Source organism: Felis catus, chromosome X (assembly GCF_018350175.1).
Source record: "Felis catus isolate Fca126 chromosome X, F.catus_Fca126_mat1.0, whole genome shotgun sequence".
NCBI lineage: Eukaryota > Metazoa > Chordata > Mammalia > Carnivora > Felidae > Felis > Felis catus.
This window is the reverse complement of record NC_058386.1, coordinates 45,014,858-45,086,946: the sequence shown is the minus strand read 5'-3', so window position 1 is coordinate 45,086,946 and position 72,089 is coordinate 45,014,858. Positions and strand designations below refer to the sequence as shown.

At 38.6% G+C, this 72,089-nt stretch overlaps 1 protein-coding gene across 4 annotated transcripts; it reads right to left on the bottom strand.

The window, feature by feature from the left end:
- Nucleotides 1–16,822: 16,822 nt before the first annotated feature.
- MAGED1 (MAGE family member D1) lies at nucleotides 16,823–71,372 on the bottom strand. Of its 4 annotated transcripts, none has more exons than XM_045051276.1 (13): nucleotides 71,259–71,283; nucleotides 22,814–22,887; nucleotides 21,398–22,114; nucleotides 20,073–20,741; nucleotides 19,885–19,948; nucleotides 19,582–19,661; nucleotides 19,317–19,408; nucleotides 19,014–19,093; nucleotides 18,880–18,922; nucleotides 18,554–18,616; nucleotides 17,866–17,980; nucleotides 17,235–17,620; nucleotides 16,823–17,032 (listed from the first exon to the last, which is right to left on the bottom strand). In XM_045051276.1, exons 2-12 carry the CDS (start codon nucleotides 22,856–22,858, stop codon nucleotides 17,243–17,245), a joined length of 2,346 nt encoding a protein of 781 aa, XP_044907211.1. In that variant the 5' UTR covers nucleotides 22,859–22,887; nucleotides 71,259–71,283; the 3' UTR covers nucleotides 16,823–17,032; nucleotides 17,235–17,242. The 4 variants fall into 4 exon arrangements, with proteins under 4 accessions (XP_044907211.1, XP_011290026.3, XP_044907213.1 ...); XM_011291724.4 differs by lacking the exon at nucleotides 71,259–71,283 and adding an exon at nucleotides 23,440–23,596; XM_045051278.1 differs by lacking the exon at nucleotides 22,814–22,887 and having other exon boundaries at nucleotides 71,259–71,372.
- Nucleotides 71,373–72,089: the final 717 nt, after the last annotated feature.

Below are 72,089 nucleotides of genomic sequence, written 5' to 3'. Positions count from 1 at the left end.
AGTTAATAACAAACATAAAGCACTAATCAATAGTAATATAATAATAATAATAATAATAATAATAATATAAGGGAATTTAACACCCCACTTACATTAATAGATAGACCATCCAAACAAAATCAACAAGGAAAGAGTGGCTTTGAATGACACACTGGACCAGATGGATTTAACAGATACATTCAGAACATTCCATCCTAAAACAGCAGAATACACATTCTTTTCAAATTCACATGGAACATTCTCTAGAATAGATCACATATTAGGCCACGAAACAAGTCTCAACAAATTCGAAGAGATTGAAGTCATACCATGCATCTTTTCTGACCACAATGCTATGAAACTAGAGATAACGCACAAGAAAATAATCTGTAAAGAGCACAAATACATGGAAATTAAATAACATGCTACTAAATAATGAGTGTGTCAACCATGAAATCAAAGAAAATAGCAAAAATTACGTGGAAACAAATGAAAATGAAAATATAATGATCCAAAATCCTTGAGATTCAGCAAAAGCTGTTCTAAGAGGGAAGTTTATAGCAATTCAAGTTTACCGCCAGAAACAAGAAAAGTCTCAAGTAAACAACCTGAACTTATACCTACAGAAGCTAGAAAAAGAAGAACAAAAAAAAAAATACAAAACCAGTAAATGGAAGAAAATAATAAAGATTAGAGCAGAAATAAATGATATGGAAACTAAAAACAACAGAACAGATAAATGATACCAGGAGCTGGTTCTTTGAAGCAATTAAGAAAAGTGATGAACTTTTAGCCAGACTCATCATAAAAAAAGAAAGGATTCAAATAAACAAAATCACAAATGAGAGAGAAGAAATAACAATCATCCCCATAGAACTACAAAGAATTATAGGAGAATATTATGAAAATTATATGCCAACAAATTGGACAACGTAGAAGGAATGGATAACTTGCTAGAAACATATGAACTACCAAAACTGAAACAGAAAGAAATAGAAAATTTGAACAGACCAATTACTGTCATTGAACTTGAATCAGTAATAAAAAAAACTCCCAACAAACAAAAATCCAGGACCAGATGGTTTTTCAGGAGAATTCTACAAAACATTTAAAGAAGAGTTAATTCCTATCTTCTCAAACTATTTCAAAAAATAGAAGAGAAAGGAAAGCTTCCAAATTCATTCTATGACACCAACATTATACTGATACCAAAACCAGATAAAGAAATCACTAAAAAAGAAAACTACAGGCCAATATAACTGATGAACATAGATGCAAAAATGCTCAACAAAATACTAGCACATCAAATCCATCAATACATAAAAAAGATCATTCACCATGATCAAGTGGGATTTATTCCTGAGTTGCAAGCGTAGATATTTGAAAATCAATCAATGTGATATATCATATCAATAAGAGAAAAATAAGAACCATACGATCATTTCAATAGATTCAGAAAAGGCATTCGACAGAGTATAACATCCATTCATGATAAAAAACAAATACCCTTAACAAAGCAGTTTTAGAGGGAACATACTTCAACATAATACAGGTATGTTGTGATGAAAAACCCACAGCCAACATCATACTCAATGGGGAAAAACTAAGAACTTTTCCCCTAAGGTCAGGAAGAAGACAAGGAGGTCCAATATCACTACTTTTTATTCAGCACAGTACTGGAAGCCCTAAACCCAGCAATCAGAAAACAAAAAGAAATAAAAGGCATCCAAATTGGAAAGGAAAAAGTAAAACTTTCACAATTTGCAGATGACATGACACTCTATATAGAAAACCGTAAAGACTCCACTATGGAACTAATAATGAATTTGTAAAGTTGCAGGATACAAAATCAATGTGCAGAAACCTGTTGCATTTCGATGCACTAATAATGAAATAGCAGAAAGATAAATTAAGAAAACAATATAATTTACAATCCCACCCAAAATAATAAAGTACCTAGGAATAAACCTAACCAAAGAGATGAAAGACCTGTACTCTGAAAACTATAAAACACTGATGAAAGAAACTGAAAAGGACACAAAGAAATAGAAAGACATTCCATACTCATGGAAAGAAAGAATATTGTTAAAATGTATATACTACCCAAAGAAATCTACACATTTAATGCAATCCCTATCAAAATACTAACAGCATTTTTCACAGAGCTGGAACAAACAATCCTAAAATTTGTGTGGAAGCACAAAAGACTGCAAGAAGCCAAAGTAATCCTAAAAAACAAACAAACAAACAAAAAAACTGGAGGTATCACAATTATAGGCTTCAAGTCATAATACAAAACTTTAGTAATCAAATAAAAATATACTGCACTCTAATATAAATAAAACTATAACCAAATAAAAATATACTTCACTCTAATATACTGCACTCTGAATATTTTTTTTTTGGTACTGGCACCAAAAAAAGGCACATAGATCAGTAGAACAGAATAGAAATCCCAGGAATAAACCCACAATTATATGGTCAGTTAATCTTCGACAATGTAGGAAAGAATAGCTTCTTTAACAAATGGTGTTGGGAAACCTGTACAGCTACATGTAAAATAATGAAACTGGACCACTTTCTTATACCATACACAGAAATAAATTCAAAATGGATTGAAGATCTAAATGTGAGACCTGAAACCATAAAAATCCTAGAAGAGTGCACAGGCAGTAATTTCTCTGACATTGGCCATAATGACATGTTTGTAGATATGTCTCCTGAAGCAAGAGAAATAAAAGAAAAAAATAAACTATTGGGACTACATCAAAATAAAAAGCTATGCACAGAGAAGGAAACAATCAGTAAAACTAAACTGCAACCTACTGAATGGGAGAAGATATTTGCAGTGACATATCGAATAAAAGGTTAGTATCCAAAATATATAAAGACCTTATACAACTCAACACCCAAAAAACAAATAAGCAATTAAAAATGGGTAGAAGACATGAACACACATTTCTCCAAAGAAGATATACAGATGGTCAACAGACACATGAAAGGATGATCAACATCACTGATTATCAGGGAAACATTGATCGAAACTACAATGAGGTATCACCTCACACCTGTCAGAATGGCTGCAATCAAAAACACAAGAAACAACAAGCAATGATGTGGAGAAAAAGTAACCCTCTTGCACTGTTTGTGGGAATGCAAACTGGTGCAGCCACTGTGGAAAACAGTATGAGGGTTCCTCAAAAAGTTAAAATAGAACTACTGTATGATCTAATAATCATACTACTGGGTATTTACCTCAAAAATACAAAAACAATTCAAAGGAATACATGCACCCTTATATTTATAGCACCATTATTTACAATAGTCAAATTTTGGAAGCAGCTGAAATGTCCAACAACAGGTGAATTGATAAAGAAGGTGTGGTATATATATATGTAATGGAATTTTATTCAGTCATAAAAAAGAATGAAATCTCACCATTTATGATGACATGTACCTACAGAGTATTATGTATCTACAGAGTATTATGCTAAGTGAAAAAAGTCAGAGAAAGACAAATACCATATGATTTCACTCATACGTGGAATTTGAGAAATAAAACAAATGAGGAAAGAAAAAAAAGAAAGAGACAGAGAGAGACAAATCAAGATACAGGCTCTTAACTACAGAAAACACATTGATGGTTACCAGAGGGGAGCTGGCTGGGGAGGATGGGTGAAATATGCGGTTGTGATTAAGGAGTGCACTTGTGATGAACAGCAGGTATGTATGTCATTGTTGAATCACTGTATTATACACCTGAAGCTAATATAACACTGTATGTTAACTATAGTAGAATTAAAATAAAAACTTAATATACAGGGGTAACTGGGTGGCTCAGTCGGTTAAGTGTCTGACTTTGGCTCAGGTCATGATCTCACGGTTTGAGATTGAGCCCCACACTGGGCTCTGTGCTGAAAGCTCAGAGCCTGGAGCCTGTTTTGGATTCTGTGTCTCCCTCTCTCTCAGCCCTCCCCCACTCATGCTCTGTCTCTCTCAAAAATAAATAAACAATAAAAAATAAAAATATACTGCACTCTAATAGTTTTATAGTTCTTTTTGATGTTTGATTTTTCCTCAAGAATCATGGGTTAGAAATTCTAAAACTAATTTCTGTGTAGACTTAGCATTGAGTAAATAAATAAATTATATACATGGATAATATGAGCTATGTTTCTTACTGTCAGAGAAGGGGATTACAATTATTGAAAGGGAGAAATTTGAAATGAATCCCGTATTGGACTATAATTTGGGTAACAGTATGAACTCATGGTTTTTAATATGGATGTAAAATAGATTAAAATGTGGCCACACACACATATACATACATACACATATATACTCCCAGATGTGTCCTCTGAGAGGGCCTAATAGCAATGATACCTCTATAGCAGTGAGCACATCTAACACCCAGTTCTTGGTTTATAAGCACTATTACCCACTGAAAAAAGCCAGGGCTCCATGGTGAAATATATGATGCCTGGGGCAGGAAATACTGAAGATGAATCTGTAATAGCTTGCTGTGCCAAATTTAAGAAATGCTCAAGAAATGATGGGGATGTGTTAAATGGACTCAGGAGTCAACCTGAAGGGTCTCTCATTGACTGAATCTGTAACTATTATCATATCTAAATAATTAATCTTAGTAAAGGATTATAACACACTGAATAGAGTAATATCAATGAGTCAACACTGATACACATACATGCTTATATACATTCCTACATGGAAAGGTAAATAATTTTCTTTACAGAAAAAAATCAACAGCAGAAATCCAACTTCTGGAAAGTAGAAAGAGTCATCTCTGGACAATAAGCACGGTAATAATTGAATCAGGTAAGAATCATCAATGGATACTAAACCCAGTGGGTGAAAAAAATGACATCATGTGCATGGCTAATGCCTCAGAAGAGAATCTAAATTGCTCAGTCTGATCTTTGAAATTTTTCTTCAACGTGGCCCCAATCTACACTTGTTCCTCTGGTCACCTTTGGATTAGGTCTTCCAATGTAGTCTGTCTCTTTCACTTGCTCCTTCCATTCTAAAAGAAATATTAAACTCCTTCTGCACGTGAGCACTTTTGTACCTGGATACACTGCAGAGACAGAGAAAATTGGAGCCAGACCCAGATTTAAAGGCCATTCCGTGTTTCCTTGTTCTCATTCTACTACCACCAGCCTCACCTCCACCAAGACGTCCAGCTACCCACCCAGGGAACCACCCCCATTGGACTCTGCTACACACACATCATTTTGAAGATATATGAGCTCTTAGCTGTTGCTCTGGAAGTTCATATATCACTCCTATTCATTGACTAGAAATAGTCATAAGACCCCAACAAAACAGCAAGGTGGCTGAAAAATGTAGGAGAGTGCATAGAAATTTAATAAGCATTTAGTGGTGTTCTCCCCCCAAGTACCTTATTTTCCTCATATATTTTCATAGATGAGTAAACTAAGGCACAAAGGAGAAAATGCTTGCCCCAAATCACACATTGGAGGATTCAGAATTAGAAGCCAAAGCTCTCTGATGGCAAAATCCAAGTTCTTTCTACAACACCCTCCTGCCCTTGGCCTCCTAGAGCTCATACTATCCTGACCTTTTCCATGAACTTACATGTTCCATCATTTATGATTTTGACTGTAAGCAATGGTGTGCTAGTAAATGGTTAACAATTGTTTCTCAAAACAAAACAAAAAAACCCCCATGATTCGTAGTTGTTGCCATTTTTCATGGAGTAAATAATCCCACCATGACCAATTTCAAGTTACCAATTTCACTGAATATAAATGTGGGTCAAAGTGCACACAGGTGCAAGCTGGCCTCAACACATCTTTGGTCAAAAGCAACAAGAAGATTTTCTTGCCAATGTAAATAAGTGGATGTTACTAGAAAGATGTCAGAGACTCACAGAACTGAAGGATGACTGAAGAAAGTAACTTGAGAACTGGATAGAAAGCACAAAGACAGGAATAATCTGATCAGGATGCTGCTCTGGGTATAAAACCACATAAGCCATTCTATTTCATTCCTGTGACAATCATCTAAGTTTCAAAGTCCAAAAAAGGGCATGTGATTAAGAGTAGATTGTAATCCTGCCCCTTGGCAATATCAGGACAAGAAGAGGAAGAATATGGCTTACTCTATTTCAGTAGGGGGAGGCAAGCAACTGGACATGTCATTTCACAAAGACTACATATTTGTTTTCTATTAATGCAAAACAAATAACCACAACTTGAGCAGCTAAAACAAATCCATGTATTATCTCATAGTAATTTGTAGGTCAGAAGTCTGGGCATGGTTTGACTGGTTTCTCTGTTCAGGAAAACCTGAAATCAAGAGGTTGGCAGGGCTACATTCTTTTCTGGAGCCTCTGGGTAAGAATCCACTTCCAAACTATTCAGATCGTTGACATAACTCCAGTCTTTGCAGCTGTAGGCCTGACGTCCTTGTTTCTTTGATGGCTATCCACTACAGACCTCACTTAGTTCATAGAGGCCACCATATTCTTTTGCCAAATAGCCTCTATCTTCAAATCCAAGAATGGAGAATTTCCATGTATCAAATACCTCTCACTCTTCAAATATTTCTTTCCAGGAAGAGTGCAGTTCCCTTTAAAGTCTCACCTAATTAGGTCAGGCCCAGCTAAGATGATTTCCATATTTTACATTCAACTGATTTGGACCTTAATTACATGTGGAAAATCCCTTCACAGCAGCATCTAGTGTTTTATTTAATAACGGTTAAAAGGTTTATGTAAACAAGGGGATGGGGATCTTGTGGGGCATCCTTGAATTCTGTCTACCACAGTTTCATCTACCACAAAAATGGGGAACTGTATTACCTAAAAGGAAAGTGAGTGCCATCAGGAAAGACTAATGGATACCAACAACAGAGTTGTTGTACATTTGTACAACATCTACATATACTTTTTTCCATCCTATACTTTGGAAAAATGACAACATGCAAACACTCTTCGTACAAGCAAAAATGCATTCATGCATCCCCAAATGGAGATAAACCTAAAGTCGTATCAACCATAGCTTCCGGGTTCAAATTTAGGGTCTTCAGATGTCATCCATTCTTCCTTTAGTTCAAATGAATGCTATATCAATATACTGTAATAAAGTAAGCAAATAAAAGACACAACTGTCACCAGTTCATCACATATAAAATAGTAGGTAAAGGAGAAATAAAATGGGAACATTAAAATATATAAACATATACTTATTATAAAAAACAAAATATGAGTAACTACTGTAGTATATTCTTCATTTTTTTAATATATTTTTTAAGTTTTTATTTAAATTCCACTTAGTTAATATATAGCATAATATTAGTTTCAGGTATACAATATAGTGATTCAACAATTCCATACAACACTCAGTGTTCATCACAAGTGCATTCCTTAATCCCCATCACCTATTTAACACCACCTCCCCCAACCTACCCCTTGTTAACTGCTTGGAGATATTTTTAACAGGAATGATTTTTACCTCAGTGGTTCTCAAAGTGTGGTCTACAGACAAGAGGAGTAGCAACCTAACCTAGAACCTTAATTAGACAGGTACAGTCTCTGACCCACTCACACCTACTGAGTCAGTCTCTGGGTATGGGATCCAGCAATCTCTGTGTTAACAACCTCTCCAAAGTATTCTGATGTTTGAGAGCCTTTGATCAGCTCATTGATTCTCAAGCTGGTTTTACATAAAAATCATTTGGAGAGCCTTTGAATCTACAAAGGCCTGGGATCCACCCCAAAACAGTTAAATGAGAATCTTTTGGGAGTTGGATGCAGGTATTGATATTTTTTGTTTGTTTGCTTTTTGAAAGAGAGCACAGTGGGTAGGGGCAGAGAGAATCCTGAGTCAGCTTTGTGCTGCCAGTGCAGAGCCCGACGTGGGGCTCAATCTTACCAACCATGGGATCATGACCTGAGCCAAAATCAAGAGTCAGACACTTAGCCAACTGAGCCACCCAGGCGCCTCTAGGTATTGGCATTTAAAAAGTGCCTCAGCAATCAAAAAGAATGAAATCTTGCCATTTGCAATGACGTGGATGGAACTGGAGGGTATTATGCTAAGTGAAATTAGTCAGAAAAAGACAAAAATCATATGACTTCACTCATATGAGGACTTTAAGAGACAAAACAGATGAACATAAGGGAAGGGAAACAAAAATAAAAACAGGGAGGGGGACAAAACAGAAGAGACTCATTAATATGGAGAACAAACTGAGGGTTACTGGAGGGGTTGTGTGAGGGGGGATGGGCTAAATGGGTAGGGGTATTAAGGAATCTACTCCTGAATACATTGCTGCACTATATGCTAACTAATTTGGATGTAAATTTAAAAAAATAAAAAAAGTTAATAAATAAATAAATAATAAAAAGTGCCTCAGATGATCCTAGTGAAGACTATTTCTCAAATCTGGGCTGCATGTTATAGTAATCACCTGGAGAAACTTCAAAACATTACTGATATCAGGGGCCCCACTACATACCATTGAATCAGGTACAAACCTCCAGTTATAAAATAAATCAGTCCTGGAGACGTAATATACTGCATGACGACTATAGTTAATAATACTGTATTGTATACTTGGAAGTTGCCGAGAGATATTAAAAGTTCTCATCACAAGGAAAGATTTTTTTTTTTTGGAAAAAAAAATCTGTGGGAATGAGATCTGGAAATTGGTACCTTTTAGAAGCCCCCCATATATCTTTCATATGTAGTCAGCGTCAAGAATCATTGCTCTACCAGAAGCCATTTAGAATGGATTAAATTAACTCTCTAGGTCTATTCTCTTGATGCAGTTTATTTTATTTATTTTTTTTTAGATCATGAATTATTTTATTACTATTACAAATAATGCTGCAATAAACAATGTTGAATTTTGAATTTTGTTCATAGTTCCATAAACACTTATTATTTGTAAGGGACAGAGGCCTGAAAGTTAACTTTCTGAGACAGATATTGACACAATTTTTTTCTCCCCGCATTTCTGTACTACTTTACACTCCCCTGAAGAACATACATGGCATTAATTTCACACTATTCAACAGTGGATAATATCAGCCATTACTGTTATTTAACTTTAATTTTGCAAATGTGATGGGTGAAAATAATACCTTGTTATCTTAATTTGCATTTGCCTTAGCAGTGTGAATGAACTTTTTAAACAAAATTTACATCCAAATTAGTTAGCATATAGTGAAACAATGATTTCAGGAGTAGATTCCTTAATGCCCCTACCCATTTAGCCCATCTCCCTTCCCACAACCCCTCCAGCAACCCTCAGTTTGTTCTCCATATTAATGAGTCTCTTCTGTTTTGTCCCCCTCCCTGTTTTTATATTATTTCTGTTTCCCTTCCCTTATGTTCATCTGTTTTGTCTCTTAAAGTCCTCATATGAGTGAAGTCATATGATTTTTGTCTTTTTCTGACTAATTTCACTTAGTATAATACCCTCCAGTTCCATCCATGTAGTTGCAAATGGCAAGATTTCAATCTTTTTGATTGCCAAGTAATACTCCAGTGTGTGTGTGTGTGTGTGTGTATAAATATATATATATATATATATATATATACACATATATACCACATTTTCTTTATCCATTCATCCATCGATGGACATTTGGGCTCTTTCCAAACTTTGGCTATTGTTGATAGTGCTGCTATAAACATAGGGGTGCATGTGTCCCTTCAAAACAGCACACCTGTGTACCTTGGATAAATGCCTAGTAGTGCAGTTGCTGGGTCATAGGGTAGTTCTATTTTTAGAGTTTTGAGGGATCTTCATAATGTTTTCAAGAGGGGCTGCACCAGCTTGCATTCCCACCAACAATGCAAAAGAGATCCTCTTTCTCCCCATCCTCGCCAACATCTGTTGTTGCCTAGGTTGTTAATGTTAGCCATTCTGACAGGTGTAAGGTGGTATCACATTGTGGTTTCCATTAGTATTTCCCGGATGATGAGTGATGTTGAGCATTGTTTCATGTGTCACTTGCCCATCTGGATGTCTTCCTTGGAGAAGTGTCTACTCATGTCTTTTGCCCATTTCTTCACTGGATTATTTGTTTTTTGGGTGTTGAGTTTGATAAGTTCTTTATAGATTTTGGATACTAACCCTTTGTCTGATATGTCATTTGCAAATATCTTCTCCCATTCTGTAGGTTGCCTTTCAGTTTTGCTGATTGTTTCCTTTGCTGTGCAGAAGCTTTTATATTGATGAGGTCCCAGTAGTTCATTTTTGCCTTTGTTTCTCTTGCCTCTGGAGACGTGTTGAGTAAGAAGTTGCTGCGGGCAAGATCAAAGAGGATTTTGCCTGCTTTCTCCTCGAGGATTTTGATGGCTTCCTGTCTTACATTGAGGTCTTTCATCCATTTCGAGTTTATTTTTGTGTATGGCATAAGAAAGTGGTCCAGGTTCATTCTTCTGCATGTCGCTGTCCAGTTTTCCCAGTACCACTTGCTGAAGAGACTGTCTTTATTCCATTGGGTATTCTTTCCTGCTTTGTCAAAGATTAGTTGGCCATACTTTTGTGTGTCCATTTCTGGGTTCTCTATCCTGTTCCATTGATCTGAGTGTCTGTTCTTGTGCCAGTTCCATACTGTCTTGATGATTACAGATTTGTAGTATAGCTTGAAGTCTGGGATTGTGATGCCTCCCACTTTGGTTTTCTTTTTCAAGATTGCTTTGTCTATTCGGGGTCTTTTCTGGTTCCAAAGAAATTTTAGGATTATTTGTTCTAGCTCTGTGAAGAATGCTGGTGTTCTTTTGATAGGGATTGCATTGAATATGTAGATTGCTTTGGGTAGTATCGACATTTTAACAATATTTGTTCTTCCTATCCAGAGCATGGAATCTTTTTCCTTTTTTTTTTTTTTTTGTCTTCTTCAGTTTCTTTCATAAGCTTTCTATAGTTTTCAGTGTATAGATTTTTCACCTCTTTGGTTAGATTTATTCCTAGGTATTTTATGGTTTTTTGTGCAACTGTAAATGGGATTGATTCCTTGATTTCTCTTTCTGTCGCTTCATTGTTGGTGTATAGGAATGCAACCAATTTTTATGCATTCATTTTATATCCTGCAACTTTGCTGAATTCATGAATCAATTCGAGTTTTTTGGTGGAGTCTCTGGGTTTTCCATATACAGTATCATGTCATCTGTGAAGAGTGAAAGTTTGACCTCCTCCTGGCCGATTTGGATGCCTTTTATTTCTTTGTGTTGTCTGATTGCAGAGGCTAAGACTCCCAATACTATGTTGAATAACAGTGGCAAGAGTGGACATCGCTGTCTTGTTCCTGACCTTAGGGGGAAAGCTCTCACTTTTTCCCCATTGAGGATGATATTAGCGTTGGGTCATTCATATATGGCTTTTATCATCTCGAGGTATGCTCTTTCTATCCCTACTTTCTTGAGGGTTTTTATCAAGAAAGGATACTGTATTTTGTCAAATGCTTTCTCTGCATCTATTGAGAAGATCATATGGTTCTTGTCCTTTCTTTTATTCATGTGATGAATCACGTTAATTGTTTTGCAGATACTGAACCAGCCCTGCATCCCAGGTATAAATCCCACTTGGTCGTGGTGAATAGTTTTTCTAATATATTGTTGGATCTGGTTGGCTAATATCTTGCTGAGGATTTTTGCATCCATGTTCATCAGGGAAATTGGTCCATAGTTCTCCTTTTTACTGGGGTCTCTGTCTGGTTTTGGAATCAAGGTAATGCTGGCTTCATAGAAAAAGTTTGGAAGTTTTCCTTCCGTTTCTATTTTTTGGAACACCTTCAAGAGAATAGGTGTTAACTCTTCCTTAAATGTTTGGTAGAATTCCTCTGGAAAGCCATCTGGTCCTGGACTCTTGTTTTTTTTGGCAGATTTTTGATTACTAATTCGATTTCCTTACTGGTTACGGGTCTGTTCCAATTTTCTATTTCTTCCTGTTTCAGTTTTGGTAGTGGATATGTTTCTAGGAATTTGTCCATTTCTTCCAGATTGCCCATTTTATTGGCGTATAATTGCTCATAATATTCTCTTATTATTGTTTTTATTTCTTCTATGTTGGTTGTGATCTCTCCTCTTTCATTCTTGATTTTATTTATTTGGGTCCTTTCCTTTTTCTTCTTGATCAAACTGGCTAGTGGTTTATCAATTTTGTAAATTCTTTCAAAGAACCAGTTTCTGGTTTCATTGATCTGTTCTACTGGTTTTTTTTTGTTTTGTTTTGTTTTGATAGCATTAATTTCTGCTCTAATCTTTATTATTTCCTGCCTTCTGCTGTTTTGGGGTTTTATTTGCTGTTTTTTTTTCCAGCTCCTTAGGGCGTAAGGTTAGGTTATGTATCTGAGATCTTTCTTCCTTCTTTAGGAAGGCCTGGATTACTACTTTCCTCTTGTGACCGCCTTTGCTGCATCCCAGAGGTTTGGGGTTGTGGTGTTATCATTTTCATTGGCTTCCATATACTTTTTAATTTCCACTTTAACTGCTTGGTTAGCCCATTCATTCTTTAGTAGGATGTCTTCAGTCTCCAAGTATTTGTTACTTTTCCAAAGTTTTTCTTGTGGTTGATTTCAAGTTTCATAGCGTTGTGGCCTGAAAATATGCATGGTATGGTCTCGATCTTCTTGTACTTAGGGCTGATTTGTGTCCCACCATGTGGTCTATTCTGGAGAATATTCCATGTGCACTGGAGAAGAATGTGTATTCTGCTGCTTTAGGATGAAATGTTCTGAATATATCTGTTAAGTCCATCTGGTCCAGTGTGTCATTCAAAGCCATTGTTTCCTTGTTGATTTTTTGATTAGATGATCTGTCCATTGCTGTCAGTGGGGTGTTGAAGTGTCCTACTATTAAGGTATTACTATTGATGACTTTCTTTATGTTTGTGATTAATTGATTTCTATATTTGAGTGTTTCCATATTTGGCGCATAAATGTTTACAATTGTTAGGTCTTCTTGGTCTATAGACCTCTTAATTATGATATAATGCCCTTCTGCATCCCTTGATACAGTCTTTATTTTAAAGTCTAGATTGTCTGATATAAGTATGGCTGCTCAGGCTTTCTTTTGTTGACCATTAGCATGCTAGATGGTTCTCCATCCCCTTATTTTCAATCTGAAGGTGTCTTTAGGTCTAAAGTGGGTCTCTTGTAAACAGCATATAGATGCATCTTGTTTTCTTATCCATTCTGTTACCCTATGTCTTTTGATTGGAGCATTTGGTCCATTGACATTTAGAGTGAGTACTGAAAGATATGAATTTATTGCCATTATGATGCTTGTAGAGTTGGAGTTTCTGGCGATGTTCTCTGGTCCTTTCTAATCTTTTGTTGCTTTTCATATATATATATATATATATTTTTTTCCATCTTTTCTCCCCTCAGAAAGTCCCCCTAGCCTTCATTTTTAAAACTGGTTACCAGGTCAAAGTTGATATAAACATTTTCTTTACTCCCCATGTCATTTTTCTATCATCAGTCTGTCACCATCTCAGTCAGATGGGTTCTTTACCTAGAGAAATGATTCAAATATTTGTTTATGTGTAGTCTGAGGAGTTGTTAGCCTTGCCCGCATGGGATTGCGGTAGTAGCCTAAGAATTTTAACCACTTTGGGATGTGATAAAGTCACCCTAGAAGATCTCCTAGTCCCCAGACACCCCTCCATTCTGCCCCCATTATGTAGCAGCAACGCTATTTCCTCCTGAAAATTGAAATCAATCATCTTAGCCAGTACAAATGCTTCATTTTTTTTACTTATTTGTCCATTGGCATGACTATTACAAAATTGCCAGGTGGAGATCTCAACTTCCAAATCAATGGAATCATTGTTGAGTAACCTGGTAGAAACATGCCTTGCTTGGGTATTAAAATCTCTAAACTGGTAGAGCCCAAAGTCACAAGGACAACTTTAAGTTCCATCACTTAGTTCTTAAATCTAGGAATTCTGGTTTACTAGATGGCATTAAATATATTGGTGACTAGTTTAGAATATATGCTGTATATTATTATTATATATTTTTATTACACACACAATGTATACTATATACTATATATTGTAAGACAGCACCTCTAACACATTGAGTGTTGTCTCTCAACTGGTGGCATAACTGCCTTTCTTCAATACAGTCATTATTCCATTGTATAAGGACAACTTTTTTCTAAGTGGTGCAGTGCATGATAAAACCAGTGAATTCCATGGGAATAAGCCAATCACCACACTTTGAGTTTTAAAGTGAGTCCCTTGATCAGAAGCAATGTTGCATAAAATTCAAAACTGTGAAGAATTCTTTGTAAGATCACATGTTATGGTGCAGACAGAAGTACTTGTAGGCAGAAAAAGCAATTCCATATCTAAAATACTCATTTATTCCAGAGAAATCATAAAGCCAACTAACTTCTCCATGATATAATGGGGAATAGTTCCTGTATACACTTAACCTAGATTCAATAAAATGTTGACATTTTATTGTATGTCTTATCCTCTCTCTCTCTCTCTCTCTGTCTCCACACACACACACCCACACACACACAACTTTTTAAAATATTTTGAGTGTAAGTTACAAAGGTATTCTCTTTCAGAAAACAGTACAATAATCAAAATCAGACCACTAACATTGATATAATACTGTTATTTAATTTGGAGACATTATTCAGTAGATTTTGTCAACTGTCCAAATTGTACCAAAATTTCATGAGCAGGGGAGGGACAGAATCAAATCTCTTCTGTGGTGTGAACAGGGCAGACAGTGCACTGAAGCCCCGAGTAGGATGTGTAATCCACAGGGATGGAGCTAAGGGGGTTTCCACAGATATTGGGCCTCTTCTGCTATCCCCAGGCTCCAATGATCCAACCCTTCCTCTCTTCAGACTTCCAGAATTTCCTTGTGACCTTCCACACCTCTAGTGTTGCCATAACCACATTGTTCCCTAAACTTTACCTGGGACTGATTGTCCCAAGACTCTTCCACCACTCAGCACTTAACACAGCTTAGAAGATCCACAGGGCTCCATCATTATTGTATAGACTAGATTGCTGCCTCACAAATCACAAGAGTTGGGGGAGGCCCCAGAGATCACCTGTTCTCATGTCCTTCCCATTCCCAGTTGAGCAACTGAGGCTCAGAGAACTTTGAAACTACTAGGGGCAGGTGGGAGGACACCAGTTGGCTCTTCTTAGACCTGATGTCTTCCCCACACATTACACAGCTGGTCTACATTCCCCTCCCTACAGCCCAGTCACAATCTGCACACAGCGTGGAGCTGGGGGTATGGGTGGTGATGGGTATGGGAGTGAATGACACCTCAGGAAAGACCTGTGCCTACCTTGGGGGCTTGTGGATGGATTGGTTCTTTTCTGAGGCTGCAAAGTGGATTCCATCTACCTGAATATGGAAACTGTAAACACACAACGGGAAAAACCTGAGGTAGGTGAGGGATTCCATGGCATATGCTGGCACGTGGTGAAATCACCCACCTGCGCAGAAATGCCTCCTCAATCCCACAGAGTTTGGGTGTTTCATATCAACAGGTAGAATAACCAGCACCCAAAAATGTAGGAACCGTGGCCCAGGCCTGAGGTGACATAGAGATACAGGGCTAGAGCAACCCTTACCCAAAAGACCTTATGCTGAAATTCCCAAGTATTGCCTGAGAAAAGGGTCAGGATCCAGGCCTGGCTGAGTGGAGCCTGGCAGTGAGGACAAGAGGCAGGGGAGGGGCTGGGTCTCCATAGTGTTGGCTCCTTCCTATTAATCCTGGGCTCTCCCCAGAATGTGGACATCTCCGGAGAACCTGAGGAAGCCCTGGACACTGTCCCTACCCACTACTGAGCCCTTCCCAGGAGGCTAAATTGCCTTTGCTCTTGTTTTCTACCCTGATAGCTCCTGTTTCTGCCCTTGCCCACATGCGTAGGTACCACCAGGCCTCTGAGGAAGTTATGGCCGAGGCCTAATTTCACCCTCACTGAGAGCTCTGCTTCCAGCAAAGACCTCAGCAGCTCAAGCCAGGTTCTTGTTCACAGTCACACCAAAAGGAAGGCTAGCTCTCACAAGGCCTTGTCTTTCTCAATTCTTATTCTCTAAGCAACAAAGTTTCCTCTTTCTCCCTGCAGGAGGGGAGAAGAGGCCAATGTGAGGCCTCCATTATTATCCATAAGAACTTGTCTCTGTGATGAGGCCCTGATCCTTTGGAGATGGGAGACTGGGAGGACTTTCTAGAGGGACAGGTTCCTGGGAAGCATATCCAGAGATGAGGAGGGGGTGCCTTATGAATCCACCTCTTTATAGGCAATGTGGCTAAGGGTATGATATCTTCCTACTCACATAGGAGAACTCAGGTACCTGGATCACAGTGTTCTCTGCTCCTACTCCTGCCCCCATCCTGGAGCTATTTCACTTTCCACATGGTTAATACAACCAACAACCTGGAATCCCAGGAACATCATCTCCAGGAACAGTTATTTTCCCTCCCCTTCAACCACCCTCTCTGGACCTTGTCATTACCTGGAGTTCTACCTCTTTTGTCTTCTTAATTGCAACTGTCTGACCACCTACACCCTCTCCCATTATTTCATCTCTTTTAATGTCACCCTAGGACACCTAGCAGCATGTCTATCACATATAATTCACTTAAGTATTACTTATAAAGTAGACCATAGTAGTTCTTGATTAACACTGTGTTCATTACTCCCTCCTTTGTTTCCTAATCCATAAGCAGGGTCTACCCATATTTTTATCAGTTGAAAGCTAATCTGCCCCTGAGGCTAGCACTGAGGCCCTATCTCTCCCATATAAACAAGTTGATCACTCCTCAAACATGGGAAAAACAGAGAGCACATCTCATTCATTTTGCAGTTTCAATGTTTATTTCTGATACCAAAACTTGACAGCACACAAGGGGGATAAAAGCAACAGACAAGGAACAGCAAATAAATTTATCTTGCATGCCACTTTCAGTCAACAGGATGTGGCTCTCTAGATAGCTGTGTTTAGAAGGAATCTGAGGCTTCAGCCTCACTCAGGGGAAAGACTATTGCAACTGATTAGCAATATCTGTGGACATAAGAAAGAAAAAAAATAAAATCAATGATATATATCAAATAGTAATATAAACACCAAATAGTGTTTCCCTATACTTTCTTCATCTTCCCACCATGGGTTTCCTAAGACTCCCAGATGGTATACATAAATACATTCCCATGGATCCTGTATCTACCAATGACCCTAACTGCCCAATACAAAGTGATATACCTACCCAACATCTCACTCAACCCAGAAGAAACCAATGGCACCAAAGTTGGCAGCGAAGTTGGCACTGGCTGTACCACTAGGGCCAATAATGGGGCCAGCGAAGGTCTGAGGAAACCTGGAGCGGGCATTCTGGTGGTATCTGGCCCAGAAGGTAAATGGGATTCTAGACCAGGGATCGCCAAAATCTCCTTCCTCATCCCAGGTCAGCAGCTCAAACTCAATGTCATCCCAGCTCCAGGGCCCAGATACGGCCTCATCTCCAATCCCCATGCGGGTTCTCGCCTCAGCCCGGGCCTCAGCCTCAGCTGCAGCAGCGTCTAGAGCATCCAATGCCTCATCTGCAGCTTCCATGAACTGTGCAGTCCAGTCACGAGGATCTCTCTTTTGAACCTGAGATGAGGAACAGAAAATAAATTAAAAAATCCCTAATTGTATGAGTTAATATTTATGAAGTACCTACTATTTATTCAGTGCCCTACTTTGTGCTGCTGTTTACATAACAACGACAATAAATGCCACCAGTAATGCAGCACTACCATGTGTGATATCTAAGGTCTCATTCCTGCTCTGGACCCTTCCCAGCCAGTCATACCTCATCCCTTGACCTATCAGCTCTAGAGAAATTCCTCTATTACCTCTGCAATGAATCTCAGCACTTTCATCTTGCTAGTTTCATGGTAGGAACGGAGGCCCCAGAGGAACTCATACTCAGGAGGGTTGCTGTTGGGCACTCGTCTGTAATCCAGGTACCTTAGAGCAGAAAGGTCTTTGTTTCCACCCGGGCAAGAATGGTAGTCCAACAATGAATAATACTATATTTTGACACCCCCAATTTCAGGTAGCAAGTCCCCTCAGACTCATTCCTAAACCTAGCATAATTATATTCTAATAGTCAGACCTTCAAATTCCTGTACCAGTGCTTCTACATTAAGTAATCACCTAGAACTTCAGGGTGGCTTATATAGGGTCATAGAAAGGACAATGCTTAATCTCACCTTTTCCATCACAGCTCTAGCTCCACATTCTTGTAATATTGTTATTAAGTCATAGTTGGCCCATTGCAATGATTACAGTGGGGTGTAAACCTCAGCCTTGGAAATGTCTACTGTGGGTATACTGGACAGGTTTCACATGCAAGATAATTATACTGCAGAAAAATCCAACCATGAGCAGTCCACTCAATCAACACTTCCAAGTACATGTGTGTTTTTCTATGTATATGTATAGGTATAGTGTAAGAAATGAGCACAGGAAGGACTGTCTGAGGCTGACCAGCACACAGAACTCATGAGGACCAAACAAAGGCCCTTAGACATCACTTACTTTTGCTTTACAAACTCGTAAGTAAGAAGTTTCCTCAGATCTCCAAGGAGAGGATGTCTCACCCTGATAATAGAAAAAAGAAACCCATAATCAGAGACTACGAGATTGCCCAAAGAAAAGAAAAGAGCTTTCAAGCACAGAGGTCAGAGATGACAGAAGAAGCATAGAGTTCAGGACGATTTCCCCATCCACCCAGGTCACATCCTTGGGCTCTGTACTTCCCCAAACCAATCCCCCTAGACCACTAGGCTGATGCAATCCTGGGACCATCCTCTGTTGCCAAAGGATGATATAAACAGGCAAGAGATGAGAGAGCCCAATCATACCCAGGACGCAGTCCCATCTTGCGTAGTGCCTCCCAGAGGACAGCTGCAATGGGAGGCAAGGGGAGACAAGGGACGGAAAATGAGCATGAAAATCAGGCTGTAGCCAACCCCCAGCTGCAGATCCAGCCACTCACCTTCACTGGCACGGTTGCCATTCATGAAGATGACGCCCAATATCACCAAGAGGAGACCCAGCTTGGGTGTGTCTTTGGTCCTAACAGAGTACAGAAAGTTATATTTTCAGCAGCCATCTGTATGAGACACCCCAGGTAGCTTAACCATATAGCTTACCCAGCATTCCTCAGCAAGGGGATAATTCTACCCCAGTTCTGACCATGACCTGGTATGTGACCCTGAATCTTGGACCCTGACCTACTTGACACTCCCAGAAAAAAAGCACTGATAAAGGCAATGTTCCATCTCTCTTCCCATCTTACGTTCCCAGTATGCCAGCCAAGGACTCCGGGGTACTGATGAGAATATACAGGTGTTCTTCTTTGTCAATCTCCTTCAGCTGAATCCCAAATTTCTACAGGGACAAGAAAACAGACTATGAAATTACAAAATCTAGCATAAGCTACCCACACTCACTTGCTCACCTCCCTGTGATACTTCAGCCCTAAATGCCCAGTAGGAATCCCACGAATCGTTGATATCAAGACCTTCCCTCATTATTCCTATTCCTCAGGGCTGCCTTCTCACCTTCTCCAGGACAAAGCATGCACGTTCAATGATTTCTGGATAAACATCAGTGTATTCACGGATGATATCCCTCAACATTTCTGTAGGAGAAGAGAGTACCTGAGCTGAGCAGGCGCCACAGAGCTACAACCCCTTTGCCAGCCCTACCAAAGGGAAAATAATCAGGGCCCTCAAGGATGAAACAAGAAGAATCAGCCATGGAAAGAGGGGATTCAAGGGAAGGGGACTATAAGCAAAGGGATGTCCACAGAGCATGCGGTGAGGGGAAGGGCAGGGTGCCGGGGGAGGGCACTGGGTGCCTACCTGAGCGCTTGATGGGCACCTTGGTATAATCTTTAAGCATCAGGTACTTGACCAACTTATTTGCCTGGGAGGGGAAAAGGAAATCATTAAAGTTACTAAGATATTTATAGAAAACTTGATTATATTACAGATGCATGACAAAGACAAGAGGAAGAGAGGGAAAAGTGACTAGGGATAATAGTTCTTACTCTTTCCTGAAGAAGGGCCACATCTCGGGGCTGTGAGGCACCCAGGTTCTGTGAGGCACGTGAGTTGGGAGAGGGTCGCAGGTTTGGTGAGGGTCGTAGGTTCTGCCAGTCAGGTGGGACTGGCCAATCAGTGGGGATCCAGTCAGGTGGGAGTGGCCAGTCAGTGGGAAGTGGCCAATCAGGTGGTAGAGGCCAGTCGGGTGGTAGCGGCCAGTCAGGAGGGCCTTGCCAATCTGGAGGACCCTGCCAACCTGGTGGGGTCTGCCATCCAGGTGGGGTCTGCCACCCAGGTGGATTCTGCCAGGCTAGTGGGTTCGGCCAGACAACCGGACCAGGCCAGACAATGGGGTTTGGCCAGATCACTGGGTTCTGCCAGATCACTGGGTTCGGCCAGATCACTGGGTTCTGCCAAGCAACTGGGTTTTGCCAGGCTGGTGGGGTCTGCCTAGCTGGGGGGCTCTGACGTGCTGGTGGGGTCTGCCGGGCTGGCTGGTTTTGCCAGCCTGAAGGGTTCTGCCAGGCCAATGGGGTCTGCCAGAGCACATTGGGGGGTGCGCCAGGTGGGTTCTGAGTGGTAACTGGAACCGGTGCAGACCTCCATGTCCCTGCAGTCAGTGGGGCCCGTCTCTGATCCCCACTGCTGTTCTCATCCACATTCAAGTTATTAATCTGCATCATCAGAGAGAAGGAAAGTCCAGGGTCACCAGCTATTTCTGTGGCCTCACCCTATCTATTCCAGGAAGGTCTCCTAAAACCCTCACCTGTAGTGACAGCCTGACCCACTAGCCAATGGTCACCCTGAGTCCTGGGCTTGTCTTTCACTGTCTTCCAGGCAGGAGTTTCATCTCTGAACCAGGCCAGGAGCAACCCAAGGGTGGGGCCTGAGGCTTCTCCTCTTCCTATGTCCACCACTGGCTCTGCTTGTACCACCCTGGACAAATCACTCAAGTCACTTCACCTCTCTGGGACTTAGTTTCCTTCTCTGTAAAACTGAGACTATGATCCCTACCTGGTATTATCTTGAAGATTTAATGAGATAACCTGTGTGAATGTGCCCAGCTCAACCCTAACACATGGTGGCTACTACGAAAAGTGTTAAGCTGAATTACATGCGGGGTGCATATATTATGTGTCCATGTCTCATCTCCCTATCAGTCTGTGGATATTCAGAGAGCAGAAATGATCACATTTATCTTGTTATCCCCTACAACCTAGCTGAATACAGGCCATTATATACATATGTTTTGTTTTGTTTAGAACAAATGAACAACCTCAGAGAAGAAAGGAGAGAGCCCAAAGCAAAGTGGAGCTAGGAGGGATCTCACCTTGCGGGTCCTCTTGCCCCGAATTATAGTCCTGGACTCCAGATTCTGAGCCTGGGAACCATCTGCTGATGTCTGTGCAGCTGCACCATCAGATTCAGGGATACCTGGGTTGGTCTCTACTTCAGTCTGGGAAGTGGCCATCTTGGCTTGGTTAATATTCTGGATCTGGGTATCAACCGTTGGGGCCTTAGTGGTGTCATTCCAAGCCTTAAAGGCTGTCTTAGGCTGAGTGTTGGCCACCTCACTGGCACTGAGAGACTGAGAGAAACTGTAGGTGTTATTTTGGCCCACTTTAGTAGTGGCACTCTGGGCCTTAAAGGCCATCTCAGACTTGTTAGCAGTTAACTCACTGGTGGTTGCTGCCTGGGAAAAATCATAGGCAGCATTTGGGCCCTTAGGAGCAGCATTCTGGGACTTAAAGGCTGCCTTAGTCGGTGCATTGGGCATGTCCTTGGCATTAAGAGCCTGAGAGAAATCATAGGCACCATTTGGGCCTTTTGTGGTGGCATTCTGAGCCTTAAAGGCTGTTTTGGGCCTAGCGGCAGCCGCTAAAACCTGAATGTCAGCCATCTCACTGGCTGTTGGGGGCTGTGAACTCTGGGGACTAGCATTCGGCCCAGCTGCTGTGGCCTGGTTGGTAGGTGGAGCCTCTGAAATCTGGATGGCCTCCATCAGGGTCTGCATAAGCAAGGTGCTGTCTTCTACGGAGGCCTCAGCCTGCAAATACAGGGGGGAAAATTAAATTTGAAGCGGGAGGGTAGGGGGAGCAATGCAGGGGAGGTACAGGCAGGAGGATGGTGCAAAAAGGGGGAGGCACAGATCCAGACCACCAGCAAGGGGCGATGGGAGGCGAAGTGGTAACAAAACGTGTGGCAGGGATGGAGTGGGGCACGGACTAAATGAGGGGTGGGGCAGAATGAGGAGTGGGGTCGAAATGGAATGAAGGGGGCGGTGGGGGGTGATGGAGGAGGTTACAGCAGAGCAATGCGGTGTGCGGCAGCTCAGGAGCAGCTCAGGACAAGAGGTGAGGCAGAGCAAGGGTGCCGCCTCCAGGAGTTGAGAATAAGGGGGGTCGGTCGCAGGGATGGGTAAAGCAAGACAGACGGAGAGTGGCCTCAGGAGGTTGGGGGAGGGGGTGGCAGACTGCTCTACAAGCGTCAGGACTGTGGAAAAAAAATGGTTCCTTACCCAACCCGCATTCTCTGGGCAGATTGCCCTGACTACTAACAGGGTCTCCCCTTTCTCTAAGCAGGGACTGAGGGCTGAAAAGGGATGCCCCTCCCCCCCCTCAATAAACCATGGGAATTTGAAAGACGACGGAGTCTAGGCACGAAGAGGTAAAAATCAGATCCAGCCAAAGGGGCCCCAGGGAACTGTCGGCTAGGGAAATGGTGGGGTGGGGAGCGGAGATCTCACCTGGAAGCCGAGGAGGCCCGCACCACAGTCCATTTTCTGAGCCATGGCTCCTGTCCCTCTGGCAAGAGCAGAGCCTGGGCGGGGGGGGGGGGGGGGGGGGGGGGGGGGAGGGAGCTGGGCGTTATACTACAGAGGGCAAATACGAAGGACCGAACTGGGGGGGGGGGTGTCTGGGGGTTGACTGTGGGGGTGAATGAGGCGCTGAATGTGAGGGGAACGGGCTGGATCGGGGTGGGAAAAGTGAATGGGTGTCAGGATGGTGGTTCTGAATCCTGAGAAGCTACTGCCGGAAAGAAGCTTCAAATCAGGGTTCGGAAAACCAGTAACAGTTCTGAATCCAAGGGGAATGGGTTAGGACTCGCATATGGTAAAATTGAATGGAGGTTTCGAATCAGGAGGAATCGTATGACAGTACAGATTGAGGTCGAGAAATCTGTGGAGATTTTTAACGATGGGAGGGGTTCGGAGAGCAAACAGAGGTTCTGAGTAAAGGAGGGTCGGGTAAGGGGTGTGAATCGGGGTTCGGGGAGTGGAAGGGGGATCAGAATCCGGGGTAAAGGGATCGAAATGAAAAATGGGGGGCCCGCACCAGGGGGCAGATGCCCTGTCTGGGGGCTAATTCTCACCTTGCCTCAGGCCCCAACCCCAACCCCCTCGTTGCCTCCCTTCTTCACGACTCAGAGGATCGGGATTGCAGTGATCGGCTCTCGGCAGCCGCACCCTCTCCTTGTCCAGGAGAAAATGCCAGCGCGGCAGCTAAGAAGACCCCGCCTCTCCGCCTAATATACCACCCACCGCCTCAGATAGTTGTGCGCATGCGCAAGAACTGACCGAGCAAATAAAAGTCCCGCCCGCTTCCCCAACAAAAGCTTCGTCCTGAACATCACGGTGCGCATGTGCAGTGGCAAGCAATCCCGCCCCTTTGCCAACACACCACCCCACCACCAACCAGGTCGACAGTATACCAGGGTCCCACCTCTTTCCTCAATATCCCCTCCCCCAAACAGATGCGCGGCGCCTTTAGGTCCCACCCCTTGCCCCACACCGGCCCCCAACCTTTTCCGCAATGCGTCTCCATTCTATCCCTTCCCTCTTATGGCCCCTCCCGTCGGGTCGGCATGCATCGCCACCCCCTTGCCTAGCACCACTTAGGTCACTGTTAAGGAGGTGTCTGTGTGGGGTCTCTAACTGCAACAAGTGCTAGGCTCCTGCTAAGCATACCTACTTTGGGACCCAGGAAAAGGAACAGACAGAGAGAATACACTGTTGGAGATAGAACAAGTCTGCACCTGACACACAAATCTATATGATCCCCCTCAACAGATCCCAGACTCCTAAACATTGGATTCTTTCCAGCACTTTGTGCAGCTCCAACCATGCGCTTATCTTGTGTGCTAGTGAGATGGGGAGGGAAGGGCACAGCTTCAACATCACAGTACAGTCTGTGCTGGGGCTTGTCTTCTCACAGCAGCCCTGGGAGGTGGGTGTCAGCATCCCTATTTTATAGGTCAGGAAGCTAAAGCACAGATACACTGTATAAACTAGACAAGGCTATAGAGCCAATAAACAGAAAATGCAAAACGCGGGCCAGGGCCTTCTTGACTCCAAAACCCACGTTCCACTAGTTTTGGCCTGGGAACTGAGGCACCCTCCCCTCTTCAGGTTGAGTGACAGATTTCTCTCTCTCTCTCTCTTTCACACACACACACACACACACACACACACACACACTCCCTGCCCTGTCAACACCTGCCCCAAAGAAGCAAGGTTTGTGTTCTCCAAGACTTAAGCTCATGCTCTGCACACAGAACACAGGTAGAGACCCTTAGTCCCCACCCCCTCTATGTGGTTCCATCCAGGTGTGGGGATTGTTCTTCAGGATTCACTCCCTACTCTGTCAGGCCTCTCCCTGTGAGTGGCACAAACACACTGCCCATGAGGTCTTGCTGGTGCCCACTGGAGCGGCCAGGACAATCAGGCATTTGTGTGCCTGACCCATGGCAAGCCTGGATTCAGAGTAAATGTTTACCCTGGTTCCTTCCAGGCTTGGGTCCTCAATTCCTGGGATGGACTGCTGTGCCATTCTATCCATAGCTGTGTGAGCCTGCTCAGGTCATTCCACTTCTCTGAGCCAGCTTCTCAACATGCAAAATGGGAAGCACAAATAGCACTGACTGGAGTCCGACCCAAGGACACACATGTTGCTATGCTTCCGATGACTGGAGAGTCAGAAAATCATATACAGATGTGAAATGACTCAAATTGAACTGATAACTTTCCAAAAATCCAAGGCAGATCTTTGTACATTTCACATTTGTTCTGGCATCAGCTCCAGCCAGGAGTCTGCATATGAAAGAAAGCTAATGCTAGAAAGGATGGCAGCATTTGGTCCCCAAAGGCCAACATCAATTCTGCCTGGCTGGATGACTTTCCTCATCTGTTGCATAGCAACCTCCCCTGTCAGCTGCCTGTTTTTTCTCAGCACTTCCTCTGTAAAGTGTCTGCAGTGGTACGTGATCAGACTCAGGAAAGAAGGTCTGAAACACCATTTTGAATGCTATCTGCTTCTGTATCTGTATCTCCAGTCTTGACTTGGCCTATGAATTCTAGATCCATAATCCAACTGTCTGCCTCACTTCTGCAATTGGATAACCCGTAATATTTTCAAATTGAACAGGTCTCAAACTGATTCCTTTGCATATATCCTCTTCCTCAAACACAGTGTGTTTCTCCTTTAGTCATGCCACTCCCCCAATTAGAATAAAAGCCTTTTAGGGAGATGAATTTTTGTTTTATTCGTTGCTGTATCCCCTGTATCTACAATGATAACTGGTATATTTTGTATGCTAAAAAATGTTTGTTAATGAATGAATAAATCCCACCATCCACCCTGTTGCTCAAGCAAGAAACCTGAGAGGCATTTTTTTTTCTTTCCTGTGATGAATTCACTTACTTTTCCTCATTATACAAATAATGCATATTTGTCATTAAAAATTTAAACATTACTCAAATATTTTAGAAATTAAGTAAACATCACTCCCAATGGCACCACCCTGAGATAACTGCTATTAAGATTTTGATGCTACCTTTTCATGTAACACTCCATGCGTATATATTTACATAAATGGGATTATATGTATGCTATAAATGTTTTAAATTGCATTCTTTTGCTTATTGCCTCCCATTCCTTTCACCTCTACCTTCATCTGCCAAACATACATTTTAACAGCCATTTTTATATTTTTCCATGGTCAAAAAGTCATTTTTTACTGTTTTACAAAATTAAGACCATATACACTTTAAATGCATCAGAGTTATTTTATTAGTTAATGCTAATCTACCAAATTCATTCTTTTACATTGCTGCATAATATTCCATGACAGGGATGTATTCCAATGTAGTCAACCATTTCCCCACTGATGGTCATTCTAGTTTCAAGTTTCAGGGGCACATACATACAAACATTGCAATTAGATATTTGTTATATATATTCTTGTATTTTATGTTTAATGTTTTTCATTCCTGTGACCAGATGCCTGGGAGAAAGACTGGCATACTCTACAGTGCTTGGTAATATGAAGACTTTTCCAACTTTTTGCCAATGTGATGTGTATTTTATTGGTATCTCCTCTGGTTTTAATTTACATTTCTCATGTAAGCAGTGAAACACATATTCATATATTAGTGGACTGATTAGATTTCTTTTGTAAAGTAACTGTGCAAGTCTTTTACCTATTTATTTTGTATTGTCTGTCTTATTTTTTGGACTTCTTTATACAGCCTTACAGATTATTATTGAAAACCCTTAGGACTAGATATATTTCAATTATTTTTTCACATTTTAGTAAGGAAATACTATGTATATAATTTATATTACATAACAGTTCAACATAAAGGCCAGATATTCACTTTTTCCCATTCTCTCAACAGCCAAGAGAACGTGGTGTAGGATTTACCACTGTGGTAGGGTCTTGAAAATTTTATTTATTTATTACAGTGAAAGGATACTGATTTTAAATCAACAAAACTAAAAAGTGCACAGGAAAGACTCCATGAGAAACCAGGCATAAGATTCCAGTTGTCTTTTCTCAGTGGAGTTGTATGGCCCATGCTCAAATCTCCCAGTGAGGTATGTGGCAACCAGGGAAGTTTGCCTGAGCTGGGATTTTAAGGGGGCGGGGGTCAGGTAGGCATGGGACACTTGTATGGCTGACCTTAGTTACTCAGTCTCCAGCCTGTGCAGAGGTACCACAAGGTCACAAGCCAATATATAATACCACAAGGGCCAAGGCCCACTATAAATTACATTGTTAACGTAAACTATCTGGTGTGGCCCAAGCCCCAGGTGAACAAAAAGTCTAATCAGGCAGGATATTACAAACTTAGAGGTTTATGCCCCAGGAGCTTGTCAAGAGCCAGACCTTTATTTGGAATGTACAGACAATTTTGTTTTGGAATGCCAGGGTTTGTATACCCCACACACCTGTGGAGTCAATTCTTTTACTGCATAAATAGTCACAACTCCAACCTAACACTTAGTCTGTAAGGAGTGATTCAAAGATGCAATGATGGAATTCAATGCCATATCTGTAGTCACAAGAAAATCCAGTTTCTAGGAGCGGCATTGGTAGCAGGGTCAAGGGCAGCATCTAGTATCCAGTGTCAGTGGTAGCAGTAATGGGAGCCACCAGCTAATACTCATGGCATGATTTTTGAAATACGGCTGGACCAGATGCTCTTAACAAATTATTTTATCAATTCTACTCTATTTTTTTTAACTTTTTGAAATAATGATAGATTCACAAGAAATTGCAAAGATAGTAAAGAGTACCCCTTCAGCCACTTTCCCCAATGGGCACAGTTATAACTATAATACAATATCAAATTCAAGAAATTGGCATTGGTATGATATACATGTCTAATTCTATCACATGTGGAAGTTTCTATAGTAATCACCACAGCAGTCAAGATACAGAACTATTCCACCCCCACAGATTTCCCTGTACTACCCCTTTACACTCACACTCATCATCCTTCCTTCCACTATCCTTAACCCTTAGCAGCCATTAATGTGCTCTATCTTAGAGTTCATTGATTCATTCTTACATTATATTGTTCTGCTGTTGAAGTAATCTACTGAGGTTTTTAAAAAGTTCATTTATTGGATTTTTCAGTTCTTTTTTATGTTTATTTATTTTTGAGAGAGAAAGCAAGCATGAGTGGGGGAGGAACAGAGACAGAGGGAGACACAGAATTTGAAGCAGGCTCCAGACTCTGAGCTGTGAGCACAGAGACTGATATGGCGCTCAAACCCATGAGCAGTGAGATCATGACCTGAGCCAAAGTCAGACATTTAACTGAGTCACCCAGGCGCCCAGGATTTTTCAGTTCTTAAATTTCTTTTTGATTCTTCATTATATCTTCTATTTCTTTGGAAGATTTTGTTTCCTTTGTTTTAAAATTATTAAACATTTTTATTTATTTTTGAGAGAGAGAGAGAGACAGAGCATGAGTAGTGGAGGGGCAGAGAGAGAGGGTGACACAGAATCCAAAGCAGGCTCCAGGCTCTGAGCTGTCAGCACAGAGCCCGACACGGGGCTCAAATTCACGAACCATGAGATCATGACCTGAGCCGAAGTCGGATGCTTAACCGACTGAGCCACCCAGGCACCCTGGAAGATTTTGTTTCTTTGTTAAAGAGTTTCTATTTTTCCTTTAGTTCTAAGAATGCTCAAACTGCACATTGAAACACTTTTAGGATGGCTATTTAAAATCCTTTTTAGATGATTCTAATTTCTGTGTCCTCTTGGTGTTGGTGTGTATTGACTGTCTTTTCTCATTCAAGTTGTGATTATCATAGTTCTTAATATAACGAGTCATTTTCAATTGAACCTAGATATTTTGCATAATATGCTATGAGGATCTGAATTTTGTTTAAATCTTCTCTTTTATCACATGTGGGTGGAAGTCCACATTCCCACTCAGCCTCCATTGACACCTGAGAGCAAGGGGCTCTTTGTTATTGAGGGCTAAGTTCCAGCTCCATATTAAAGTTTTACTAGTATCAGTCTGACTGCAAGAGACCTGGGTACCTAATTACATGGTAAATGTCTATCATTTTTAGTGCTGGGTGGTGATTTTCCACTAGGCCTTTTTTTTTTTTTTGACATGTCTTCATTGGCTAGGGGCAGGAGCATCTCATTATCATCTTTAGGGATGGAGATCGAAGCTCCCCACATGGTTTCTGGCATTGTGGTGACTGGGCTATTCCCACTCCCCATTTGCCCTTCTCTGACACTGTGTCAGAAGATTAGAGACCCCATTACAGGCTGGCAAGGGTGGAAGTATAGGGTCTGTAAATTGGATTTTGCTGGCAGGGATAGGGCCACAGTTCTCCCTCTAATATTTAGCTAGAGTAGAGAAGTTATTGTCTAATTTTTTTTGTCTTGTTGTGCTGTCTTTGTCTTTTAGATATGGAAAGAACAGAGGTATGTTGAGGTTTTCTTTTTTTTTTTTTTTTTTTTTTGGTCTATGTCCTTTGGTGTTTCCAGTTTGCAAGCTTCTTCAGGAGGTGATCTGGGCTATATGAGGCCAAAAGAAAACCCAGGGAACTCACCACCATGTTATTCCTTGGAATGCAAGTTCCCTGGAGAGTATGCCATCTTATCTATAACTTTCAAGGTCTTCTCGTGTTTGGTTTATATATAATGCCCAGGGGAAAGTACATCTATGCCATTTACCCCTTCCTGCTGGAAGTAGAAGTCCTCAATTCTGGTGTTTTCAAAAAAGTACAACTATTGGAATTTCTAATGTACAATCACACTGTAAGAAAGATAACTTGATCTCTTATTTTACAATATATACAGCACTTATTGTCTTATATGATTTGCTAAAACACAAGGAACAATTTTGGGTAATAATCTCAATAAGGAACATCCTTTCCTTTTTCCTGAAATGATTACCATTTCACCATTAAGAATGTTTATTGCTTTTTTACAAGTACCTTTAAAAATCTTATTTAGTAGTTTCTCTTTATATTTTAGTTATTCATAATGTTTCCTCTCCCTCATTCACAAATCTAATCTATCACCTACTTCTGTTGACTCTACCATTTTAAGTATACTTTAATTCCACTCTATTCTACAATCATATTGTTAGAAGGGAGCATGAAAAGAGGAAGAAATGGAGAAAGAAAAGTTGAAAAGAGGGGAGGAAGAGGAATAGATGGAAGAAGGAAAGAAGAAAACAGGGATAAGAGAAAAGATGAATGAAAATAGCAGTTGCAAGTAAATGGAATAATGAAGATATGGAGAAATAAGAGAATAGACAAAGAATAGATATTAAGTTGAAATAGAAAAAGTAGGAGGAAAGAGAATAAGGAAGTAGAATGTAGAAGGAAGAAGAGACATAGGATGGAAGAGCATGAGAGGTAGGTGGAAGGAAATAGAGAGGTTAATAAGTAGATGAAGAAAGGAACATAAGAAAGGAGAAGGAAGAAAATGAGGAAGAAGGGAGTAGTGGAAATAAACAATAAGGGAGAAAAGAGAAGTGTTTGAATAAGAGGGACAGAGATAAGAAAAAGAAATGATGTGGAATGACACCTCATTAGTGGCAGATTTCATTCTGCAGAGAGAAGAATGTTGAATGTAAGGAGTTCCTCTTTTTTCTCCTCAAATACCCAGTTCTCTTTATATCTGATACCCATCAAAGTGCCAGAAGTCATTTCTCACATGATGTCACTCTTGCCTTGAGGTAAGACCACTGTGGTTTTCAATTGGTAAGAGCCATGTGTCCCATGTTTTGAATAGATATATTTGTTTGGAATACTCAGCATTTATCACGTACTCTCTGCTGCTGGTCGTTCATCAGGTATGGATATTATCTGATGAATTCAGGTATACAGGAAATATGTTTTGTTTTTCTCTGTAACTCAATTTATAAATTCTATTTCAACTTCCCAATCCATTGAGTGGTTAAAACTCAATCTTCAGCAGTATGGAGTTCTCCTTACGACCCTTTCTTTGGGGTTGTGTCTTAAGTTATGGGACCTTAGTGTCAAAACATCAGAATGGGTGATAACTGTTGAGTATACTATATCCATTCTGGCATTCATGTCATCTCTGGTTTACCAATGTCTGTCCAACCAGGTAGCTGTTGAGTTAAGCGTCATTCATTACTACAAAACCCTTTTGGGGTCTTACTCTCTGAGAGTGTCATATACCATTCGTATACATGGGAAATATTCTGCAGCTCCTATCATATGCTGGGGACTGTTTATCTCTGTGATGTTGTCTTTGTCTAACATATTCTTATACTCCTATGATACCCTGAGCTGAGAGAGACTATGCGGGGAGGCCTAAAGCTCAAAATCCTTATAGACACCACACAACTATTTTTATTTTGTAGTCTTGATCTCTCCTGGCCTTACCCAGGAAGTGAAGCACAAGGCCACACTGCTAGAAGATCTTGGCAAACCTACCCGGGGTTTCTTCCCACCCCTGAAATACAGGGCCTAGGTTTCTCTGGTTTTCAGGAATCCATAATATCTACTGACTCCTTGTTTCGTCTCTGCTTTTCTTCTCAACATAATCAATGTGAAGAACAGCCTTGAAAAGAAGTACTAAAGCAACAAAAAGCTAAACAAACTAAATATCAATGACTTTTCTTGGACCCAACAGGGAAATGAGGTTTCAGAACAAACCACCATCCTGAAATCATGAGGGATAGGCAAATCCAGAGTCACAAATGAGATATGCTTACCTGAAACAGAAGCCACTAGAGCTATAAACTTGTAGGGACACCTAACTGATAATTTTGACAAGCTGCTGGAGGCTGAATGTGGACTAGAGTGAAAGTGAGAAACTCTCGGGAGTGCTAGTCTTAGGGGCAGACACACTTTCACGGGCTTTATTTCCAGGAATCTCACCAGGTTCTCACAGTGCAGATCCAAAAAAGACACCCTTGTGGCCCTGGCAGGAAGAGGGAAAGAGTCCTTTTGAATATCCTTATGAAGTATGCCCAAAGCCTTTTCCATAACAAAGGCCTACTTCCCAGGACAAAGGACCACCAGAGCCTTGTTCCAAAGTCATGTAGGAAGGACATCCTTCTCACTCCAGCCCCCTCTAGCTTTCCTATCTCACCTAAGGTAGGGGCACAGAGAGGGGGACTACACAAGAAAAATACCTGTAAAGGTTACAGGCCCACTAGAACTCTGAGACTTAATTAGAATATTATAAAACACTCCCTTTTATCCCATACCATACCACCACACCAACAGGGCTTAAGTGTATTAACAGTGGGTTGTAGCTGAATGAGCTGCAAGACAAAGACTCTCTAAGGAAGCCCAAACTCAGGAAAGGAAACAAAATGAAGGATCCAAGAAGAATATGGAACCTCTGGCACCGAATACTAAAAGAAACTTTAAACAAAGCCCAGCTGCTAGCAAGATTGACACTAGAGACCAATCTATCTCAGTTCCTATTACCTAATACATCACGTCCAGCTTTCAACAAAAAATTAGAACGCACGCCAAAAAGCAAGAAGAAAAATTCTGAAAAGACAAAGGAAGCATTAGATTCAAATATGACAGAGCTGTTTGAATTATCAGACAGGGAATTTAACACACTGTAATTAATATGTTAAAGGATCTAATAATAAAAAAGCAAACATGCAAGGATATGGGTAAAGTAAGCAGAGTGATGGAAATTCTAAGAATCAAAAGGAAATTCTAGAAAAAAAATCATAACAAGTGTAGAATGCCTTTGGTGGACTCATTAGTAGATGACACAACTGAGGAAAGCTTAAAGGTAGATTAAGAGATAATTCCCAAACTGAAAGTTAAAAAGGAAAAATAACTTTAAAAAATAGAACATTTAAGAATTATGGGACAATTTCAAAAGATGCAACATATGCATATATGGAATGCAGAGGGAGAAAAATGGGGCAGAAGAAATACTGCAAATAATAATAGCTAAGAATTTTCCAAAATTAATGAAGGCAACAAATCATAGATCCAGGAAACTCAAATAACACCAAATAGGTAAATACTAAAAGATTTACACTGAGGCACATCATATTCAAACTGTAGAAGACCAATGACAAAGAGAAAATCTTGAAAGAAACTAGAAGAAAAAAGTATCTTACTTATAATGAAACATGGATAAGAATTACTGAAGGCTTTTCATCAGAAATCATGTAAGCAAGGAGAGTGGAAGGAAATATTTTAAAACATTAAAGAAAAAACACACTGATGCACACTTCTTTTTTTAAGTTTATTTATTTATCTTGAAAGAGAGAGAGAAAGAGAAGAGCCTCATGAGCAGGGAAGAGGCAGAGAGAGAGAGAATCTCAAGTAGGCTCCACACTGTCAGCACACAGAGCCTGATGTGGGACTTGATCACAAACCACATGGGATTATGACCTGAGCTGAAATCAAGAGTCGGATGCTTAACTGACTGAGGCACCCATGTGCCCCTACATTTCTGTATCTAGCGAAGTATCCTTTAAAAGTGAAGGAGAAATATTTTCTCAGACAAACAAAAACTGAAGGAATTCACCACCAGTAGATCTACCCTACTAGAAATGTTAAAAGATTTTCTTGGGGCAGAATGAAAATGGTATAGGGCAGAAACTTGGAACTACATAGACAGGAAGCACATTGGAGAGGGAATAAATGAAGCTTTCCTTCGAAGAGGAAATCAAAACTGCAATTACCAATATTCTGTGGTGCTTTAATCAAAGGAAATTTATGCAATACATTTTTCCATTGCATGCAATACAAAAGAGAAGTATCTCAAGCATAAACATATATCAAGGATAAAAACAAAAGGATGGAATAAGTTATGGCATACAATAAACAAAAGATGATGTATTAAGAGCAGACATAATACTTTAAGCCAAAACATTACTTTAGATGAAAAGTTCACTGGATAATATAAATAATATACAAATCATAATTTAACATATATGCAAGAAGAAATAATAAAACCAAAATCATAGCATGAGACTACAACACCCTTTTCTAAGTCAATGATAGAATAATCCTATGAAATAATGGGTCCTTCTTGAAACTTCTGCATAGGTACTATATACATTGAGACCCAAACATAAAACATTATGGTGCTTCCTACTGGGTATCTATCAAAAAAATACAAAAACACTAATTCAAAGGGATATATGCACCCCTATGCTTATTGCAGATATCCAAATTATGAAAGCAACAGCCCACGTGTCCATCAATACATGAATGGATAAAGAAGATGCAGTGTGTATATATATAAATATTATATATTTATGCTATACAGAACAAACTGATGGTTACCAGAGAGGAGGTAGGTGGGGGAATGGGTGAAATAGGTGATAATGATTAAAGAAAATACTTATGATGAGCACAGACAATGTATAGAATTATTGAATCACTATATTGTACACCTGAAACTAATATTACACTGTATGTTAACTATACTGGAATTAAAATGAAAAAAAAATTAAATTACAAAAACATTATGGTGGTTCGAAGTGAGCACTACAGAATTCTTAAATCCTTCTTTCACGTTTTCTGGGTGGGAGCTAACTTAACTTTATCTCCTTTATTTGTATATGTGTAAGAATTTTAAAAGAAATTTTAAAGTATGCCTACTAAGTGGCTATGCATTGTGATAAATTCTGGGGAAACAATGATGAGCAAAAACAAGTGCATTACTTATTTTCAAGGACTAATGCATCTCAGTCAAATGGAAACAAAACTGAGTCCAGTTAGACTTGCACAAGTTTAAGATACTTTATTGAGTTTTCGATGCCAATTTGCAACATGAGAGCAGGGAAAGTAACATCTCAAGATTACATCAAATTATCTTGGCATAAACTTAAATAGGTTACATCTTCCATCACAATGAACAATTCCTTGTTCCCTTCCAGTTAATTCCTCACTCCCATAACCTATAGCAATTAACATTCCATTAAAAAGCAGAAGATTATCAGAAGAGACAAGAGGAGGAAGCCTGCAAGTAGAACCTCCATGCAGTTTGAGGGTGTTTGATATTTCAAATCTTACCATATGAGCCTTTGTTATCTTGTGACCTAGAGGCCCTCTGTCATGTGCACTGGAAAATCCACAGGTATATCTGAATGTTCTTAGATACCTAGGTTATGACTTAGCTCCATATGTATCTTCAATGCTCACCATCAATATAAAATTTATAAACAACCTAAATTGAGAATCATGAAACATTACCAACAACTGTAAGAGGTAGGGAGCTGGACTTAAGTCATCACACACTTCAGCTTATGGCATTTTCTGATTTCATTTTATGAAACGAGGATCAACTCGAAAAACACTGGGAAAATGGTCCATACCAATTCCAACATTGCACACACACCCCTCCACATGGACAATGATAATTAATATGCTGCACCTGAGATTGTTTTTAGCGGATAATGTTACATAACAATTATTCAGACATAAGATTTCCCAAGACATTAAAAAGCCTTTGCAAACTTCTTTATAATTATATAATATCCCATTATATAAATTTACCTACTCAGCTGATTAACAGGATGTTGCTTCCATTTATTTTTGTTCATTAGATTATCACTGTGGTGATTTTTTTCCACACAAAGCTCTGTGCATATCTCCAATTATTTCCTTATAGCATATTATTAGAAATGGAATTACTAGGTCAAAGGGGTATAAACTATTTTAAGGCTGTTATTCAATACCAAAATGCTTTCCAGAAAGTTTTATCAACACTAGTAATGCATATGAGTTCTCATGTACCCTTGATCATATTAAGTATGTTTTAAAAATATCTTTCCTGGGGCACCTGGGTGGCTCAGTTGGTTAAGCGTCTGGCTTCAGCTCATGTCATGATCTCACAGTTCATGGGTTTGAGCCCCACGTCAGGCTCTGTGCTGACAGCTCAGAACCTGGAGCCTGCTTCGCATTCTGTGTCTCCCTCTCTCTCTGCCCCTCACCCGCTCATGCTCTGTCTCTCTCCGTCTCTCAAAAATAAATAAATGTTAAAAAATGTTTTAAATAAATAAAAAAATATTTTCTGATTTGATAGGCAAAATATTTAATTGACTTAAACTGTATTTTATGATTAATGAAGGGGAACACACTTACAATGTTCTTTAGTCATTTCTATTTCTGTGAGAGTTCTTTAAATATTAAAGATATTAACCTTCCGTCTATCATATTTGTTGCAAATACATTATTTTAGGTTGTGGCTTGCCTCTTAATTTTGTTCATGAATTCTTGATCAAGGAAAACATGCAAACTATTACTTTCTTTTCCACTGTCATTTACTCCATTCTTTAAAAAATGCTAGGGGTGTCCTTACCTATTCAAAAGCCAAATAAATATTCATTTTTATGGAAAGTAATTCAGAAATGCATACTTAGTGCCTAAAATAATCTATGCTTCCTCAGTAACTTACCTATGAAGATTTTGTTCTTAGTGGGGAATTATGCAAATCTAAATTGTTCTGATGTTTAAACAATGGCAGAAGTCTATTTCTGTCATTGCAGCATGAAGAAACAATACAAATTTAGCAGGATATTGAATGTGACTTTTAAACTCAAGTCTCACTTGCTCCTAAAGGCTTTTCTACACTGACTGCATTCCTATAGGTTCCCTTCACCATTTATTCAACTATATTGAATTAACATTTGAACTCTGGTTCAAAGACCCACGATCACTACATTTGTAGGGTTTATCTCTACTGATGAATTTTCTGATGTTAACAAAATATGAAGCCTGGCTAAAGCTCTTTTTGTTCTTTATACATGTTTTCTCACCATCATAACCTTCTTAGTGATTTATAATCTCTGAAATTGGGTAAAGCTATAAGCCTGTGATCCACACCATGGGCTGCCTGTCCTATGTATGGGTTCATTCTCATGTAGGACATTGTCGGAGATTAGAGCACAATTACCCTAACACTTACTATTAGTCTTGGAAGCTCCCTGGCTTGGAGCCAAGTCCTGTATCTATTGCAAGCCTTAAACATCCATCCTTTGAAAGGAAGTTAATCTCCTCTTTAACTTTATTTTTATATTCAGAAGTTTCTTAAGTATGAAGTCATGAAGAGTTACCCTTGGAATATGTGTTCATACTCCCTGTGATCCAAAATCTTCTCCAAATCCCTGATTTTGAATGTTTCTTGTCTTGTTCAGACTCTTCCTCCTCATCTTGATAATGAAATTTTTAGAAGTAAAACTGTCACTTATATCTGCAAGCTCAAGGGAAAAGACAGGAGGAGGAGATAAAAGGAAAAGAAAAAGAAAAGGAAAGGATTATCTAATAAGTTTCCACCACATATCTTCCTAAGAGGCAAGCTAGGGACTGGATTTACCCTCCAACATGACAAAAACACTAAAAAAGGGACAAAGGGACAAAGGGACTAAGATATGAAATCATTGTTTTTAAGACATAGGACATCAGTCAGTGAAAAATAGTGATTCCTGAGAGATGAAGGGGGCGGGAGATGAGGTGAGCCTTTACAACTTGGGAGAGTTTCCAGTTTGTGGTGCAATGAAGGAGAATGCAATCAGAACCCAGAGGGTTTCCTTTGTTGAAGTGACAGAGATGAGATCAGAAAGACCAAGGTGGCTAGAGTTCAGAGAACAGAATACCAAAAAGCAGAGAGCTGCACTTAAGGAGAATTCTGGAGAATTTTGAAAGATTGCTATCAAGTATTCAGCAGAAAACTGATCACTTAATACATATAAGGAAATTATCCAATACTGGGGAAAAAACCACCTGAAAAGATTAGAGGAAACAAGTGTCAGAAGATCAAACAGGTCTGGGGATCATGCCTATTCCCACCTGTTCCCACCATCCAGCACAGAAAAACTCATAATGCATGAGGTATGGGGTATTGAAAAGGGCCTTGCCTCAGTAGTCTGGAATAATTAGCTTTATGCAAAACACTGCTGTGGCCCTGCCTAACAAATCTTAAAAGCAAGACTCAAAAAAGATTTAACTGCTACCAAATAATTACATCACATAATAAACCTCAAGACGATGTATAATACAAAAATATCTAGCACCAAAAGGTAAAAAATTTACCAAAATTTCACCAAAATGTAAAATTCAAAAGGTAAAGTTCATAATGGCTGGCATTCAAAAATAAATAAGTAAATAAATAAGCAGGCATGTGAGAAAACAGAAAAATGTGACCCATCGTAAGGAAAATAAATAAATAAATAAATAAATAAATAAATAAATAAATCCAAACTGATCCACAACTTACATAGAGGTTATATTTAGCAGACAAACTCATTTAAAAAGTTACTACAACTGTGTTCCGTATATGCAAAAAACTAGAAGAATGGTCATGTTAGGTAGATAAATGAGACATATTTAATAAGGTGCAAATCATGTCTAATAATAAAAACCATAATATTCAAAATGAAAAATTCTCTGGATGGAATTAACTAGTAAAGATTAGTGAACTTGAAGAACACATAACAACAGCAAATATTCTAAATGAAATAAAAATAAAATACATTTTAAAAACAAATAGAGCATATGAGTGCTTTTTTTAATGCCATTTCCTCTTCTGGGAATATTCTTCCTCCATCCCAACCATCCATCAATCCTTCCACCAGTTAATTCTGAATCTGCCCTCTAGTCTCTGTTCAATTGTCACTTCCTCCATCACTGGCCTTCCAGGGTAGGTCAAACCCTCTTTAAATCTATTCACAGAACCATATACTTCACAACACTTCTGACAATGTCAGCCTCACAAATGTTTGGTTCTGTGATTAATGTCTGTCTTTAATAACAAGACAGTAAGCTCCATGAGGGCAGAGAAAACATGGTTATTTTTGTTTACCATGGTATCACCAGCATCGGAAACTGTGCCAGTCTTATAGTGCCCCTATACCCTGAATCCTGCCTTTATCTGTTACCCATGGGATTCTGATCTTTTAATTGTACATTCTCTCCCATATTTGCAAACATTCTCCTTTTCTACTGGCTGCATCCTACCCAACATTCTTTCTTACGAAATAAACCTTGATTTTTATTATAGGGGACAATATTCTCAGCCATAAACTTACATTTCCCAGACACCTTGCAGACAGTGGTGGCCATATGTGACATTTCTGTCCAATGGATATAAGTGGAAATTGTTGGGTAAGATTTTTTGGAAAGCTCCATATAAAGGAGACTAATTCTACTGACAAGGTATTTTGTCCTCTCCTCTTCCTTATCCTATCTGGAACACAGAAATGACGGATGGAGTTGTAGAAGGCATCCTACAACCATGAGGCACCTGAAAGATGGGAACCACATGCTAAAGATCATGAAACCATGTGTGAGAGGCCTGAGACATTGATGAAATCATGGAGGCCCTGGACTTCAATTCACTGGTTTTTAGATAAGATAAAATATCCCCTAATCATTTTAAACAATTCATTTTCAGATTTGTTACTTATATATCCAAATGCAATTCCAAATGCCCATCACAAAACATGAAAAATTTCTGTCTCTCTCATTCTCTCTCACACACACGGTCTTTAACAGACTATTTTATTCACACATGATTCCCTCTATGACTTATAATGACTATGATTTATGACTTATGATCTCTCTACACTGTCCCAATTCCCCAAACTATCCCACGAGCATACAAACTATCTCTATTACTCTCATTTTTGTATGTACAGTCCTATCCTGTACTATCACATACACAATGTCTATACAGTACCATGACTCTCACTGTCAAATACAACTAGTTCTAATCATCCCCCCACTGTCACACATACCAACATCATTCACAATCACACCTACAATCACTCAATCCCTACACTAACAGTTTCTAACCACACCCACTATCATACATAGTCCATATCCCCACTATAAAACCTTCATCATCTACCAAATTTTTCCCACATGCTCATGCCATCTCCCTATCATACACACTCACAACCAATACCCATGTCACCTCTACTGTCACACACATACTCTTCCTGTTCCTCACTGACATATGAAACTCTGCATTTTCCCATCATATACTTTATTCAACAACCCCAGACACTCATGATGTCCACATTCCAAATTATCATAAAGCTTTTCCATTTCCCCTTATCACTCATACTCACTGCACCTATCTGCTCCCAAAAGTAGATACACTTCTCATTTTCCCCAGCATCACACACACAAACACTAACCCTATCACTTCCACTATGTATCTGTCTTCTACCAACACATAAACTTTCCCCATTCCACCCACTGTCTTTATAAATCCTCCTATTACTACTTGAAATACCCCATCAACATTTTTAAACACAATAACGCCACTCTCTCATTGTGTCCTTTCCCACTATTCTCTCTCCCTCCTCACATTCTCACACAAGCACACACACACACATACACACACACACACGCACACACAATTCTCATCTTCCACAGTATGACACACAACACTGTGACCATAACTACCCATTATCACATACATTCTGATCTTGTCCTGTCACTATTATTCACATTGCTCCCCTTTCATTTTCAAAGTGACTTCATACTATTCTCCCCCATTATTCACACTGTCCCCAATGCCATGACTATCACACATACCTTGCTCACATCACTCCCACTATCCCACTGTCATTCAATACTCTCCCTATCTCTGCATCAAACACATGGCCCAGATCATCTACAATTTTACACATTGTGCCCATCCCTGAAAACTCCTCATTTTCTCTTTTCTCCCTTCCATTGTCCCCAACATGTGGATATTACATGAACTCAGATAATATAGAGAAATTTCTAACCTGAAGCCTCATTTCAGAACTCTAGTAAGTAGAGGCACATATCATGCTCAAAAGGTACAATATTTAGTGTTCCTACTTGGCAAATAGTTGTGAATGGATTCTTTTTGGTACATTTGCCTTTAAGCAGAATTTATTCATATTTTGTTACAGCATTTAGATGAGGTTTTTTTAAATACTTCGCTGATGTATCTTTAATTATGATCTATGCAATTAAGCTATCTGCACTGTACTTAAGTCTTCCTAAAATATCCTAATAGCTTTTTTTGTTATAGCAAAATTGTGATATTTTTGGTCCTGAAGAGACAGACAGCTTCAAGCAAATGGCAATACTGAATTTATCACTGAGCTGTGTTAGAGGGAACACTTAATCTTTACTTCTCATGTTTCCATGTGGAAGAACTTCAAGTAGACTAGCACTCCTTCTTTTCTGCCCAAGTGAGGAAGAATGAGTTGTAAGATTAGTATGTTTGAGAGAAATATCTGAATGTACTTGGCTCAGGCCCTTGCTTTCTGCTTTTCTCCCAGGAGTCTGAATGCCTATAGAAAACATGCATTCTGATCAGCTCCTTGCCATGCAATAAGGGGCCTACTTTTGGCCTGGAGTCTCTGTTTTTCAGCATTGCTTGTAATTGCCTAGGTAAGTCTGCCTAATTCTGGAGTCCAGCATTAGAGAGTCCACACTAAAACCATCTTCTCCAACCATCTTTATTAGTAATGATGATACTTCGGTCTCCATCTATCTGATTCTTAAATTTATATTTCAATTGGTTCTGAACCTAGGCAGGGAAGACAAGTGTTTTTTATTGGTCCTTTATAATTCCCACACAATGTGGACCATTGAAATCATGGAAATTCTCTTTACTGGCTTTATCCAGGTTTTAACACAGAGGAGTTTCCAAGTGAAGTTTGTTTTTGATTAGCACTTAGACAAACACTTGGCAGCAATTAAGATTAGGTCTAAGCAAGGAAACTGTATGTCCACCACCTGGAGGCTCCCAATTCCTCTGGATTAGGGAGTCCAGAATGTGAAGTAGTTACCATTGTACAGTAGGTGCTACCTAATTAATCAGGATGGTGGGGAACAGGCACCAACTGGACTTATCTTCCTTGGCCATACTGTTAAGTCCTAGGAGGGTGAAGCCAAGAGCTCTGTCATGGGATGGGACAGCAAATCTTTATATGGAATATCGGGATTTAGATATTTATCCAGATGTATGGAAGCCTTATTAAAGAAAGATCAATGTGAACCATTTCTTAAGGCGTAAAAAGCCTTTTATTTTTTTTAAATGTTTATTTAGTTTTGAGAGAGGAGGAGCTAGCAAGACAAGGGCAGAAAGAGAGGGAGACAGAGAATACCAAGCAGGCTCTGTGCTGACAGCGCAAAGCCCAACACAGGGCTCAAACCCATGAACTATAAGATCATGACCTCAGCCTACATCAAGAGTCAGATGCTCAACCAACTGAGCCACCCATGTGCCCCGGGGTTAAAAATCTTTTAATAAAAAACTGGAATTTAGTTTGATAGGATACTCATGTTAACAGGTTCTCCGAAAATTTAGATCTAACAGTCATTTCAATTCTTTCTTTTTTGCTCGTTAGCTTTGCGCTAGCTTTTGAGCCCTTGCATACAAACTTAAATATTGTGCTTGTCTGCTCTCAGTTAAAGAACAGCATTTCAGAGTACAATTTGTGTCCAAGGTGACTAGGCCCAAATATTGGAATTTTCAGTTCTACACTGGGACAATCAGTGTTGTAAAGAAATGCCAACTGTTGTCTGGAAATACAATGGTGTGAGGTTTAAAATTCACATGTGATATCTTTTGTATAGAACACTTTTCATACTTACATACAGTTGGTGTTCTAGTGGTACTGACCTAAATACGCCTTTTTCAATCTACATCAGGGCTTACAAAGTTATCATTCATAAAAACAAACATATAAACAAAATCATATCTCAGCAGTCAAAGGGAAATAAAACTATTAGACAAGATATGTGAAGACCTGACTAAAGGGTAATAAAAACCACCTAAAGAAAGTCAAGTACGGCACACACATATCAAAAACTTTCTGAAAGCTCAAAGTTTTAAAACGTTTTAAATAAATAATAAAATGAAAAATGATGGGTCACTAATGAGCTCTGAATTACTGGACTAGAAAATGAAATGCATGATTTATACCAAATCACTGAAATAATGATATAATAATAATAATAATAATAATAAAGGAACAGAGTCAATGAGGGACAAGATATTTAGGGACCTACCATGTGAATATGGGTGGGTGGATTGTGGAGTGAGAAAAAAGACTTGGGAAGAGAAGTCATATCAAGAAAATGAGAGAAGAAAATTTCCCTAAGCTAAAGAAAGGGCCCTCTGAATTGCAGACAAGATTGATTTATTTATCCATTCACCCATACATCTATTAATTTATGCTTCCACATATTAATTTAATCAATACATTTAACAAGGATCTATTATTTATATGTCTGGCACTGTTCTAGGCATTTTAGATATATCAGTGAACAAAACAGACAAAAATCCCTACCTTCATGGAGCTTATATTCTAAGAAACACTTAGGCATACCCTGATCAAATTCCTGAACTAAATAAAGAATAAAGAAAGCATTTTACAAACTAACAGATAGAAAGAAAAAATTACTTACAATAGAAAAAGTAAATTAGATGGACCATAGGATTTTCATCAGTAACACCAAACTTCATGATATAATTCATTTTCCCAGAAATGGCTTTATTAAATTCTCAGAGAAGCTGAAGTCAGTTTTTGACCCAAAACCTGTTTTCCTGGAAGACTTTAACAGTGCAATATTATCTTTTCTTCATGCAACTAGATTTGTGCTTGCTTTTCAATTTCTAAAAACTGAACAATATGTCATTTATAATATCATCTATAACACATATAGGTGATAAAACTACAAGAAAACCAAGAGGGTTATTAATACAACAGCCAGAGTAGTTGCTACCTCTAGGTGGAGGCAGATAGGTGTATGACTGGAGAAAGGCATATGCTGGGGAGGGGGGCACTAAGGTACCACTAATATTCTATTACTTGCCCTGGCTAGGGGATTTATTGGCATTACTTTATATTATTTTAAATGTAAATAGCAATTAATTAATTCAAAAAATAATATGTGCCTATCATGAATCAGGCATTGTTATTATTCAGGTGCTGGGGACACGGAAATAAATAAAATAGATAAAAATCACTGTCCTTATGGAGCTCAGAAATTATAAAAAGAAATAATAAAAATTTCTAGAGCCTGAGAGTCTACCGTGTGTCCAGCACAATAGGATACAAAGTCCGCACATCACTATGAAATTTCAGAATATCGATGATAAAGTGGAAAGCCTAAAAGCTTCTAGGAACCAGGAAAGGAAATAGTCCAGAAGATCGGAGCAGAACATAAAGCTCTAAAAAGGGGATTTCCAGAAAAGCATTTTTTAGATAAGCTAACTTACTTGAGCATGTTGAAAAAAAAAAAAAACCCAGACATGATACATATGATGGAAAAGATAGGAATATATTAAAATATAGAAGTGAAAAGCAGTTATTATCTCTAGAAATGACGAAAAAGTGTACAAGAGAAATGTAATCACAATTAACTACTTGTCTCTTTAGTGTACAGTGTTTGCACAATCACAATGTAAACATTATCATTAACCAAAATACATGCTATAACTATATTAGAAGGATGAAGAAGAGAAGTGGAAGAGAAAGAGTGAGAGTTTAATCTTCATCTATCATAATGGGAAATCAACAGCTAATATCTGAAATAACTCAAGAAACACTATATAGCATATTTTGTTTTACTGCACTTTGCTTTATTGAGTTTCACAGAGAGTTGCATTTTTTACAAGCTGAAGAATTGTGGCAACTCTGCATCGAGCAATTCTGTTGGCACCATTTTTCCAACAGCATTTGCTGTGTGTCTCTGTGTTACATTTTGGTAATTCTCACAGTATTTCAAACTTTATTATTATTATATTTATTGTGGTGATCTGTGATTACAACTCACTCAAAGCTCAGATGATGGTCCCCATTTTTAGCAATAAAGTATTTTTCAATTAAGGTCTGTACATTGTTTTTGTAGACATGTTATTGTACACTTAATGGACTACAGTATAGTGTAAACATAACTTTTACATGCATTGGGAAAACAAAAAAAATTCATTTGACTCACTTTATTGCAATATTCACTGTGTCGCAGTTGTCTGGAACTGAACCCTCAGTATCTCCAAGCCATGCCGGTATAAGCCATATTGTTTAGCATTATTGAGATTAAAAAAAAGCAAAATAAATAGCTAATATATTTCAAAACTGGCTACTTCAGGTATTTGAGCCTGGTTGGTGGGAAAAGGTGAAGCTGAACACTATAATTTTTTGTTACTATTTGGTTTTTAGACCATATATAGGTCTTACTATAATATGGAATATATACCTTCTATACTAAAAATAATAAAATAAATACATTTTAGTTATAAAGGGAGGTATTTAATTGTAAAGGAAGGGGATGTAATGAGAACTTGGATTTACTGAAATTAATATGGCCAGTAGAACAGACAAAAGAGGTGGGGAACATATAAATGTAGAAACTGAGGAACCCTCCAATGTTTGCTCTTTTGCAGGGGGGTGTTCCAAATCGCTCTTACATTGTAGCAATTAATGGGGTGTTTTACACTTTGGAAGTGACTGCCAGAGAACCTGGTAGCCCCAGTTTTACAGGTAGAGTAGGGCTGGGAATTATGAATCCAAATTAGTCAGGGACAGGGAAGACTGGAAACTGAAGAGAGCAAAGGGGATATTTATTCTGGGGGAAAAAAAAAACTCAGACCACCACAAGAGGGCACACTAGAATGCAATAGTTTCTCTGGTTCCCCTCCTACCTTTCCCACATCTTTTTCAGCTAGGATTACACTCCCTTAAAATGCCTGTTTCTGGGATTCTGCACTACTCCCCCACCCTCCTTCTCCTTTTTTCCCCTCACTCCACAAACTTCCCTGAAGCAATCTCATTCATACCTTAAAACTACCACCTCTATGCTTGATGACCTCCAAGTCTATCTGTAATCTCACTTGCCACACAGCAGTAGAATAAATTTCTGACTGCCTACTGGATAATTCCTCATGGACACATTGAAGGTGCTCGAGACTTTGTGTGTTCAAAATTAAGCTCATCATCCCACCTCCTGCCCCCCAAATCTGCTCCTCATTCTAAGTTCTCCAGCTCATGGAATGGCTTTTACATCTCAACTACCTAAGGTAGAAAGAAAATTTAGGATCATCCTAGATTCCTTCTTCTCCACTGGCCCCTCTATATCCTGAGTTCTTAATTTCTCATATGTATACACATTGCCTTAATTCAGGCTTCAACACCTCTCCTCTTCTGTAATAGCCTCTGATTTAGTCTCCCTGTACCCAGTTCTGTCTTTTCCAGTCTATCCATTACATTCTCATCCACTGGATATTTCTTTTTTGTTTGTTTATAATTTTTTCAACACTTATTTATTTTTTGAGAGACAGAGAAAGACAGAGTGTGAACAGGAGAGGGGAGAGAAAGAAGTCACAGGTTCCAATGCAGGCTCTAGGCTCTGAGCTGTCAACACAGAGCCAACGCGGGGCCCGAACTCATGAACCATGAAATCATGACCTGAGCCGAAGTCGGACGCTTAACCAACTGAGCCACCCAGGCGCCCCTCCACTGGATATTTCTAAAATGCAAATCTGATCCTGTTAATCCCTTGATTAAAATCTCCAAATACCTCTCCACTGTTCTTAGTATAGCATTCAAGGATCTCCCTGATCTAACCATGAGCTCCTTTTCATTACATCCTCTCTCACTTTCTATGTTCCAACTATACTTAGCTTCTTAAACATACCATAAACATGCTGTAAACAACAGAGTTGTTTCATATAATGTTTCTTTGCTCCTACCATCATTGCTTGGAATGACTGACTCTCTTCTATTCCTCAACCCCAGCAGGTAAAATGGACAACATGAACACACCTTTCAATATTTAACTTAAGCATTAATTTCTTTCTGGAGCATTCTCCCTCACTGGAATTAACTATTTCCTCCTTTGTGTCTCTAACACATTCTATTTTTTTTTTTTTTTATCAAACGTGTAATATAATTTGTTTACATGTCTCTTCTACTAATATCAGCTCCTTTGGGACCAGAAGCATGTCTTATTCATATCTCTATTCAAAATATCTATTACAGTGCCTCGTATAGAGAAGATGCTTAACAAATAAATGTTTCTGATGACTAAGAGTCATCATGAGGATGTAATGTATGAGGCTAGTCTGACGTCATTCTCACATCTATGGCAGACATTAGTAATCAACCACAGTATTGTCCCCCTGCACCTCAGAATCATTCTCAAGACAGCATACTATGAAAACCTACTTCAATCTGCTGGAATTGGCACAGATATAAAATTTATTTCTCTTCCTGGAGTGTAAGCTGCCACAATGGCATGCCTCAATAATAATCAGACTTGATCTAAGAGAATTAACATGGGATTAGGTATAGTATCTTCTAAACAACCTTCGCAACAGTATAACTATAGCAATGGCACAAATAACAAAGGAATGTTGTAGCAAAAATTGGTATTGGGAGGTAAATTCTGTCCATGTGTATCCAGCAATGTCCACTGAAGAGACATTGTGTCATAAGAGGAGACAAAAACCCCACATATTGGTATTCTGATTAATACTTCAGTTTTATCAACTCATTCAGCAAATATTCATCTCTATGGATCAGAAACCTAATAAGCAAAGTGCTACATCTGCGAAACCAGGTAACAGGCCTATCACACTTGGGAGAAACAATGGATCAATTTATCGTCTTCATTCCTTCTGCATCCAGACCCTCCAGGAAAGTATAGAAGAGACTAAAAACCTCTTTCTCAAATGAAAAACAATCTATCAGGGGCACTTTTCCAAGTACCAAAATCCATAATATATAAATACAATGATTATTTGTATGGAGCACATGGGGTATACTGCATAAGATTGTTCATGACCAGAAATAACTTGCCTGGAAGTTCCAGGCAAACTGGGCTGCCTGCGCAGTGAATTCGTTTCTTATTCCCACAACAAATTACCACAAACTTAGTGGCTTAAAGCAGTATGAACTTACTTTATTACAGTTCTTGAAGTCAGAAGTCTAAAATGGGTTCACAAAGCTAGATTCCTTCTGGTAGCTCTAAAGAAGAATCTATTTCCTTGCTTTTCCTAATTTCTAGCAAGTGTCTACATTTCTTGGTTCATGGCCCCTTTCTTCATCATCAAAGCCAGCAACTTAGCATCTTCCTTCCTCTCTGACCTCTGCTTCTGTCCTCATCACATCTTCTCTCTAGAACCCTGACCCTCTTGCCTCTTTCTTATAAGGATCCTTGTGATTGCATTGGGCCACCCTAACAATCCAGAATAATCTCTGCATCACAAAATCCTTCACTTAATCTATCTGTAAAGTCCCTTTTACCATTTCAGGTACACATCAGATACATCATGTTCATATTCAGGCTCTGGGGATTAAGAGGCAGACATTTTTGGAGGTCCATTATTTAGCATACCAAATGCAGATTGTGCTAATGGTGCATCATATGATTCTGCAGAATATCATTCACATTACACACATCAATAGATACTTGTATTGATTATGACGTTTTTTTCTAACAGGTAGTAATAAAGTGTTTTTAAAAAGTGGTACCATCTTCCAATTTACACAAAGGTACCACATGAGTTAGCAGAAGCCCCATGGTCCAAAGTGATTAATATTTCAACACAGCTGTAAAGCACTGGGGTGAGGGAGGTCTGTATTGTAGAGGGTTGAAGCCCTGGCAGAACTAACAAAAATAATAGCAAACATTCACTAAGTGTGTGCTATGTGGCAGACAATGTACTAGACACTTTATATCTCTTATAATCCTTTGAATCTTTACAACTTCATGTGGTATTAATATCCTGACCTAAAAAATAAACAACCTGAGACTCAGAGAGATTATTAATGTAACCTGGGCCACACAGCTGAAAGTGGTCAAGTTGGGAATTAAACCTAGGTATATCTGGTTCTAGAACCTGGATACTTTCTGCTGTACCATGCTGCCTCCTCAGAGTGAGAGGATATAAAAATCAATTTGCTATCATTTTTTATACCTTGAGTTTCTGGAAGTCACACCAATCTTTGAATGCTAGGACAATGACTATTCCTGTGGCAATTTCAAGTAGCAGTTCTTCTGAATACTGGGTGATAGACAAGCAACCTGTATCTATACCCATCCAAGGAGAAAATCATAGCATATACCCTAGTCTCTACTTCTTGTGGACTAGAGTCTGTTTATTTTGGCTTGTCTAGTTACAATAACTAAAATTATCTGGCTCTGTTTCTAAGGCTGTCAGCACATCTGTCTGTCTTCCATTCCTACTCAGTCATTTTTAGAATTAGACCGCTCTTCCTTACTTCCTGATGATGAACTGTCCTAGCCAACCCCAGACTCTGTGTTCTCTATACTACACCAAATTGCCTAAGCCATAAGAAATGGTTAGGATGGGCATCTGAGAGCATAATTTTGTTATTAATAAAATCTTCCAAGATTAGCGGTAATCCCTATTCAAAGGGAGTTACAGGATAAACTCTTTATAATCTTTACTCCGTTTTATGGAGCCCAATGTGGAGTTTCTGGGAGTATCTATCAGATTCCAAAACTGACTAGAGGCTTCCAAAACTCATTGCACTGAAGAGTTAATTCCAATTTCTGGAATGAATTCCTTAATGATGAATAAAGGCTAACACATCTCTGGAGATTTACACATTGCCATTATTATTATAAACCTAGAACAATTAAATTATCTAGGATTCAAATCCTGGTTCCTCCAGTGATAGCTATGTGACCTTGGGAAAATTCTTCCATCTCATTTCTTCAGTTTCTTCACATGTAAAACAAGGATGAGAGTCCCTACGTTACATGACAGTTGCAAGAGTTAAATGACGAAACAAACTACATAAAGTTCTTATACTGCTTGGAACATGGTAGGTGTATAATTATATGGAATAAGCGTAAAGTATTTTAGTCAACTTTTATTATGAATCTTTTCTTTATTTTTAGCATGATCTGATTTTCTCACAAAGACCTTCCCACATCATTACATTACTAAGAAGCCTGTACTGTCTAACGCTGAGTAAGATTACAGTTCAAACTGAAGGCCTTTCTACATTCACTGCACCTGAAAGATTCTTATTCACTATAGACCCACTGATGTCAAATAAGATTAAATCATACTGAAAGCATACTCACATTTTTAATGTACACAGAAGATCTTGCCTTTATCAATCATTTGACAATAGCTAAGACTTACCCTCTAATTGAAGACTTATTCATTACGATATAGTTTCTCTTTACTATGAATTTACAGTGATAAACAAAGGTCTCCTTCCACCTCCATTACAAATTTTCTGATGTTCAATAAGCACTGATATCACCAAAATCCCTTTCCTACATTCATTACATACCATAAGGTTTCTTTGCACTGTCCATTCTTTTATGCTTTGTAAGGTCTGACCTTGATCTCCAAGCCTTCCCACAGGCATTGCAAGCATAAAGTTCTTCTCCCCTATGAACTCTCCTAGGTTTAAAAAAGTCTGAGCTTGTCCTAAAGTCTTTCCTATAGTCATTACATTCACAGGGTTTCTCTCCACTATGCACTTTCATATAATTGAAAACACCTTATTACCCACTGCCATTTCTCTCACATTGGGAAAGTCTTCCTACCCTACGAAATCTCTGGTGTTGAAAGAGAATTAAATCATGCCTGAAGGTCGTCTCCTCATGTTTTCATAGCCATATGAATAAATTCTCAGGTGTGAATCCTCAGATGTCAAATAAGCCTGACATCATGACAAAAAATGTCTATACTCATTACCTTCACAGAGTTTCTCTCTACTATGGGCACTCTGAGGCATTGACCTTGAACACTGACAAAAAGGCTTTTTAGACATTAATCATACCCGTAGGGCTTCTCCCCATTGGAAAGTTTCCAGTGTCTCACAAATTCTAAAACCTTTGCAGTTGTGGTCCTACAAACCATACCTCTACGATCTTTCTCCTAGGGGTTTTCCTCATATAGAAACACCTAGCTCAGTCTTTCCTCAGTCAATGCACTCAAAGTCTTTCTCTTCAGTAGGATTACTTTTATAAGTGGCAGTACTGTACCCGCAACATATTTCCCCAGAAAAAAAATGAATATGTTCGGTTCTTGCCTGCCAAACTTTCTTGCAGCCTATGTCATCACATGCCAAATCTCCACAGACGAGACTGATGAACTGGCCTTGGATTCTGGATCTATAACATTCTTTAGGATTTCTTTCTTTCTTTCTTTCTTTCTTTCTTTCTTTCTTTCTTTCTTCTTTCTTTCTTTCTTTCTTTCTTTCTCTTTTTTTGCTGTTTGATTTAAAATTTTTATGAATATAATTTATTGTCAAATTGGCTTACATACAACACCCAGTGCTCATCCCAACAAGTACCCTCCTCAATTCCCATTACCCATTTTCCCCTCTCCCCCACCCCCATCCCCCCTCAGTTTGTTGTCTGTATTTAAGAGTCTCTTGTGGTTTGCCTTCCTCCCTCTCTGTAACTGTTTTTTTCCCCTTCCCTTCCCCCGTGGTCTTCTGTTAAGTTTCTCAAGATCCACATATGAGTGAAAACATATAATATCTGTCCTCTGACATTTCACTCAGCATAATATCTTCCAGTTCCATCCAAGAATTTCAACTTTTTCTGAAATTTCCCTCTTTGAACTAGATACTATTCTTCATCAAAATCTCATCAACTAAATGATAGATAGGCTCATATACAGAAATAAGCAAAGAACATGAGTGAACCATTCACAAAAAAATGCAAAAAGATAATAAATACATGAAATAGCCCACCTAGAAAAAAAGGGACACTTTTCTGCCCCTACAGTTACAACAATAATGATAATAATTACTGCAACTATCTACCAAGTACATACCAACTACATACACTTCACCAAAATATATTACCTATATTTCACGTGGAAACCTTGAGACAGAGGTAAGTATTATTATTCAAACTGTATACATGAAGAAACTGATGTCAAAGAGGAGAACTGACTTACCCAATATTTTAGAGTTACTAAGTAGGGGAACTGAGTGTCAATTCAAGTGTGTCTGACTCCAAAGCTCCTGTGTTTTCCGCCATGTCAAGGTGTCTTGTGGGCATTCAACCAACCAAAATTCCAAAACTACCCTAACACTATCTAACAAAACTATAAGTTCTCAAGCTCGTACCTGTCTCATTCTCCCTTCTTTGCTCACCTAAGAGAATTTCTTCCTGGATCCCTTTGTCCTTAGCTCTTTCCAAATTCAGCTGGGAATGCATTTTGATCAACTGTGGAAAATCCCACAGTTGAAAAGGAAATAAAACTTTGTGGTTAAAGCTGGGGTACTGACTGTCCTTAAATTCAGTTCTGAAAGGCACAGGGTAGGTGGTAGAAGAGGGTCTCTTATATATTAGGATGTCTCAGAAATAGGCATGGATCTCTGAAAAAGACATAGAAATGCAGTGTTCCCCAGGAGCAAGAGAGAGGGTGCTGATCTTGAGGGATTAAAAAACGAGTAAGAAAAACACACTGAGACATTTACTCTCCTCCTAGAAGAAAAATGTCCCATATTCCAGGAACAAAACAATGGAATCCAAAGGATGCAGTACATTGAATGAGTCAAGCACACAGGCTTCAGGGTTGAACAAAGCTGGGCTCATATTCCAATATTACTACTTACTTGCTATGTGACCTTAGGCAAGTATCTTTACTTTTCTGAGTACTGGATGTTTCCTCTACAAAATAAAGAAAAGAAAACCCACAAGCTAACGAGAAGTTCTGAGCCTAAACCTAATCTCAAAGAAAATGTAGGAAAAAGTTGTAGGAAATTTTCCTAATTCTGGTAATTGCCCATGAGGTAGTTTGGACAAACCCTCAAGCTGAAAACAAAACAAAACAAAATCTTAATGAAAAACCAACATCTACTTAAAAACAATAAAAATACAGGGCAATAAAAATATGGAAACATCAGGACAACAGCAGAGGGAAAGGGGAATCTAGAGAAATAGATATGCAGGGAGGCAATTTCTGTCCTGAAGGCATTTTTCCATTCCAAAAAAAAAATTTAACTTTCATTTTAGTTGTTTCAAAGACAAAGGAGACAGATTAAAGTCCAGAACTACACAGAGAAGAAAACTAACAGGAGACTCTTCCTACAATAAGCGGGATCCTCAAAAGGCCTACGTTCCTAAGGGGTGGATGAATGGAAGCATGTCATTTTGAAGCTTAGACTAAATTACATGACTTGCCCTGGGGATCCTTGAGCCTTGAATTCGATAAAGAAGCCAAACAGCAGGATGAGCTGATGATAGAAAAAACTTAAACACTGGGGTTAGCAAACACAAACTATAAGATACCTATTTTCCTACAAAGAAGTAAATAACAAACTTGAAAATATTTCCAAACATCAGGAAACTATAACAAGTGGTATATCACAATTAAAACTAATCAAACTTTTTGAAGAAAAACACAGTGCGTCAAATGAAAAACCCAAGGAATAGCTTTACTCAACAGATTAAGAAAATAATTTGTGAAAATTATTACAGTACAAAATGAGAAAAAGGTACAGAAAAGAGTATTAAAGACTCAAACTGCTCTCATTCACTAAATAGGTGTCAGGGACTTGTGAAAGTGATCACACTGAATCTTAATTACTTTATAAGGCACAAAACATACAATTTCATTGATAACAAATAAATTTTTTTCAGCCCTTTCTCTACTCTCACAAGCAAAATTAGGCTCCAGATCTGCTTTTGACCTAAAATTAGTTAATGGAATTCCAGAGCCTAACTTTACAAATACAAATCTTTGCAATCACCAAAAGGAAACTCAAAGAGACATGAAGCCTCTGTACTCTCTTTCCTGGAGGTGTGGAGGGGTGGAAACCATCTTGCTTCACACTTATTTCAAATAATCTAAATTTAAAAGAGGTTAAATTGAGAATTTTAACAAGAATGTTAATCTAGCTCTCTTTTACAATATGGAGACTTTTGAATAATCATAACTGCTACCAACTAGTTATATTCTCTGTTAATACAAATATTCCGTGGAAGTACTATTTAAAGACATTTTGTAGGACTCCCACAACTTTAGAAATGAATGCTTTGTTCAATGAAAATAACCCACAAAAGAAATGTGTAATTTTAACTAGGTATCTTACTTGTTAACTCATTGACCAGGTGTAGTAGACAGAATAGCAGCCTTTCCAACATGTTCTGACCCTATGAATATTCTACCTTATATGGCAAATGGGACTTTGCATTAAGTGATCAAGGATCTTAAGAGGAAAAGTTATCCTAGATTATTCTGGTGGGTTCAACGTAAGTATAAGAGTCTTTACAAGAAGCACGAGGATCAAAGTCAGAGAAAGAGACAGAATAGTGGAAGTAGAAAGTCAAAGTCAGAGAAGTTGAAGATGCTATACTGTTGGATCTGAAGAGAGAGAAAAGGACCATGAAGAAAGGAACTCAGGTGGCCTCTAGAAGCTGAAAAAAGCAAGGAAATATATTCTCCCTGAGAGCCACTTGAGGGAGCTCAACCTTGCCAACAACCTTGATTTTAGGTCTACTGACCTCCAGAACTGTTAAGATAGTAAATTTGTTTACTATTTATGTTTGTCGCAATTTATGACAGCAGCAATAAGAAGCTAATATTACCTGGTGATAAAGTTGTAATCGCAATCTCTATATTTGGAAACAGATTAATACTGCTAAGATCATTCTGACAAATTAGAAAGGATCAATGGCACTTTCTTCTTCCCCCACAGACATGGATAAACAAATATAAACCCCCAACTCTGCAGGACTCACTATATAAGAAATAATTTGAAAGAATATATTTCTTTTAAATTAACAGTGTCATGACTTCTGTTTCACCAGTGAGAAAAATGAAACTCTGAGAAGTAACTTACCTAAGAATAATGTGCAAAGACCTAGGATTCAAGTCCCTCTCAATGTCAACAAAATCCAATATTTTTCCACTACATCTTGCTGTCCCTCAAACTCCTTGGAGTGTGATGGAGAGGGCAACGCATTCAAATGTATTCCTCAAATGATCCACAGTGACACAAAGACCCCATGTTTGCGAGATTCTCTACCTTCTTTGCTTTAATTCAATGTTCGTAGTAAGCAACAAGCTGTTTTCTTAGTTTGACTTCCCAAGTATCCTAATATTGGAACTGACATGCCCTGGAGAGAGGACCTGAGTGTTCTGGTCACTAGAAAGTATGTATTAGTGTAGGATGGGTGTATTTTTCTTTCTATATCTATTTTAGTCTCAGTACATTAATTTGTATATATTTGTCTATCACCAAGTTTCATTTCAGCATTTCACCAAATCCTGAACTGCAGTTAATTAACTGAAATATCACCACCCTAAAGGCTCTTCTATTAAGTTCTGTTGGAATTTCCAAATAAAGGTAATTTCCTTTCTTTGATAACTTCAACAGTATTTATACATAAAACACCACTATTTAGAGTATGAATCCTCAGAGATGCTTCAGTAAAAACTGTTTCAGAAAAGAAATTCTATTTTATTTTATACAGAATGATATCAATCTTTGGAGGTACAAGGATTGAAAGGGGGAAAATTACAATTATTCACAAATCACATTAACAAGCCAAAACCACTTTGTGATAATCCATTGAGCTGTACACTTATGATTTACATACTTTTAAGTATATTTTATATAAAATTTATATAAAAACTCAACAAAACCTATAAACAACAATTGGACCTGAGAAAGAGGTAAGCACAATGGATCTAAGAACGATACACCAGAATCAAGCACTCCCATACACCAGTCACAATCAATTACAAAATGTAATTTAAAAATATCAGTGAGAGGAACAAAAGCTTATCAGGGACACAGAAATATGTCTAACAAAATATGCATGAGACCCTTATCGAGAAAACTATAAAACTTTCTTTCAAAGACATTAAAAATACCTAGATAAAAGGAGATGAACCACCTTCATTGTTGTAAAGATGCAACCAAATCTACATATCGATATATAGAAAGAAGTTCTTATAAAAATTTCCATGTTTCTTAAAGACCATGTTAAGCTTACCTTAAAAGTCATATGGAGAAGTAAAGAGCAAAAAGTATAGTTTTGAGGAAGAGGAATAAGGAAAAGGGTCTTTCCCTATCACATATTAACATGCATTGCAAAGCTATAGTAATTAACAGTGTAGAACTAGTATAAATATAGACAAATAGACCGATGAAACAGAATGGAAAGCCTAAAAGCACACCCATACATCTATTACAATTTGGTATATGTCAGACACAGCATTGTAAATATGTGGAGAAAGAATAAATTTAAGTAAATAATCCTGAAACCACTGATAAATCATTCAGAAAAAAAATTTAAGTACGTTCTCCTTATCATACAATATACAAAAATAAAATTCCAAGTGGATCATAAAATTGTGAAAACCAAATTATAAGTTTTACAGGGGAATATACTAGAATACCTTTAGGAAATCAAGGTAAGAAAGAATTCCTTAAACAAGGTGAAAACATGGCATATGTAGAAAATGATAATTTCATGGCATACGGAGGAAAGTGGAAGAGACTGCTCTTTCATGAGGGTTAAGTTTATCAATATTACATCTAAATGTAACCATTTGTGAAAATATTCATTCCTACTTGAAGTCTTTTCCTTAGCTCTATTATATCAGAGTGGCCTCTCAACGGCCCATTTCTTCAGGTACTTCCCAAGCTCAAGGCTAGATGGCATACCCAGGCAGCTACTATACATAGTCTAATGACCACTTGCTCTCTGGTCCCCACACTCAGACGATTCTCATCCACTGCCAGATTAATGGCTACTTGCATGCAAAATTAATTTCTTAACCTGGTGCCTTCCAGGAGACCTTCTCCCAGCCTCTAAAATGCATTGGAGGACCCTCTTCCTTCATGTTTCTATTGAAAGTACCACATCCTGGTCTCCCCTCCATCATAGCACTCCCTGTTGCAATGTCTGTGCCTATCTCACCCACTAGATTCAGTAGAAAATACATCTAATTTAACTATGTCCTCAGTCTCCAGCAGAGTCTAGATCACTATATTTTTGCTTACTTAATTGATTAATTAATTAATGGTGTATCTATTTTTTTAAGGCTACTCTATATTTCCCACTAGTGTCCTAGCACTTCTGACATTCTCAGACTGTGTACCTTTCCCCTCTCACTTTCTATGACATCCCCCTTTATTCATGCACACTTCTTGTCTACAAAGGCCCTGGAAAAATATTTTCCTGATAGCCAAGAAGGCAAACAGAAGGCATGAAAAGTAGTGAGCTATGCCCATTTCCCCTGGAAGCGATCGCTTCCTGTTCTCCTTCCCACCTGGAATCCTTCCTTTGTGACCTGTAGAATCTCTCTCCTTGAAAAAGAAGCTTACCTATATCCTTCAGTGATTTTTAGAACACCCCCTTCACCTAGCCATAGATGAGATAGTGCTCTCATAAGTCTGCTGATTCTCCCACACCCCTGGTGTCAACATTCCCAACTGGTAAACCACAGCACACTAGTATTCCAAACTTGTTAGTAACACACTATTTAAGCAGTATCTGTGAGATGGACATCCTCAGGTAGGCTGCCATGTGATACAGAGCAGAGCACAACATGTAAAAGGTAACAAGGCTCGTATAGTGCCCAACTGATGATAATAATAAAAAAAGATGACATGTTTTCTAGAGTATATTTCCCTTGCGAATATGTGAGGGACTGTAGTCAAGGCATTAAACCACTTGACACAAATAGCAGCCAAAGGATGAAAGGATATCAAGTGAAGAGCTACAACAAACATGCCACTGTTTTCAATGACATTATCTTGAAAATTCAAATTCTCAACATGAAGAAAGAAAGCAAAAATAATAACAGTAGTAAAAAGTAAAGAAACAGTGAAATAAAATATAAAATAAGCATCTCCTAATGGTAAATATAATATGTTACTTTTTGTGAAATAACTAAAAAAATACAGTCAGGCCCAAGAAGTACATTAAATACTAATTGTAATTAAAGTTTAGAATTATTTGTTATTCCATTATTTATTTCAAAATAAAAAAATCAATAATACATACGTATAATATTTCACATCTTCACATAGAACATTTTGTCAGTTTTCTGAAAGTTGATAAACTTATAATTTTTAATCACTACAAGCACTTCTACCAAACCATGAAACTCTGGGAAGGAAATAAACAAGCCAGGGCCCTCCCTAAGGAAAAGGCTCCCTAACAGATAGACTCTGAGACAAAAAGAACAAGGAGGGAGTTGGCTAAATGGCTAAAGATAGCTGTTCAAGGACCCTCGAAAGACACAGGGTCATCTAAGCCACTAAACCAGTCTTTATATTCTGCCATCCACAGATGCTGGTTATCTCTAATAACTTCCTGGTTTTTATTCTTGACTCTGGAGTGTGAAGAAGAGGCAACTGACTCAGAGTCCCCCTACACAACCCTTGGCTAATTGCTAAGATCAACTGTTTGGACCTCCCAAGAAGGAGGAGCATTGCAGGATAATAATCAAGCCTCCTTCATTCTCAAATGGCCTCAGAGGCTGGGCAAACACACTCAATTCTGGGGCCCAATTCTTGGACCTTAAGATCCTGGGAAAGATAAGACCAAACCAAGGTTCTCCTATGGAAGCCCTCTGATGCAGCTAAGTGTAGCTGTTCCAGGAGAAATGTGAAACAGTAACCAAGTCCCCCATATCCACAGTAAATCACAGGTCCTGGCTACCCTGATCAACTCCAGGCCACAGTTTTCTGGCCTCAAAACTGTGGGGGAGAAAATACCAAAGTATAAATCCACATATATCTCAAAGTCAGAACTGGTGCAATCCTTTTGGAAATCAGTTTTCCATTATCTAATGAAGTTGAAGGGATGCACAAACTATTACCAAGTAATCTGTCTGCCAGATATATATCTTAGAGAAACACATGTACATGTGCAACAGATGTGTGCAAAAATGTTCTTAGCAACACTATTCACAAAAACCAAAAAAAGAAGGCAATCCAAATTTTCATAAACAGTAAAATGTATAAATAGGTATTTATGTGCACACATGTCTATACACACAGGCAAAGCAGGCAAAGAAGTGATTACCATAAAAGTCAAGTCAGGATAAATGGTTACCTCTGGGAGAGAGACAGAATTAAGAATGGAGGCTTCTGGATAACCTGCAATGTTCTATTTTGGTTTTGGAAGGTTCTTTTATCAGTGTTTATATTTATTCACTTTGTTATTTTTTAAATGTTTATTTATTTTTGAGAGAGCACAAGTAAGAGAGGGGCAGAGAGAGAGGGACAGAAGAACCAAAGTGGGGTCTGCATTGACAGGCTGACAGCAGCGAGCTCAGTGTGGGGCTCGAACCCACAAACCATGAGACCATGAACTATGCTGAAGTTGGATGCTCAACTGACTGAGTCACCCAGGTGCCCCTATAATTATTCACTTTAGCATACATTTACAGTTTATGCAACTTTCAGTATTTTTGTTATACTGCACAATTTAAGAAATATTTTTTAACGTTTATTTATTTTTGAGAGACAGAGATAGAACACGAGTGGGAGAGGGGCAGAGAGAGAGAGAGAGAGAGAGAGAAAGAGAGAGAGAATCTGAAGCAGGCTCCAGGCTCTGAGCTGTCAGCACAGAGCCCGACGTGGGGCTCGAACTCACCGACTGTGAGATCACGACCTGAGCCGAAGTCAGACGCTCAACCAACTGAGCCACCCAGGCACCCCAAGAAATATTTTTTTAAAAGGAAGAATTCAGGGCCTTCCTATGGAACTCCTTTAAAGCATATGTTCTCAACCTTTCTGACATGAGGAATATTATATAAAAAGCATCCACCTCTTTCTGTAAAAGCTATGGAATTGGCTATCCATATTCATTTGCAATGGGATTTTTCTTTTTTTTTTTAATTTTTCTTTTCAACGTTTTTATTTATTTTTGGGACAGAGAGAGACAGAGCATGAACGGGGGAGGGGCAGAGAGAGAGGGAGACACAGAATCGGAAACAAGCTCCAGGCTCCGAGCCATCAGCCCAGAGCCTGATGCGGGGCTCGAACTCACGGACCGCGAGATCGTGACCTGGCTGAAGTCGGACGCTTAACCGACCGCGCCACCCAGGCGCCCCTGCAATGGGATTTTTCGAAACACACACCTGGGCAAGCCAGGGTCCTACCAGCAGTATTATTTCCCTTAAAGTTGCTAAGGGCAGTTGTTCAAGTCCCTCCAAGAATAGAAATCAATATGGAGGGATATCTTAGCTCCCCTTACATTCAAGATTTTACTACCAGTCCTTTCCTGGCATCTAACCCTGGTAATTGCCCCCCCCCCCATAAAAAGGCAGAGACAAAGACAAAAATGTAACAAATAAAGCCAGGGCCATCCAAGGGATCTATTGCTAAACTGGTTAAGGGCAACAACTCATGCTAGCCATTGCTGCTCGCATTCCCTAAATCTTCCTCCCTGCTGTGAAAATCTCTGTTCCTTTGATTACCATGACATCTGTCTCTCATCTATACTCACCCCTTCCACAAAATATAGCATCTCCCTTGTCTTCCTCTCAACCCTTAAACTTTTTCTTCCCCAGTATCTTTGATGATCTCATGGCTAACCTGTCCATCACCCCAGCTTCACAGTTCTTTGACCTCTTCTATTCCAACTCACCCACCCACTAAACCTTGTCATCATCCAGAACTACCTTTCCTCTGAAATCTTAAGCTCCAATAACCTACTTTGACCACAATTTCTTGTCTGCCATATCACCTTGTTAACTTCTACTCTGAGCTTTGAAATTTCTATACAACTTCTCCCACACCCAACCATATATTCACACAGCTTCTCTTTCTCTGGATCCACAGAATGAATCTTCCTGAGAATATACTCTTCCCTGATGAGATTAGATCCCATGGTCTATAACCTGAACAAATCTCATCAGTAACCTCAACAACTTACTTATTTAGCCCCTCAGTTATCACCAGCACATTTACAAGTCTAAAATCAAGCCCAATGTTTGCCTTCCTTGCTCCTACTTCTTGGCAGCTGAATATATCTGGGAAAAAAAAAACTAAACTAAACACACTTAATTTCCAACCTAGATAGGTATTCATTAAAGCCATCAATCTTTTTTCATTCAGTAAAGAAGGTTGTAACCTTCTCCTCTTTCCTCTGGCCCTGGTCATCCCCTCTCACACTCCAGAATGCCCTCGCTACCTTATTCACAGAGAATATAGGGACACCAAGAAAGAAACTCCTCCTGTTTCTTGCCTTTCCAAAACTTCAAAAACATCCCCTTCTGATTCTCTGTAACTCCAAAGTCAGAAGTGATGTCCCTTCTCATGTTCATGGCTGGTACTTCACATGTTCTCAACACGTCTTTTCCACATTTTGCTTCTCCAGTTATCCCCTCTCTCTCATATTATTTCTAACCTCTGGTTTTATCAGCTCCTCCCCTGTAGAACATATAAACCTGTTCAAATCTCTCATCCTAAAAATATACATGTACCACCTCTTATTTATTATATTTTTCATAGACAGGATCTTTGACACCAAAGTCTACACTCATTTGATCAACACTTTCACCATTTACATTATTAGTCCTCTGCACATTAGCCTTCACTAACTCTAATCCATACATACTCACTGCCCTCATTTCCCCTAAATCCCTAATCTAACAGAAACCTCTGAATCTACACCTTATATAACCATGTAAAGAAATTTCATGTTTTATATTAAAAAAGGTTTAAGATAGTAGTCTTAAAAGACAAACGCAATACATGTTCATTAGTATACAACAGTGCTTGGCACACAGAAACACATAAAAGGAGATGAGTATCTTCATTACCATTCCACTCCGCCAGAGATAACTGTTAGGGCTACATTCCAACCTCTGGGAGAAACTGAGCAATCATCTCCTCCTCATACCCTTAAATCCCAGGAAGAAGAGGAGGAAGTAGAATTCTCAGATTACTCAAGGATACACAACTGGGATGCAGTGCCAACTAGTGGAGCTTTGAAGAGGAAGACCACAATAAACAAAATTCTCATGTGGCCTGTTAAAAGAAAAAAAAATTATCCTGACACTTGTTAAAATGGTAAGATTATAAGAACTATTTTGAGAAGTGTCAAGACTATTGTAAAAGGGAAGAGAAAATAGACTCTACTTTGAATTAAGTAAGGACACCTGGAAATCTATAGCCAAGGAATAGATTTGGAGGGGGCGGGAGGTCAGTAGACAGAAAATTAAGAGGAGACATAAGGATAGGGGAATTCTTGCTAAACAGACTGAGAATTCTTGCTGAAGGCAAACCAGGATGATCACATATCAAATGTTGGGGGGGGGGAAGTCTCATTAAATTTATTCAGCAGGATACTTTCTAAAACTAGACCAGACAGGCCAAAGACAATGCCCAAGGATGAGATCTAGTTGAAAAGAGGGCTCCGAGGGGCATGACTCACATTTGGTCAAGGAGGGAGTGCTTATTAGCCCTTTTCCACTTTTCAGTTGTCCTTGGGCAATACTTCTTCACTGAAATATACTCTCTTTTAGACCTGTTGTAATGGGACAGCCCCTGGATATATATGCACATATAGCTATGTACATGTGTAGGCACAGATCTATTTTATATACATATATGTCGCCTATATTGTATTATCATATACAAAAAATGTCATGTTACACTGCACCCTACAAATGTGTGTATATGTATATTATGGATTATAATAGATTATAGTATATGTAATACATACACACATGACTTTCCCATACACTACACACACACACAGAGTGCAGAATGCAGTGTAACATGACATTATCTCTCTCCTGGACCACTACACCTCTCCCCCCCTTATCAGTCTCCTACTGTCTCACTCCCACCCATTCACCCAGTGCATCATCAGTACATTACAAAGAGAACTGTGTATCTCATCTGCTTAAGACAATTCCATTGCTTCTTCCTCACAGGCTTCAGAGTGAAATCCTCGTTCTCTGACTTGACTTTTGGGGCGCTCAACATCCTGGCCCTTATCTATGTCTCTAGTTTCATTTTTCTTCCTCTACGTGAAACTTACATTCCAGTTATAACCAACCACACATATGCTTTTCTCTGAATATATCAAGATCTCCCCCACCTCTTTCCAGTTTCCTCTGACTGGAACACCCTTCATAGCGCTTCTACCTTCATACTTCCTCTATTCACCCAGTATCAAGCATTCTTTTCCTTTCCAAAGCATTTTCAGATGCCCCTTCTGTGCTACCCCACAACTTATCACTTGCCCCCACTGTGTACTATGCCCACTACAGTACTTATCATACTCTTTAGACACTGTCTGTTCATTTACTCGTACCCCCACTATAATGAATCTTCATCAAGGACAGGAAACATGTCAGGTTTACCTTTACATCCCCTGTACCCAGCATAAGATCAAATACATGGTAGTGTGGTCTATAAATTTTTACTGAATGAATGCCTACATAAACAAACGAAAGCCATGCTTAGCTAATTATCAATGTAATGCTGGTGGAATCATTCACTTATATTCAAAATAGTAAGGAAAATGGTCACAACAAAAGGCCACATAGAATTACTAAAAAAATAGTAATAATCCCCTGAACACTCACATCTTGGTTTCTAAGTACCAATCCCTATTGAAGGAATACATGGCTCCTTGAAAAATGGCTGATGTCAGGACTGGGGCAGGGAATGAGCCTAAAATATCTTATGTCAGAAAGCAAGGAAGCCAAGATCTAATGAGATCATGTAAAGGATATAGGAAAAGTCTCCTAATTTCTAAAATGACACAGTTTGGGCATCAAAAATAAACCACAATGGGTACCTAAAATACATAAAAATCCATGAATTCCTAATAATATTAAAGAAAACAATGAAATTCTCTAGGGAACGAACACATTACTCTGATAAATGAAAAAAAAAAGCATTTATCCTGACTTTCTTTTTATAGAATACATTTGGGGACCCCCCCCAAAAAAGCTGATAAAGAGGTCTTTTTTCTGAAATAATTCCAGCTAATAAATGCAGAAGGATTGATAAAATTAGACCACTCTTTTTAAACTATTAGTAAAATAATGAATTTAGACAATTATCTTCAATGGCTGCTAAACAGGAGAAAGGTTGGTAGGAGATGCTACAATGGAGTTGGGATGCCTGGGTGGCTGCATCAGATTAGGCATGTGACTTTGGATCAGGTCATGACCTCAGTTTGTGAGTCTGAGCCCTGCTTTGGGCTCCATGCTGACAGCTTGGAGCCTGGAGCCTGCTTCGAATTATGTATCTCTCTCTCTCTGCACTTGCCCGGCTCATGAGTGCGTGTGTGTGCACACGTGCGCTCTCTCTCAAAAATAAATAAACATTTTTAAAAATTAAAAAAAAAATGGAGATCAGGCTGACAACACCTGAAAACACAAATGAACCCCAGAATCAGTTAAAAATTTAAACCAGATATGATGAAATGCAATAGAAAGTGCATATCACTACTTGAAATGATTTTTTCCCTTAAAAAATAAGTCAGTCAGAGAAAGATGGATATCATATGATTTCACTCTTATGTGGAATTTGAGAAACAACAGATGAACATAGGGTAAGGGAAGGAAAAATAAGATAAAAACAGACTCTTAAATACACAGAACAAACTGAGGGTTGATAGGGGTGGGGGGATGGGTTAAATGGGTGCTAGGCATTAAGGAGGGTACTTTTCAGGATGAGCACTGGGTGTCATATGTAAGAGATGAATCACTGGGTTCTATTCCTGAAGCCAAGACTACACTGTATGTTAACTAACATGAGAATAAAAAACTAAAAAAAAAAATTTTTAAAGCAAAACAAAATACAAAATATAATAATAATTGAAAGTGAACCTAATAAATCTTCTAGTTCTAAATGCCAGTGAACAGAAACATGCAGATGGGAAAACAAAATGAATACCACCTGAAGGAAGCAATCATCTAAATCCATTTGTCAACACAATAAATGACTTAGTTTCTCTAACAAACCAATGGTCTTTAAAATGTGGAGGAGGGGTTGGCTATACAAGGTTTTAACAGGAAAACAGACTGAAGACAAAAATATCTTGTGGCCCTTGTTTAGATATAGATTTAACAAAGAAACTATACAAAGACATCTTTAAGAAAATCATAGAAATTTGAATATGAACTGGGTATTACATAGTATGAGAATTACTGTTAATCTTATTAAGTGTAACGGCTTATTGGTTACTAATATAATGCACTTAAGAGTTAGAGATGTATAGTGAGTTATTTACCTGTGTAATGACATAATGTCTGGGAGTGCTTTAAAATACTCCAGTGAAGGGGCGCCTGGGTGGCTCAGTCAGTTAAGTGTCCCACGCTCGGTTTCAGCTCAGGTCATGATCTCACAGTTTTGTGAGTTCGAGTCCTGCGTCGGGCTCCCTGACAATGTGGAGCCTGCTTGGGATTCTCTCTCTCTCTTCCTCTCTCCCTCCTTCTCTCCCCCTCCCCCACTCATGCTGTCTCTCTCTCAAAATAAACTTAAAAAAATTTTTTAAATACCCCAGTGAAAAAGTGGGTGAGGAGAAAAGATCAAACAAAATCAGCAAAATGGTATTAATTGTTGAAGCTGAGAATGGATACATGCTATATCCTACTTTAAATATATTTGAAAATTTCAGTAATAAAGGAAAAAAGAAACCAATATCAGAGGCTCCAACTGGTTCATTCTAAACTGGAAAGTTTGAGCAACAGAAAAAATAATGACTGCAATGGATTGAAAAGTACCAAATATAAAAATATCCACAAGTTCAACAAAACAGGGAAAATGACAACAAAAAATCTCAAAAACTATAAATATACATTAATCTAGGTTGGGTGATGCTTTTGAATACCAGCCATAAGAACTATATTCTGCATTTTATAATTAATAGATCCCTCAGCAGAATTTCTTCCTCTCCCTATCTCTTTATGATTTGAGTTTTACTTTTATTCTTTTGTATTTGATATGATACAGTGATAAGAGCAAGGGATTTCATATTATAGAACTATGCATTTGAATGTGAATGGTCTTTGAAGCTTTATGATTGAACAAGTTTCTTAACCAAGTATGATTCCTTTCCTTTCCTGTAAAATGGAAGAATATGTACATCATTACTCTTTTTCTGGTTTTGATTAAATTAAATAATATGTATATATTGCCTGATAAAAAAAACAGAACCTCAGTAAACACTGCTTGTGTATTTTTTTTAAAGAAATACCAGCTATAAAAGGGTCATTGAGGAAAAAAAGAAATTTGAAAATGGATTAAGTGTTAGGTGATATTAGGAAATTATTGTGTCCCTAATATTAGGAGATGAACGCTGAGATATTTAGGTGTAAAATGCCATGATATTAAGTGGTATCTCAATAACAATGCCAAGAAGAATTTTTGTGGAAACTGACAAGCTGATTCTAAAATGCAAATGGAAATTCAAAATACCAATTTGGCATTATTGAAGAAAAAGAACAAAACTGTAGAACTAAATGACTGTATATAAGGTATATTATACAATGACATTAATTATGACAGTGGTACTTATACAAGGATAGAGAAGTAACCCAAACTGAACAGAATTCGGAAACAAACCCACATATATAACCTAACCATTTGATTTATCAAAAATATGATGCTATAGAAGGGAAAGAATGATCTTTTCAGTAAGTGATACTGGGTTGATTGGATGTCCATTTTGACATACAAAAAAGGGAGGGGACCTTTACTCACACCCATAACTTATACTGAAAACATACACAAAAATCAATTAAAAATAAATTGTGAATACAAATGAGAGATTAAACAATAACACAACACAGAAAAATGTCTTCAGGGCCTTGAAAAAGGCAAAGACTTTTTAACAAAACAAGCACTAGCCATAAATGGGAACATTATGAAATTGAACAACAATACTAAAATTGGGAGAGTTCATCAAAAGACACCATTAAGAAACTGAAAATGCAAGCAACTGAGATCTGCAATAAATATAACAAAATATTAACATCCTTAATTAAAAAGATCTCAACAAATCAGTAAGATAGTCCAGGAGAAAAAGTGGTCAAAGATTGAAAAGGTATCTCATAAAAAGATATCCAGGCCAACAAACATGGACACATGTAAATTTATCATCAGATCTGCAAATTAAAATAATAAGATACCATTCATAACCACTATAATGGCTACTTTTTTTCCTTAAAAAGTAAAGACAATGACAAGTGTTGACAATATTCTAGAGAAAGTGGAACTCTTAAAGATTTGTACTGAGAGTTTTATAGTACAGGCATACCTCAGAGAACTTGTAGATTCGGTTCTAGACCACCACAATAAAGTGAATATCACAATAAAGCCAGTAAAATGAATTTTTTGGTTTGCCAGTGCATATAAAAGTTATGTTTACACTACACTTTAGTCTATTAAGTATGTAATAACATTATGTCTAAAAACGTATATACTGTAATGAAAAAATACTTTATTGCTAAAAAATGCTAACCATCATCTGACTTTCAGAAAGTCATAATCACTAATCACAAATCACCTTTAACAAATATAATAATAATGAAAAAGTTTGAAATATTTCAAGAATTACCAAAATGTAACACAGAGACATGAAGTGAGCAAATGTTGTTAGAAAAATGATGCCAAAAGACTTGTTTGACTCAGGATTGCCACAAACTTTCAATTTGTAAAAAACAGTATCTGCAAAGTGCAATAAAGCAAAATGCAATAAAACAAGGTATGCCTGTACAACCATTGTGGAAAATTAGTTGACAGTCTCTACTAAAGCTAATCATATACATAATTTAATTCAGCAATTCTTCTCTTAGGTATATGCTCAACAGAAATATGTACATATATCATCAAAAGTCATATACTATAATGTCCACAAATGTTTACAAGCCAAAAATATAAACATACAAAATGTCCATCTATTATGATATGTTCAAACAATGGAATACATACCAATGAGAATGAAGGAATTACCACTATACCCAATAATATGAATGCATCTCAAAAACATACTACTGCACCCAATAATATGGATGAATCTCAAAAACAAAATCTTAAGCCAAAGAGGTCAGGCACCAAAAAAATAATGATTTACTACCATATTTTTATAAAGTTCAAAAACAGGCAAAATTATTATACAGTGATAGAAGCAAGGATTGTGGCTATTTGGGAGTTTAGATGTGACTGGAAGGGAATACATTCAAGGGGCTTCAGATGCTAATCATGTTCTATTTCTTAATTTGTATGCTGGTTACACATGTGTGTTTACATTGAAAATGCCTTGAGCCATACACTTTTGATACATGCACCTTTTTGTGTATATTTAAGTTTATTTAAAAATAAAGTCTGCACTCCCATGAGGAATTTAAGATACAAAACAGATGAATATAAGGGAAGGGAAGCAAAAATAACATAAAAACAGGGAGGGAGACAAAACATAAGAGTCTTAAATACAGAGAACAGAGGGTTGCTGGAGGGGTTGTGGGAGGGGGGATGGGCTAAATGGGTAAGGGGCATTAAGAAATCTACTCCTGAAATCATGGTTGCACTATATGCTAACTAACTTGGATGTAAATTAAAAAATAATAAATAAAAAATAATAAAGCCTGCAAATCTCAAATGGTTCAGCCAAAATACATAGATCAGAAAATAGATAAACAATTATGCTTTAATTTTAAAAATGAATGGATGGAGGGGCGCCTGGGTGGCTCAGTCGGTTAAGTAGCCAACTTCAGCTCAGGTCATTATCTCACGGTTCGTGCGTTGGAGCCCCACATCGGGCTCTGTGCTGACAGCTTAGAGCCTGGAGCCTGCTTCTGATTCTGTGTCTCCCTCTCTCTCTGCTCCTCCCCTGCTCATGCTGTCTCTGTCTCTCAAAAATAAATAAATGCAAAAAAAAATTTTTTTTAAATAAATGGATGAATGGATGGTTAAGAGTGAGCAAGTGAGTGAACAAGTGAGCTAATATGGCAAAAGTTAACAACTATTGAATCTAGGTTTAGAGTATAAAAGTATTCATTGTACTCTTCTTTCAATTTATGCTTGTTTAAATTAATTAAAAAATGTTCAAGTAAAAAGAGTCACTACACCTCTCAGCTCTTAATATTTATAGTTATGAAGTAATTCAAGCTCCTGATATAATCTGATTTATTAAAGGAAATTTTTAAAAATGAAATTTCTATACCCGGATTATGTCTTATAAAATAATAAAATAGTCCATATATTTTGTACTTCTCATTAATAAACAGCTAAAGAGACACAAACAAAAGACAAAGAAAACCAGGCCAGGACTGAGTGTCTCACAGACCTTACCTCCATGAATTCCACCACCAATAGCAGGTTACTATCCACCTCTGAGTCTTGGTTTTATCAACAGTAAAATGACAATGATAGTACTGACCTTATAGGGTGGTTCTGAAATTTGGGGGCCAACTATATTTAAAAGGTTGCCTGTACAGACAGACAAGTATTAAATTCATTCCAATTTAACATATCAAACATTTGTGGGTAAAATATCATGAACACACAGCAATAAGAGCACTGAGAAAGGTAAGCAAATATGCTGTAGGATAGCACACAGTGCACCACAAACAAACAGATTGAGGAAGATGTGAGGATAGATATAGAGATATCTTCCTAGAGGGGCTGGTAACTGACAATATACCTAACTGGATAGCAAGAAGCTAGCCAGGAGAAAAAGAACGAGAAATTTATGTGACTGGATTAGGTCATTTGAGTGTGCAGAGTGCTGCATTAAAGCTGTGCAGAAAAGTGACCACAAAGTGTGTGTGGGGGGAGCCAAATGAACAACAAATGCAGACACTGACATAGATACATCCTGTTTTTCCCACTAACACCTATATAGTTTGTGCTCGCACCTCCTTTAGGTTTGTAGTCAAAATGCTGCCTTACCAGGGAGGTCTTCCCAACCATCCAATTTAAAATAGTACACCCCCTCCCTATCACAACCTATTCATATTTATTTTAATCATTTATTGTCTCTCAATTATAGTTTTTAAAACTTTTTATTTTCCACTTGTATTCTCAGTGTTTAACACTGTCTGACACATAAAAGTTATTCAATAAAAAAGTCTTGCATGAATAATGGTTGCACAGTGGGTTGAAGCCATGTGACATTTAAATGCTGTGTAATTATGATTTGAATAGAGAATACAGAGACATCAGCAATACCCTTCCCAAAAGTTCCTAAGTGTTTTGGTATCACAACATCTCTGCCTCATCTTTTTATAAAAGAACTGAAAACTATTCCTGGCCTAGAAAAAAGAATTACTTATTCTTACACTTATTTTGGCAAGTGTAACACAGTAGCTACAGGAGAAGGGAGGAATAAATTACTTGTTCAAGGAGATCCTTGGTTAAATTCCTCTTTAGAGCCTGAAAAACCTTGACCCTCATTATAAGTTTAATGATCATTCCCCCTCTCTCGGGTAAAAAAATTGAAATAATAGATTGTGATTAACTAATGTTCTCCCAAGACAAACACGATAAATGTAACAGAAAAATACATTTGACCTTGCACCAAATAAATAATACTTGCAAAGTTCCCAGGAAAACTGAAAAATCTGCCAGTTCGCTGTTCAATGTTGCTATCAGAGACCAGAAAAGGATTTGCATAATAAGCATAACTCAAATGAAAAAATAAATTTGTGATTGGATGTCATATGTTTCAATGATTTCTGATCTATGACAAGTTCTAAAGGAGATGGAAAAGCTTCCACCCTCAAGAGATGACAAAAATGTGGGGATTCAGTTCTATGCCAAAATTTTTTTTTAATGTCACGAATAGACGGTTAAAAATCAGTGCAGTATCTGATGTGTAATTTTGTTTAGAGTAAAAATAAACACAATAATAATAATTTGAACAAGACCCTATGTCTCTTAAGACTAAAATTTCTGCCACTGTTTATTTTTAAGAACAAAAACAGCGTTGACCTTGAAACTGAAGCCACACCTGGTTTTGGAAAGTATATAGTTTAATGGCCTCTGCAGGAGGGAGACAGAATGGATCAGAAGCCTTGTGCAGCAAGGAGGGGAGTAAAGTACTGGGGACGAAGGAAAAGGAAGAATGTAGATTAAGAGTGGGAGAACTGGGTTGCAAAAGTTTTGAGGCTAAAGGGGGGCGGGGAAGAAGGTGGGAGTAAGAGGTAGGATAAGAATCTGTGGTAGAGGGAATGACTCAGGCTCAGAAAAATCAGGAAGACGATCTGGAATAATGAAGAGAGGTGAAGAATGACCAGGGAAAAAAGGACTACAAGAGTCATAAAGGGGAGGGGATGACAGCCGGCCATCTTCGGAGTAAGGGAGAAAAGATTGGCGAGCAGAGCCATACTCGTCAGAAACATCTTTCACAGAATGTACTCGGGATGAATTCTTCGTTCCATCCCACGTTGTAGGAATGAGGAAAGCTTCCCTGGGGTGTTTAGGGATTCACTTGCGAAAATTATCAGTCTTTCTTTACACTCACCTTGGTGAAGAACACCGCGACGCAACGACGGCGTGACCGGAAGTGTTATTTTCTTTCTTTGAGCTGAAGATTTAACTTCCGACACCACGCCCCCTTTACTCAAGCAACTTCCCGTGCCTCTCTAGCAAGTTCTTGGAATACTTTATCGCTATGGCTCTCTTGTCAAATCAGAAACTGGGTAGTATTGTAAACCGGCTGGGAGGGGACTCAGTAACTTTTTACAAATCCTAGTTCTAGTCATCCCAGGAACTGCAGTATTTCAGTCAAACCCCACTTATCCAATTTGTCATCTCGCATTCCTAACCCTTAGTCCCTTAACTCTTGCATGTCAATAGTTACATATTTGCTATACTGGTTTACTGTTTTTCTGGCATACCATGTTCAAAAAAAAGTTTATTTTTATTAGTGGCATACTTTGATTTCAAGATTAAAAAAAAATCTTAAATATGAATCATTTTTGTCTCGGAATTGTATCCAAAGAGTTACATGCTGTATTCAAATTTCAAAACAAATAAAGGTAAACTCATTTAGAAAGAATTCTTGTATGCTTATACACCACCACCCCAAGAAAACGAAGAAAATGACAACTGACACAAAGTTTCAGTAATAAAATAATCCTCACTCTGGTTAAAAGTCGTCAGGGCTCCTGGGTGGCTCAGCTGGTTGAGCCTCTGACTTCCGCTCAGGTCATGATCTCACAGTTCCTGAATTCAAGCCCCAAGTCGGGCTCTGTGCTGACAGCTCAGAGCCTGGAGCCTTCTTCAGATTCTGCATAGACTCCCCCCTCTGCCCCTCCCCTGCTCATGCTCTGTCTCTCAAAAATAAACATTT

What these genes read in the sequence shown, in the direction of transcription:
- MAGED1 (XM_045051276.1), bottom strand. Translation starts at nt 22,858, where the DNA reads ATGGCTCAGAAAATGGACTGTGGTGCGGGCCTCCTCGGCTTCCAG. An exon ending in CGGGCCTCCTCGGCTTCCAG is followed by an intron (nt 22,115 to 22,813) that starts GTGAGATCTCCG and finishes CTGTATTTGCAG; the next exon opens with GCTGAGGCCTCCGTAGAAGA. An exon ending in GGGGCAAGAGGACCCGCAAG is followed by an intron (nt 20,742 to 21,397) that starts GTGAGATCCCTC and finishes CTGATGATGCAG; the next exon opens with ATTAATAACTTGAATGTGGA.